The sequence below is a fragment of the Haliotis asinina genome, chromosome 3 (assembly GCF_037392515.1).
Source record: "Haliotis asinina isolate JCU_RB_2024 chromosome 3, JCU_Hal_asi_v2, whole genome shotgun sequence".
Taxonomy (NCBI): domain Eukaryota; kingdom Metazoa; phylum Mollusca; class Gastropoda; order Lepetellida; family Haliotidae; genus Haliotis; species Haliotis asinina.
In genome coordinates, this window is record NC_090282.1 from 81752575 (window position 1) to 81805041 (window position 52467).

The window sequence follows — 52467 nt, forward strand, 5'->3', positions numbered from 1 at the left end:
ACCCTAACACTTTTAAGTCATAAAACGGTCACTATTGCTTGCAAATACCTTTCAACTAAAGGTATGTTCTCCTTCTAAAAATTAACCGAATGTGTGAAAGAAGTTCTTATCGGCACAATTTAGTCTATCTTCGCGGTGAATCGAGAATAGAAGCCAGTGAACTATAACTTACCGACTTGAAACTTTACTACAAATCTACTGTCCTAATAGGGACACTAATGCCAATTATTTGACTTAAACTTAAGTGACAAAATAGTTAACCTATCTTCTACATGTTGGATTCCAGTTGTTACAACACTCAGCGAACTTAATCAGCTGTTGAAAATAAACCGGGCTCAATCTTAAAAACTGATCAAGATGCTTTGTTGATGATTCTTTATTCAAGGTTTACACTTCCAGAGTCACTGAAACGTAAAAATCATATCAGGTTATCCAGTGTTTGAACAAATTCCCTTTATTTCCAAACAGACAGTATATCACAATACATATCGTATCGTATTGTGTCACAACACAAGTATTGTGATATGTATGGTATCGCAACAAACCTGTACAGTCACAACTCTAGTCGTTGAGCTTCTATCTTTTCCTTCTCTTGTCTTTAAGCAATGCATATGGAGTACCACTTGTGTGGCATTTAAAAGCCTACAGTCATAGACTTCAGCTCAAGGTGATACACAAGTTCATGTTGCACATGCATTTCACGTAGGGTGCGTTTTAGCGATTCACAAAAGAGGGGAGTGTAACGTTACGTTTATGTTCAACATTTCTCTTTTCAAATGTTTCCACCATTCCCCCAACATGTTGGGATTCAACATGGGCTGGTTTGTGTCAAACATTTTCTAAAAAATTCAAATCTTTCCTATATCAAGATTCTTTTTTTTTTGAAGAGTATATTATTTACCTTTAATTCTGGTTTTGAGAGAAAACCAGTGGAACTTCAGAGCAGCCTGGTTTTGTATGGCCTGAAGACGGCATTGCTCAGTTGTGATGTTACTCATTAGGCTAGCTATTCTGGGAACGTTACGTTTCGTTGCCTTGAACTTCTTAAGCTTATTGTTAACACATTGCCTATGATCAAAGTTAAGAATTCTTGGTGCTACGAACGTTTCGAGAACCACCTAGTTATTATAACAACCAAGAACTAACTGGACAATAATCTGATCATAAGATGTGCAGCATCTAAATGGTACATGTGCTAAATGGTTCCTGTGATAGAGATGGAGCTTGCATAGTGTTCCATTGTAAGGCTGCAATTAAAACCCCAAGATTTTCACTGAATATGAGATGTCATTGGAAGGGGATCACTAAAGACAATGTGCTAAACTCACTTTTGTTTTAGCTTCAATCAGATTCCCCTTAGCAGTGTCTGCATCTTGTTCTCAAACAATGGAAGCTCTGGGTGTTCAACGTCTTTGAAGTAGTACATTTTTTTTCACTGTTCCCTGACACTTAATGATAACTTGATTAGGAGCACAACCATTGTAACTAATTGCTTCTAAATCTCATAGTTTATATATCATATATGCATATCATAGTGCATATTTTGCAAGAATGCCATGCCAGCAAACACAACTGAGAACATTCAGCAAATTCAGTCTTGATATCTTTGTTTTATTTTGCTAAAACAAAAAATAGAGTATCAGAATATTGACACATTGGGTATGCTAAACAAAATTTGAACGTCAACACAACCGCAATTTAAGACAATTTAGACAACATAAGTATACAATGAGCAAGTTACATAACGCAGTCAAGACATATGAATTGGCATATTAACTGAAATTCTCAAGTCTGGTCCACAAGCTACACATGAACCCTACAAACACATACTACACTTCTACAAAATTACTAAAATACAAATGAGACATAAAGGATATGTAACATACTTGCCATTTAAGTTTTGGGGTATTGAGTATGATCAACTTGATAATGGTAAAAGGATCTTTACCAAAATGTCACCTTGTATACGTAGATATAATGAAAATGCTGCTTTGTTTATGATCATCATATTATCAACAGCCCCTTGATTTCATGGTAATACCACAATGATTTTACAAGAAACTGATGGCTTGGGTGAAGAAAATGATGGCTGGAAATTAGGAATCAAGTTTCGTGACATTACACTGCTTTGACTGTATGCATCAGCAAAGCCAGATATATTCATATGCTTTTATCTGCTTTTGAACAGTCTGAAAAGTTTCTCATCAACCAACAATGGAAAATACTGACATTCATAAAAAATGACTTTTGTAATTTTGTTGTGAAAAAAACCCACGCCGGTTTAAGATTGGTCACTAACATATCTTGTAAAATAGCTCAAACAGGCCAAAATAGATACACACATATCAGGAGCTTTTTACACATACTGACATTAGTGAATAGGTTATTTTGAACATAAAATGGTGAAGTGAATGATTGAAATGTCTTTCTATAAAATGAAAATGACTGCTGTGGTTTATGAATTGTGGTGGACTCATCTCAATTATGCTAGGAACAGAAGAAATGCGGCCTTTCTGACAAGGATACATGACATTCTTACAAAGTATGGTCATCTCAAAGACTGTGGGATCATCATTTACTTGAAATAGACCATGCCACCCCAGAAAACATCATCACTACCATACAGACTATCATGGGTATGGTGATAAATATTTTTGAGAGTTCTCAGTGTTCGATTCTGAACTGAGGCAAGAAGGGGAGAAAACATTATAGACGCATACTGACATGTACCTGGTGAATTGCTGCCTAGGATAATGACATACACTGATAATCATGTTTTCCCCTTAGACAACCTGGAAAACCATATGTTCAAGAGATAGTTACAAATTTGCATGAACCACCGTACAGACCATCTAGTGAGACTGTAACCACTACACCATAGAGATGAACCCACCTCAAAGTGTCAAGTAAACAAAAACAGTTTTCAGATATTTATGGTTTCAACTTGACAAGAGGTATATTCTTTGTAGATAAACATTTGTCACAGACCCACTCTGCATACACTTCAGCCTTCAACATGGTGAAAGCTGGATCAGTGAGTCCAGTACAGATCCTGTGAAACCAAAAGTTACATCCACTCTCACAGAGTATAGCCTGGTCATTGTCATGAACCTCCTTGTGACATATACCACACGGGTAAATCGGTGGTGCGTTGGGGTTGGAGTGATTGAATACCATTGGCTGATTGGGTGGATACATCTTGCCAGAACCTGGCCCTTGTGGAGGCATTCCTGTTCCATGTCCTTGCTTGTTCATGTTGTTCATATTACCCATGTTGCCCTGCATGTTATTGGGCATGTTACCCTGCATGTTATTGGACATGTTATTGGGCATATTACCCTGCATATTATTGGGCATATTACCAGACATGTTATTAGGCATATTACCCTGCATGTTATTGGGCATATTTCCCTGCATGTTATTAGGCATATTTCCCTGCATGTTATTAGGCATATTTCCCTGCATGTTGTTGGGTATATTGCCTTGCATGTTATTAGGCATATTACCAGGCATGTTATTTGGCATACTGCCCTGCATGTTATTGGCCATGTTGTTGGTCATATTTGACATGCTGGGTGACTGTCTTGCTGAGACTGGAAGCTGGTCTTCAAACGGGTTTTGAGCAATAACATCTGCCTTACTAATGGTGGTGGTAGTGGGTGCAGATGTTTCAGGTGGGGGAAGAAGCTCAGCAAGAGTGTGTTTCTGAAATAAAGCCATGAACATATGAATTACTGCTGACATTATGGGCTGAATAGAGTAGTCGTACCAAGAATAGCAAGATTTATGGATTGCAACTGCGTCTGCTTCAATTACCAAGTTGTTTCAGTGTATCACTGGCCTCCTTGTGATTGTATTCTATTACCATGTCAGTTTAGTCTATCTCTGGCCCATAAAAGGTGACTATGCTTGTCGGAAGAGGCGACTAATGGGATCGGGTGCTCAGACTCGCCGACTTGGTTGACAATGTCATCGTTTCCCAATTACGTAGATCGATGCTTATGTTGTGAATCACTGGATTGTCTGGTCCAGACTCTATTATTTACAGACAATAATACACCTGAACAATTATAAAAATGCAACTGTTTTTATGTTTTATTTTTCTACATATTATCTGTCAAGCTCAAGCAAAATTGTTTGACCTTTTATCTTGGTTCCTAAAATACTTGCTAATTCAGCACTGAATGCATCACTAACTTCAGGAAACAAAATATGAAAGAAACATTTTCTGTGTTTGAGATAAGTAGAAGTCCTCGAGTGTGAACTGTAGATATTACAGTGCAAAAATGCAATTTGAAACTGCAATTGCTTGTCAAAGTGACTCCCCACCATGATGTTAACTGACAGAGCTTGTCTTGGAAACACTTCTTCAAGGGTTCAAACGAAATACTGAATGGACACACAAGTGTCAGCTCTATATATTTTAAACAGTGCCAACTTGAATGTCGGGACGAAATGTTTTTGAAAGATTAAAAAGGGGGTGTCCTTTAAAAACAGCCTTTTCTAAACGTAAATCAAGCAATCCAAATCTTTGAATGGTGATCGTGACGTAAAGTTATCCATACTATACTGAGCATATTTTATATCATATTATCTGAGCTCATGCCATCATCCAAGAGGTACCACATGACACATGTATTGTGATAGCAAATATCTCGTTAACCAGATTAACCACATTTGTGAACTTCTGGATGCTTTTGCTAATGATTCCTTCAAAATAAAATGAAAGCTTTTCTAAAATTGGACATTGAGAATATAGTGAGGTTGACCACATTATTAAATGTACATCAACATTATTAAACATGTTTTCTTGGAAGTACCTCAGTGTATATATATTACAAACAAAAAGTATGGAAACACTCGAAAATTTGATAGTCATATATAAACTTAAACATGGTGAGGTCAGTTATGTTTGAAGGTAAATACGTCTTTTTGTTTGTTTAATAGGAACTTTAAACATTTCAGAGCTTGCAGTAAGTAGCTGATTCAATATTTGGTGAGTTTGAGTGAAACAAAACATCATCAAAAACAACATAAAACAAAGGTGCTGAAACACACCAGCACCATGCTGATTCAAACACCCAAACAAAACAGCCTTGTGCATGTGGAGGACAGACAAACGGGCAAGGAATAGCAAAGAAACGTTGTGACATACAATAAAGAAGAGGTCATTCATAACATTTGCCTTTCACTTATTTGAAAGAAGTTGACATCCATGAATCTTGCTTTTCTTATGCATTCCAGTTCCTGTCAAAGATTTAGCAGTACCGACATTTGTCTTTTGGTGCAAATATATGATACACCAACAGTTTTGATGGGGTAAAAATAAAACATTTTTGCTGTTACATACAGAAGGGTGTTTAAAATACAGTTATGGGATACACAGTATGGAGACACCAGTTTGAGGTCATACTTTGGGAATGCCATGATAACAGAGCATTACATGAATTCACTATAGCCTTCTAAAAGAAACTCTTTCCCCTTCTGCATTAGTAGACCAATGCCAACACAAAGCAATATTTAACTTAGAAGACATTTGGAAAATGTAATAAAGATAAATGAGCACATGAAACTCAACAGCTACGGCAATTTACATAAGCAATGTATTCAAAAAACATAATTTTGTTGCAAATCTTGACATGTTGACATGCCACAACCATACTAACCTGACTATCTTTTTTCTCCTCCATTCTTGATTATAAGCTGTCCCAAGAATAAGCCACAGATATCTTTTTATGCTAAAGATGACATCAACAAATGCTTAAACCATGACTGATGCACCTGAAAGATGTAATACATATGCAGTTTTATTTATAATGTAACAGACAATATTTTGGGTGCTCAAAAATATTAACGGCCGAGGGTATTGTTGTAAAATGTAATCGTTATCTTTCCCCAAAAGTACTTTTTTTATATCTAAAACTACAAAGGGAATACTGGCGTTTCCTATTCTCATGTTACTTACGGATATCAGCTAAAAAAAATAATACAAACAGTTCTTATCATATTAATGCTTGTTGTTTCTAAATGAAGAGACTCCTCCTCTAACATCCTCATCTATCAACTGCTTGATCCATCAGGTGTATTGTCGCACTTGAGCTTGGGGAACAAAATGGTCGTCTGCCACTGATGTAATGAGGCATCTCCTACTCTCATGGAATAATGAGGAAGTAATGTTACGAGGAGGAATCATTATGTCAAGGGCAGGAAAAAGTCATGATTTGTCCAAGTTTGTAAAAACTCTCCAATATTCATTACATTGCAAAATTTGGATCATGCACAGACTTCCTAGATACCACTCAGTATCACGTGTCAGCGATCTTGGCAGAAATTGCGTTAACCGCGAGAATAAGAAACAGACATATAACACCACATATTCTGTCTAAACCATGGAATGTGTATAAATCTAAATGCACTTGAAGAGAAAGATTCTACTTTGCCTTCTGCACTATTCTAGCATTAGCAGGGTGGGCACCAGAAAATTACCTTTGCACATCATATGGTCTGTTGGGGGGATGTAACCCATGTTTTCACAGGCATGAGGGCCAGTAAAGCACTAACCTAACGCACTGGCAACTATATCTAGTTAGAGATATTTACATGATTTACTGCAAACATATAGATGCTAAAATGAAAACAACATGTTTCATATTACGCAGACCATCATTGTGAACATGGTAAATGTGACTTATTTGTGGTAGTTTTAAATATGATCGTGGTTCAATCTACACTGATCTAAACTGTTATGAACACTCAAAAGGTATCACAATGCATCAACGAATATATGGGCATTATCTTTGAAAATAAGAGCCATGTCGATTCTCATTCTCAAATCCATAAAATGCACTCTATGTGATGATATTAGAACCAGTCGCTAATGTAGAACTAGCTGTAATGTAGGGTGCTAGTGACATTTACAGTGAGAAGAATAACTTAACCTTTGGAACAATAAACGCAAAGACCGAACATTGCAAATTGCAAACACCATAGTAAGGACTGGTCTACAAAAGTGACATTACGTACTCCACAATGTCCGATGCTAACTGATCGGTGAATACTTGTACACAGAAAACTGCTGGAATCGAGCGGAGTTGCAAGCAGACCTCAAATCAACAGGACTGGTTACTGTCTTCCAATATATGTACTGAAAATCGTGAAAAAGCGCAGACGAAACTAAAGTCGAGTGCCAGTCACTTTGTTTAACATTTTGTATACAAGTGTAGTTTCGAATATCAATGGTTTGAAGATGTATTCTAAATATATTTCGTTGGACCATATGGATAATTATTGTCTATTAATAGCTTTGTTTTCTTGGAAATTTTGATGTTCCTTAGTATTTGATCGTTTGGTGATATTGAACATACAAAGCCACCATATCAAATAAAAATATGGCGGCACGAGACAGATCTGGCCGTCCCCAAAACGGAAATTCCAGACACTATCAAGAGGCACCTGGATCATACAATGCTGCATTTAACAGGTACGGTTTGAGTTTGGCTTTGTGACAAATTCTGTGAAACTGCCACGTGAATCCATGATATTGTGGTGGCCAAGCGGTCTATTCTGTTGAAGTTGCAGTTTGACAAGTCAAGACTCAAATGTCACTGTTGATTATATCTGACACTATAGTGATTTTGTCAAATAGTTACTGTTCCAGTCCCGTCGAATACATTATCGAACGATTAAGGACAAGGAATTATTTCTTGGAATGAGATATTGTGCAGTGAATCAGGATATGGATATGTTGTGACAGCTGTTTGCTGTCGAACTCTGCAAGTTGTGCAATGTCTTCATGTTCACAAAGAAAAGTCTGGTATCACTGGTGAAACATAATTCTATTGTTGCGAACCAAAAGTGGGACTGTTCCACAACCCAAACACAACACACTGACAGTAATCATCATCAGTTAGTTGATGTCATCACTTACATGTTGACTGCTATGTCCTTATTCGGTTGCCATCGTACCCACATTATGTTTACAGCACCATAACCTAAATTCGAGGATATTCATTATTTGTGGAATGCAGTAACTATCATGCTATATCGTGAATTAAGTTCCATATGATGTCACAAAGTGGTACACACAATGATACATCTTGCTGAAGATGGTACGAATGTCTGCATTATGAGTCAACATGAACAGATACGCCCCCACTGCGGGTAACAAAATCGATAAACTAAACTCCAGTTTAGTATCAAGCATCTCTAGTATATACCATAAAGATGCATCGCATAAATACGATGACGTGACTGAAAACTAGACAATTATACACTCATCTGTCACCAATTGATATATATCATATTCCAAAGCTCCCACAAGTATCAAAAGCTATTGTCCATATTTCTGATGTGTGTAGGAGGCATGTACTCATGCTTTCCATAAGGGTGCATTTGTTGGTTTTAATTAAATTGCCAGACAGAGTTCCTTTGCCGGAAGTGTACAAAATTAAGTCGTCATCACTGGCCTTTGCTAACCCCGGCAATCTGAATGGCTAACACATTAGACTGAATCAATGGATTTATGTATGTTGTTCGAAACAATATTTTCACTCTTCTTTAAAATTATTCTTACCAAGTTAAAACAACAGACCAAGATATCTTGGTTCAAAGAAGAATTTTCCTCTCATTTTTGCATGTGCTTTTGTTGTCATTTTATCAACCAATTTGTTTGTGCTAATGACCTAATTTTGTATGCTTCTGGCACAAACATCGAGAACAAACAACTAACAAGTGTTTACTTCAGATTTTTAGCTTTGCTAACAAATTTCAAGATAAACAAACTAAGAACCAGTGTAGATACAATCTATGAACTTTGTAATCATAACGGTAATGAAGATTAGAACTATGTATTTTTTGTTTGTGACACATACAATCTTGGCAAAACTCTGTCTACAGAAACAAAACAGTAGTGTACATATCCACCTTAATTCAAGAGACCTTTTTTTGAGGGTTTGCTCGGAGTCAGGGTTGTCCCTGAGGTGTGTTGTGATGTCAAATTTTAGATCATTTTTGCCATGATTTAAATTGAATTAAAGTGAAGTGCGACTGGTTTGTCACGCTTGTGTGTGACATCAGCATAGTATTCTGTTAATTGGATTCTAAAAACATTGTTTTGTCTCACCTGCATATTGTTTAAGAAGGTATACTACATTGTGAGATTGACAAGTGTAGCTTCGTTTACTGAAGGCCTGTTTAGTGATGGAGGTTGTGAAAGTGTCATTGTCACTTAATATTTTGCAGATTCGCATTGTCGCACATGTCGTTGACAAAACTGACAATCTGTCCGCTAATTTGTAGTAATTGTCTCAGATAGGTCCGGTTGGCTCTGAGCAGATGATCCTTTAGGGTTTTGTTTTTGTGATAAGTGGCAATATGTGGTGAGTGGAAAGTGTCCTGACAAATGTCTGAGCCACTTAGTAAATAGTAGGTGCCAGCATTTTTTGACAATGGCACTGAGTTGCACGTTCATGGGATTGTAGTCACTAACTAGAACCATTCTATCGTTTTTTCGTGATTCTTTGATAGGGGAGGATAGAAGAGACTTCCTATCCTTCTGATTTGATGTCCCCAATATGTCTAGTCCATTAGTAGGACTTGTGAACAAAACACATTACCTGTTCAAAACAATTAGCCATTTTTCATTTATTATGATTCACATCATTTGGCTGATCAACCTGATGTGTTGGTAGTGCACATCTGATCCAATGAATATTGGATCATTTATATCATTCTGATCATTTATATAATTTAGAGTGGGTTGATCTGTTGATATATCCACAGCGTCTCAAGGATTCATGAACTGAAACCTGTAGATATGCTAATGTTTGAAATTCTTTGCACAATCCAAGTTTCCAATTTATCTGGGTTGCAGATATCATTGGTTGTTCTTTTATTTATTTTCAGGGGGTCATTTCAGAGACTGGACACTTCCTCCCCCCGACCCAGCAGCGTTGGTAGTGTGCAGAGTGTTCAGGGCCTGTCAACACGAGGACCACGTCCAAACCAGCCCATATGTATTGGCGAGGAAGTCAGAATTGGCATACACTTGACAGTTGAACGATTTAAACTCAGTGAAAACCAAAAAGGTGAAAAAGACGTCAGTGTCATTCAGTCCTAAGGTGTAATAGTATTGCTGATGTCATCACTTGGTTAATCTTTCTTATTGACATTCAGAAATAATATAATATTGACATTCAGGTCTAGACATGAGTCCACAGGGATGCAGTCAGCTGTGAGCATAGTAACAGAGATGTTTCTAGGGATTTGGCAGTAAGTTTAGGAACTGGTTAAGTGCAGGACATTTTCAAGATGTTATTATTAAGTGGTGGTTTTATGCATTTATACATGTTTATAGCTGACAATGAATAGAATTATCATTAGAACGCCCACATGTTATCAGAAATAAGTGGGCCACTGTATCTTGATATTGCCTGCAAAATGCTTGACAACAGGCCATTATCAAGCCCATTGTTGGGTGACGTCATAAGTAGCTCAGCTGTTGAAGCTCAGTCACCTATGGCTTGTTTGAACTTGGGTTCATTATTGACGATATATCTGGTATTTGTCACATGTACCTGTGCCATTGTGCACTTTCTTCCCTGTGCCAACCATATTAATTGTACCATAGATTACAACATACAGCAATGAAAAAATCGACAGGAAGTATAATGTTGTTGAGCACTAAAAACAATGGCGACTGGTAGTATGGGCAAAGGCCGAGGTTGAATGTCGCCATTCTCAGTAGTGTAAAAAATGACGTGTAGAAAGTGTGTCGTTAGCAGTAAATTCTTCTAAACTGATGCTGTTGGTATTATTCTTACTTTATCAAAAATTCTATTCATTTTAGCTATAATACCGGTTACACTATTTTTTTTGGCATTAACATTTGCAGGAGCCCTCAATAATTAAAGATCTGGGGCTTCTCCAAATGATAATGCCTTGAAAAATAGCGTTACACTTATAATAATGTGAGAATGCAATTGACTCATGAATAAAGCCACAGCTTGTTAATATACAAGGTAACGAAAAGATAACATGTTTCTTGTTGGAAATTTAATAATAGTTACTTCCCTTTCACAAACCATGATATTTTCCCTTATGGTGACTCATGCTTATCATGCTTATCTCCTCCCTCTGTGTGAAGATAGTGGAACACTGGAAAACCCTTGAAGTTTCCTTTTATTTGAAACGGATGTACAATACACTCACCCACCAGAAGCCTCCCTTTCCCGCCAATACGGTCACATTACCAGCCATTCTTGTCACTCTCTCCTTCATTGCCTGACCAGGACAGTTGGAGGCAGTTTGATTCTGATATTTTTTCCTTTGTTTTGGGTCATTTAAACAAACTAGTGTCGTATTCAGTTTTTGGATTGTATTTGTCATTGTCATAATATGCAATTATTGTTGAAATATATATTTTTTTATGTGGTTTGACATGGGTTTAGTTGATGAAATCGTGCTTCCAATGTTAGTTACGGCTGTCGGCGGTTGATCCGCATATATTGTGTCCTTCATGCAGATCTATTTGTTACACTGTTCCATGTGAACTTTGCAAGAATGTATCTGATACTGATTTTGCTTTATATTTGTATTCTGTTTAGAGGCATGGTAATGACAAACAACGAAGGCTGTCCTAAGTCAGCCAAATAAATCGGTTGATTCTAGTAACCATTTGTTGACCACCGCTGACATTCATGTTTTTAGTGATCTGCCAGGCGTACCCTGGCTGCATGGTCGTGATACCAACAAGACTTCATCAGAGGAGGACATTGTCAGGATCACGATCATCTCAGCCAAAGAAGTTGAAGTCGTTGTCATCTAAGACTTAAGTCTTCAACTACTAGATCTTGTCTGAAACAACATCTAATACAAAGTCCTTCAGTAATGATATCGTCCCACCTGAAGAACGTCACATCTATGACGAACCTCTGCTACTACTCCCTGAGGTACAGATCGTCAGCACTCCTGATCAGCGTTAAGCATTTAGTATACCTACATAAACTGCATCTATGATAAAGCCGCAACCGTCAGAGAGTCAACCGTCACTACATGCAATGCAGTACTTTAAACACCAGCCTCTTCATGCCACAATTCACCACTCATGTGACGAATCTGATGGATCGCAGTTTTGAAGAGGAGCGGAATTTCAGTCTTCAGCTACAACTACAGTCGGCCGTCGGATGAAGCGGATGCATTGTTTGCATGCTCCCTTTCACGGAAGTCATCACCGACAGCTGTGTCATCTTGACGCTGTTTGGATGAAGCACCTTCCATCGACTTGCTGAGTGCCCAAACTCATGGATCCCACTACAGCCACAAGCATTTGTCATCTGCATCCACCGTTCCTCGGAGACACTGCCATTGTTCTTCCTCTTCATCTTATCTGGATACACGTTGGATACACCTTCTGCGAATCTACAATCGTCTACTACAGTTGTCCTGTGTTACAGTTCTGCTGCTACTATAGTTCCGTCAGATGAAGAGGATGCATTGTGTGAAGGCTCTCATTTACAAAGATCAGCTGTATCAGCTCGACGGTGTTTGGGCGACACACCTTGCATTGACTTGGCGAGTGCACGCACGCACATCTTCAGTTACCAGGTTACACTTGCAAGGATTCACCGACTGCATACCCTGGTCGTCACAGATGTTGTCATCGTTCGTCATCTTTGTTGGATGTCGACTTCACAGGCATGGCTGTGTGGAAGCATTCGTGGAATGCCAACCACTCCAAGATAATTAATAGATGACGATGTTGCAACTGACTTTCGTTAAGCCTACTGGCCAGGGAGAGAGTGGTTTCCAGTACTCATCAAAGAATTAGGACAACCATCACAGACTCCCAGAATGGAAGAACCTATTCTACATATATGGATCGTATCAAAGCCTGCTTGAAACATATTCTGCTAGAGCAGCATAGGCAGTCACCTTAGCTCTACGTAGATCTACTTGCTCCTCATACGACGATGATGCGATTTGAGACCTACACCAAGTCGTAAGGGATTCACTGCAAAGAAAGCCACACATCCTTAAGTAGAAACTACTTATGTTACCCACGGCATACTAGACTTAAAGGTTCTAAACTATTGACTTACTTAGCAGCACTCAGTGCTGTCATGACCAGGAGATCTTGGGTCAAGCTGACCCTACTATGCTCGTTCAAGCTAGAGGACCAACAACGCAGATTTAGGGCACTAGCATGGGACTTCTTGTACTTCAACATTTCACCAGTGACACTTACGAGCCTCTAGATCGGACATCCTTTGAACTGTGACACAAGCAACATTGTTTCTACTCGCCATAACTACGGCAGCACGGGTGTTAGAAATACATTTATTTGTACTTCAATCGTACATGATTCGACATTGATCATTGTGAGATTGCACACCAAGGACTGTGGTGGGATTTCATCCCCAAAAATCAACTGCCTTGACAACTGGTACAACAATGCTACATCCCAGCATTATTGACAGTTCTTGGGCCACATGATACACAGGATTTATCGTTCTGCCCAGTCAGAGCATTGAAAATACATCTACAGTGAACTAAGTCAAGGAGACAAAAGTTCAGGTGCCTATTCATCCCACTATCTACTGAGACACCTACGAAATTATCCTGCAACACTATCTCAGTGTGGTTTAGAGCCATTGTACTGAGGGCCTACAAAGCAGCAGGACTTGAACCTCTGCGAGCTTCCAATCCCCATGAAGTGAGAGCCTTGGTGTCACACATTCCAGTCAACGAATGCTTCATGAGAAGACTAGTTCGACTGGATGTGATCCTCCCGTCTCACAGATGACTCATGTCACTGTATTGGCGTGAAAGGGAGGCTTCTCATGGGCAAGTGTATTGTACATCCGCTTCAAGGATTTCAAGTGTTCCACAAGCACAATAAGCATGAGTCGGGATCAGTATAAAAGATAAATTTTATTCAGAAAATTACATTTTTTTCTCCTCTTATGATGATGGCCTGTCACTGTAATTGACACTAACAGTATATTACATGCATAAAAACTGTTTCTATGGGTCTGTAGATCAGAACATATCATGTAACTTTAGGTATATCAAACATAATCTCTGGAAATCCACGGATTCACATACAATGAATCAATCTTGACATATGTCTAAATCTGGGGAGAAAATATTGGGGGTGGGGGGATGAGATCCCGCTTATCATCATCAAGTACCCACATCTGTGTCTCTCGAGCTGTCAAATTTCAGAATTTCACAGAACCATATGTATTAACATGAATAAACCAACCCCATAGATAAGCCAGCCCCCTAACTTGACCCTTAAAAAATCAGTGTCAAAATGGTATAAATTTAGTAGTTTCGAATGTACATTTTATATTAGGAAAGATAATTTGAAACCAAATGAGATAGCTGAGTAATATGTTGCCGCTTTTGCTGCAAACAATATGTGAACTGCAACTCCTTATTTGACTGCATAAATGAGATAAGGTCACTATTTGAAAAGGACAAATATGCAGTCCAAATGTTTTTCAATAGATCATTTCTTTTGCACTTATGTGGTCATGGTCTGTCTTAGATTTGATACTCCCAGCAGACCAATCACAAACTGTCATTAAATATCATGTAGGTGTGTCTTTGTCCTATCAGAGCTGGAGTTCCCCTCCTCCTTGAGTGCAACTGAGAGGGCCTACATCCACAGACTGTGTGACGATCTTGGCATGAAGTCCAAGAGTCGTGGGTAAGCATGTGTTCACGGCATCCATCTTTGTTTGTATAATACATGAGTTTCTCTGGTTCATTCTGAAGGTTCTGTTTCAGTGAGCCACATGAATTCAGTGTAAAACTGATCTGGGCTGTGCATAACGCAGCCTTTGTGTATCATATATGGCTATATGATCTACTGAAATCAGTGGAAAACCTAACCTAATGTTGTATGTTGTCAAGTACATTCTGATAATACATTCTGCGAAAATGCTCAGATGGATTTACTTATACCGCTACCACTAAACATGTTTATTGTGCCTGATCGGAAGGAAGCTTAACTTTAGCAGGGTTAGTTTAAGGTTTAGGATTGGGTTTAGGGTTAGAGTTACAGTTAGGGTTAGGGTTAGGGTTAGGGTTAGGGTTAGACTCCTTTATACAACAACTGGAAGTAGCTAAAACAGATTTACTCTTTTAAGTGAAGTGCTCCAAAAGTATGAGTGATTAGTGAGTCGGAAGATTCAAATGTGTCTTTTGTGTCATCAGGAAAGGAGCCAATCGTTTCCTGACAATATACAAGAAGGATTCTAATCAAGCAGTGAGCTCTGCTTCTGGCTTCCAACTGTCCCGCAACTCCAGACAGCAGGCAGTCAGTCTGCTACAGAGGTTCCCCCTTTCCAACAAGGAGCGTCAGGATCTGCAACCAAAGACACAAAAGTCACCTATCGGTGAAGGTATACTAATTCTAACCCGAGTGTATCCGTTGTGTTGTTATGTTAATATGGCCATGAATGACATGATCATTGTTGTGATAATCCAGCTGGTATTGAGTCTCACATGGTTGTAGTCAACGGAAGAATGGGAGCTGCTACTATAGTCACCACAAAATGGGTTTGTGAATGTGCCTGTAACAACTCAGCTGGAACAGCCAGTCTCCATTGGTAGCCACAAACTGTTTTGGCACAGACTGTAATTAATTCAATTGTTTGACATGAACTAATGATCAAATGGTTACACATTTTACAAATAGTCCACACACACACACACACACAAAAAAAAAAAAAAACACTGACAGAATGCTGATATGTATGCAAGGTGAATACCTCTTTACATCTCCTGGGTTCTTTTCATGACTGGTGAAATTATCTTCCATGACAGTTACAAGGGAATTCAGTAAGATGACAACAGGTCGATTGAACAATGGTGTCCCCCAGGTACCACCCTCCCGAAATGAAACTGACCTTGATGCATTCCGGGAAGGCTTACCAATTCAGCAGCTGAAAGATGATATCATATATGCCACAAGTCACAACCAAGTCTTGCTGGTGGCCGGAGAAACAGGCTCGGGCAAAACAACTCAGGTTAGTCAGCAGTCGTCTGCAGTTTTCTTATGTTTTGCATTCTGTTCTATGTACTAGTGGAATGATATGGTTGCAAATGACTGGCTGACATAAACATGAATTGTCCTCACGAAAATATGGACATAATGGCCATAAATGGCATGATTACCACAACATCACTACTATATGATAAGGCTTCCCATATTTTGTTCGTTCGTTCGTTCGTTCGTTCGTTCGTTCGTTCGTTCGTTCGTTCGTTCGTTCGCTCATGTCCCTCCTGTTTTTTATCTTTATCTGTAGACATCTGTGTAGACTGTCCAGTTTCCCTTCATTATAAACAGTTCAACATCAACCTGTTTATACACTGCTTGAAACAATGTTATTTATTCTGAGGAATATGACTTTTGTTGCCAGGTACCTCAGATGATTTTAGACGATTGTAACAAGAACAACAAGCCTTGTAGAATTTTTTGCACCCAGCCACGCAGGATTGCAGCTCTCAGTATAGCTGAACGTGTTGCACAGGAGAGAGGAGAGAGGATTGGTCAAACAGTGGGCTACCAGATACGATTAGAGAGCAAGTCAGTGGAACACAGACCCTTGAGAATTTGTTAATTATTCAGATATAATTACAGTAAATATGTATACAGTGGCTTGAACAGTCACATGATAGATATGGGATATTTTCAACTGATACTGCAAAGCTATGAAACTAACTTTATTCTGTGTATCCACCATATGAGCTTATGTGTCATGACTCATGTTACAAATCTTACTGTTAGAGTGTCTCCAAAGACTTTGCTGACATTCTGCACAAATGGCGTGTTGCTGAGGACGCTGATGGGCGGGGATAGTGCCCTGGGCACACTGACCCACATCATTGTTGTAAGTCCACCTTCATCCCATCTCATTACATGAGAATTTTAACATAGGACAGATGTATAACCATCTCTACTATAGGGAGATATCATATGTTTATAATGTTGAACCTTTCAGTCCTTTCTTCATATATTTCCGAATGAGTGAATGCTGGATGGAATAAATAATGACTAAATGAATAAATGTCTTTACAATAATTATTTCATGTATGAAATACAAATGAGATATGAAAGTTTATCTCAATTTTGATTTTCTACATTAACCTTGTTATTATTATACTTTTATCATATTCATATAATGTCTCATCATTATTATTCACATACGGCTCTCTTTGACAGTACAATGTTGTTCCCTACTGATGAGTTGGACCGTACATTTCCTTTAGAATTAGTCATTCAAGCTGTGCTAATTCCATTATAGATACCAATTTTCAAGGCCTGATGATCTAGTTGATTATTCCTTCAGGATGAGGTTCATGAGCGGGATCGGATCAGTGACTTCCTGCTGGCAGTTGTGAAAGACCTGCTCCACAAGTACAAGAACCTGCGCCTCATTCTTATGAGTGCTGCCCTCAACACTGAGATGTTCATCAAGTACTTCAGTGGCTGCCCTGTTGCTTATGGTCAGTGGAAGCACCTGAACCAACAACTCAGATTTGCCCCACTCCGTCGCTTCTTTCTTCCAGATCTATGACCCGGTGTAAAATAGGTCTTCAGCAACCTTGCCACAAAATGAGACTATGTTTGTCGTCGAGGCAACTAATGGGATTGGGTGGTCAGGCTCGCTGCCTTGGTTGACACAGGTCATTGGTTCCCAGTTGCACAGATCAATGCTCATGCTGTTGATCTCTGGATATTGTATTGTCCAGACTCGATTATATACAGACTGCCACCATATAGCTGGAATATTGCTGAGTGCGATGTAAAACTGAAGCAACTCAATCGCTCCAGATCAGCTTTTTGAGTTAGAGAGAGTAGATAGTCATATAGGACTAAGTCGTAATGTTGGCTAATGCATTCATGATAGATATCGGGAGCTGAAAGGAAACTTTTATTTCTCCATATCCTGACACATGCTTATTATGCTTGTCTCCTTCTATCCGAACATAGTGAAACACTTGAAACCCTTGGAGTTGCCTTCACTGAAGAGGATGTAAGATGAACACTCACCCACGAGTAACCTCCCTTCCGCCCTTGCTTTGGCTTACAAATCAGTCACATGACCAGTCATGCTTGCACTTGTGTCCCAATACGGCACCATATTCTTTCAAATTTTTGACCTTATGCTATCTAAATTTCAACAGTATCCTGTTTTTGGTCTGAATATTTTACATTTTGTAGTAGGATTATTACCAAATGCTGTGCATTTTATGCGTAGTTTGTCTTGTATTTCATAATTTTATGTTTTCTGACATTTGATGAAAAGTTGCTTGAGTTGTAAATACTGGTTGTCTGCAGTTGATCCACATGTATATTGTCCATCTTACACTGCAGTTTGCTCTTTCAGCTCCCATTGTATCCTTTGAAGAAGAAAAAAAAAACTTACCTTTTACAGACTTCAATAGATGTGTTTTTGTTGTCCTAAGGCATGCAAGGGATTATATTAGAAGTTATTTTGGATAAAACCACTGCTAAAAACACTAGTAATCGTGTGTTAACTGCTGCTGACATTGATCACTTTAGTGAGTCGCCTAGCAGCTCCCAGGGGCATTCCTCTGCTATGGTGGTGGGCAGCATGTCCACCTAGAAGAGATTGTCACCTACTGAGATGTTGTCAGCCCCAGCCCACCGTTTATGGGGAAGAAGGAATGTGACCGCCCAAAAGTCTTCGTCAAGCTCCCATTGTGGTTCATTACAGAAGTCAAAGTTGGAGATCATCCCTCCAGATGAAGCAGATGTTTTTGATGACCCACTGATGCTCCTGACGGAGGTTACAGTTTTCAGTCATACATCTCAGCCTGCTACAACTACCAGTGCGACAGCTACAGTTTCTACACCTGCGACAGAACATGGCTGAAGACTTACAGCCATTGCAGACACAATGTACAAGAACCTATAGGAGTGTCAACTCCCCTTTGTTGCAGTCACAAGTGCAGGATTCATCGCAGAACTTTGACACAGGCCTGTTCATCTAACAGCCCTCAGTGAAGATGATGGAGCAATGCTTCACCAAAGAGAAGGCTTCCAGACTCTTCAATTCTTCAACTCTGATGTAAGCTACTTCAGTGCACTCGGGCCAAGTTTACAGTCTTCGAGAAGGTGTTCATGATGAATCTCAATGATTAAACTAGTTGAAGATGAACACCTGCACGAAGACCCATGCAGAGATCTATGCACAAGTGCACAGTCCAGGGCTTCACTGCATGCCAGCAGAAGTTTACAGTCTGCCACAAACGCTTGCTCGGCCTTGGCTACCATCCAGGAAGACTTGACTTTCACCAGATGACAATGCCACAGGGTTTTTCCGTACAGACATGGAACAGGTTGCTCCCCAGTCAAACACTGCACACATGATTAGTCATCACCGTTGGACCTGGAGGATCGTCATCACCATGCACACAGTGACTTGTCATCATGAGACCAACCTGCACGAAGGCATTCAAACTCTTTGATGGAAATTTATGAAGATCAGTCACCTGCAGCAGTCACCCATGAGTGCACACATGATATCTCGGAGAGGAGGACGTGCATGAACGTTCACATCCATTAGTTGTCTCAACTGTTAGACGTCTGGAGGACGCCAGGAACGCAGGTTCCATGAGTGCAGTAAGTTTTCACAAACGCACATCCGACAAAAGCAACTACAGTCATCGAGGGAGGTTCCACGAAATTATAGCTTCAGGAAGGTGTAGACAGCACCTTAGCATTCTTGAAATGTTTCTGCTATGTCATATCAAGTTGCAGCCCACATCATAGAACTTCGTCCCAGACGTGTTCATGAAGATGTTGCCTATGTTGAGATCAGTGTGTGGCTGACAGAAGAGGCTCACATCTGAAACTGATGATGTCAGATAATGTCACATGGGCTGTTGCAAATGCAGCATTCGTATATGGCAGACAGATTACATGAAGTTATCCTGCATAAAGAAGATGGTGTCAACTTCACAAGATTGGAGCTGCATACAGAGCCTTTTCATTTACATTGTTCCTGTACATTGTACAGATAACAAGATAACAGTTTGGCAGTAGTCACCAGCCTAAGATCGGACTAACAGTCTTTGATGTATAATCGCTGTGGTGAAGATTTCAGCGCTACAATAACCTTTTTGTGCATTACAACACAAATTGTTTCTTCAAGAGGATTTTATGGCGCGTCAATGAGATTGGTTTCTACAGTCACCCAGTAACTATGTTAGGGAAGCGCGGGAACATCATCATATCATCTGTATATGATGACAACCGCATTATTTTCAATAAAGAATAAAAAGTGGAAGAACATACAAAACTGCCAGGCAGTCTTATTACATCAATAATATGCAGTGAATTTTTTTCGTGCGCTTCCATTCAACTACCTATACATGTTATTTGCTCGTGTATCTCCGGGACGGGCCATACAGTGAAATTACAGGCAACGGCGAGTGTTCGTAAAAAAAATCAGTGACTGCACAAGATTCCATGATTCATTTGACTCAAACACTGGTGATGTCGGGCTAAAGGGAGGCTACTGGGTGAATAATGATTTTAGGTCCTCTTCAATGAAGGCAACTTCAAGGGATTCAAGTGTTCCACTATGTTCAGATAGAAGAAGGAGACAAGCATAATAAGCGTGAGTCAGGATAAGGAAAAATATCAATTTTAATCAGAAAACTGCAACTTCTTTCCTCTCGCAGGTTATACTGAACAGGACATGTCTTATTGTATCTTGTTTTACAACAGAGAATGTGTGAACATTCCTGTTTGGTCTCTTTCAGTCCCGGGCACTCTGTTTCCTGTAGAGGAACACTTTCTGGAGGATGTTCTCAAATGGTAAGGCCTTTATAAATATGGTGCAATGTTGACATGTGTTGTTGTATAACAAACAAACGTTGTATTGTCAACGTTTTCTGAGAATTGTTAAATGAATTGGAGGTGTGTGCTTAGTCGGAATTGTTGAAATATGTGATTTAACAAATTCAGATCCCCAAAGTCTCCTGTACTCTTCAATGTGCATCGTTACTTTTTTGATGTTTATGACTATGTTCCTTCATTCATAAAGCTGAAGGACATGCCACTCTGCTTGATTAATGGATTCCAGGTTAATTTGACCAATACAGTAGAAGCTGTAAAAACCAGGCAAGATGTCAACACCAGCATGAAATCTCAATCCAGTCCATGGCCAGTACATTTATCATTATATAGCTCTGTAATTTGGCACCTGTCAATTCCAAATCGCGGCAAGAAATGAGCTGGCTGAATATGTGTTCATACAGTAATCAGTGCTGTCCAGTTCTGTGCGTGGCGACTAGATGGACAGATGTGCCTAGTCACCAGTATGAACCATCTCACATTAAGTAACCAAATCGTTGCCAACAAACATCATTTAATCTTAGGTCTGTAATTAATGAATTGACATGTGTCACTCATGCAGGATGTTCAAACACCTACAGTCACTCATTGTGTCTACTTAGCATATCCAGCCAAATGGGCTCGTTTAGAACTTACTTTAGGTCAGTAAGTGAAATTGATAAAAAACTTTCAAGAGGTGTGGATGACCAGTTATCTGTATAGCAATTGGTTGGAGCAGGTTAACAGACAGATGAGGCAACCAATGACGGCCTTCCTGTGTAAGGGATGGCAATTTTCCACGAATCTGCTGAAATGAACAGATTTAAATGGAAATCCTACCCAGCGCACGAAGTGGACGCCGCTCGCCCGCCCAACCAGAAGAAGACTTCTTCCTGGTGGCTGACAACCTCATCGACTTAGCTACTACTTGGGTAATCCCCCTTAGAGAAAGACCCCAGAGATAGTCTAATGGACCCACGTCTCTATAGCAATAACATGGAGAATATCTCGCCGATGTCGCGCTGGTCCCAACCACAACACAACCTGCTCTCCCAGAGCCCTGGGAAGTCCGCCCATCTGTCTCTCGCCACTAATCCGGCCACCCACGAGATTCTTGACAACATTTTACAAGAATACAGATCGGAGGTTAATTCATACGCCAACCATGGAGACATCCTCTCCATGGCACTATTTATTAGTCTCACCACCCAGGGAGATGGACTGCTTCGAGTGGGTGTAAACTAACACCATACACATGACTGGGGGACATGTCCTCATGCCGCTCTTGCATTACGCATTCCTGTATAACCTCATCGGAATATGTCCCATATTCAATTGGAATACAAATTCTCATATACTCCCAAATCTGTGTATGTGTTTCATTAGCCCAGCCCCACATTCAAAATATGAATGATGGGGCACCAGGTCACTCACTAGTTAGTGAGTGGCACTACTCAGCTCACCCACTCTGCATCTGTTTAGCTATCTGGTCTTCCGACATAATTTATAAAGTTAAACACTTTATTCTAGTCTGCGGGATACTTCCCCGCCTCTATGGGGAAGCACCACTTACTGCTCCACTCCAGCCATATCACCAATACTAACACTTAAATGTTACTCTTAACATTTGTTCTAATTTTCACATACACCTTCGCCGTCTCACCCAGTGGGGTGAGGGCTGTTTTACTACCACACGTAAAAACGGTACTGACGTCTAACCCTCCTCCACCGGAATTCCCCCGGCGAATTGCCGGCCACCGGCAATTCCCCTGGCAATTCCCCTGGCCAATCATTCGGCCCCCACCGGCAGCCACCGCCATACACTTAGCTCTCACGGCAACACCAGCTATCTACGGGCATCACTGTCGCAACACCTGCTGCCACCAGCAATTTGCCTTGACGCCCCCATTGTCCACCGGCCCCACCACCTCACCCAACCGGTACCGGCGGCCTATACACCGGCCTTCAGGCAGTATATGTCCAATATACTGGACTTTTGTCTGATGAGTCCAATCCTAGACGAAAGTAGTAACCTCTGCTGCTAGCAATCAGCCCTACCTCGCCCACACTGGCCTCTACTGTTTTCCTTAAATGGAAATCAGTCGATCTTGACCCACCCTGGCCCCAGACCCCCATCTGATTTGCATTTGAAATCACTTTCAACTGTTGCTGTTCCTGCCATATCTATGCTCATCTCCAGTTTCTCCACTCACATGATGACAGCAGATTTCGTCACCAGTCACTGCTGTCCCATCATGAGAACTTACAAAGTGTCTTAAATGCATCGCTTTCAAAGTAGGAAGAAACACACCAAACTGTCTTATGTTTTTCAAATGTGTTAATTTGTCATCCCTATGTTATTAAGTGAATAAAAGTGAATTTGAGCTCTATAATTTGGCATGCTGTCTGAATCAGATTATTTTTTCAGTCCTGACATGTACCGGTTTAGAAAGCTTCCATTCCGTGGTGTATTCTTTTCCGATGTAAGGAGTTAGTGCTTCAGAATACTATAATTTCCATGTTGACATTGCCGCTTTCAGGACTGGCTACACTAACAAGAAGATGGAGAAATACAGAATAGAGTTGAGTAAAGGTGTGTTCAGACTCCTTCACTGATGTTCTCCATGAAATAAAACAAAGGACCACATCCAGATTAAAATGTGACTCTGAAGAGAGTTTGTTACTTTAGCATGAATGACCTCTCATGTTTGTCTAATGTGTAGCATATGGCCTTGATAAATACGCAACAGTCACAGGAAATACCTGGATGTCGCTTAACTCTTTTTGAGTGGTATACATGGATAAAAGGGTTCTGATAACATAGTATACATTATAAGTACTATCATTTGGTTTGTGAATTTTACGAATGTAAAATGCCAACATCACAGGAACTTACCATTATGGGAAGAATTGTTGTGCCGTCACCACAAAGTGATGATGTGAAATGGGTTTGAATGTGCCATGTAGATAGATATATGATGGTCCACTATGTGCACACAGTGAAGAGCCAGCAGGAGCACCTTGATGAGTGGTGTACCCAGGGTGTCTCTCTCGAGGGACACCGTGCAAGCATGGACGAAGACTTCACCGTTGATAGGATCATTGACAATAGGCAGGCTGAGGGCAAAGAGGTAAGTAGACAGTGTCACAGTAAGTGATCCAATCAGTGTATATTTGTTGTGGTCAAGACCAAAGTGTTGTTATAACATGAGTAGATGTGAAGGTCATTTGTTTTGCAATATCACCGTATTATTGATCAATGAACATTGATCCAGTCTCACTCAAAACTCTTCTTACAGTTCAACCATGGAGGTACAGGTGATTACATAAGTTTGAGAAAGTATATCCTACTGTTAACAGCTTGAGAAAGAGATGGCTGCGTATATAGATCGTATCCTACTGTTGACCGCTGGGGGAGGAGAGGGTTGTTGCTGTAGACTGTATCCTACTGTTGACAGCTGGGGTAGGAGAGGGTTTTTACTATTGAGTATATCCGACTGTTGACAGCTGGGAAAGGAGAGAGCTGTGTATATAGACTGTATCCTACTGTTGACAGCTGGGGGGATGGAGAGGGCTGTGTATATATACCGCATCCTACTGTTGACAGCTGGGTGAGGAGAGGGTTGTTGCTATAGACTGTATCCTACTGTTGACAGCTGGATGAGGAGAGGGTTGTTGCTGTAGACCGTATCCTACTGTTGACCACTGGGTGAGGAGAGGGTTGTTGCTATAGACTGTATCCTACTGTTGACCGTTGGGTGAGGAGAGGGTTGTTGCTATAGACTGTATCCTACTGTTGACAGCTGGGGGAGGAGCGGGTTGTTGATATAGACTGTATCCTACTGTTGACCGCTGGGGGAGGAGAGGGTTGTTGATATAGACTGTATCCTACTGTTGACCGCTGGGTGAGAAGAGGGTTGTTGATATAGACTGTATCCTACTGTTGACAGCTGGGGGAGGAGCGGGAGGACCTTGAGCCGTGGATTGTGAAGGAAATGGACAAACTGCTGAGTGAGGTGTGGCTGTCGGGGGAGGAAGAGGTCTTTTCACAAATCTTCCATCTCATCATGGCAGAGAATGTCAGTGGTGAGTTAGTAGGCCTTCACCTATATAAACTATTTCACCTGTTCCCTGGGAAGAAACATGTTGATGATAACATGAGATAAAAATATATGAAATTACAGATGACATTTTCCATCATCCATACATTTTTTGTTGTAGTATTTTGACAGGATTGTTTCTGACTATGGATGATACGTTGATATAGCTACATGATTGTTCCTCTCTTGTAGTGGACTACAAGCACAGTGAGACAAGTGCAACTCCTCTGATGATAGCAGCAGGGCGGGGCTTATCTGTGACTGTGGAGCAACTCCTTAACCTTGGTGCCAACATCAATGTCAGAGCATCGAATGAATGGACAGCTCTTGACTGGGCCAAAAAATTTAATAGAAATGACATTGTTGAAATGCTTGAGGCATATGTGTAAGTTACAGTGAAAAAGTAAAAAAAAAACATCATTCTGTGCAAAATAACTTGGTTGAGGAGGTCTTTGGTAAGGCTACTCTTGCAGCAAAGGGCAGTAGATGTATATGTGAACTATTTATATGAATGACAATCATAAGATTGTTGATGAAAAAATAATCACAATCAAAGAATAATTGATATGAAAACTGAACTGTGTGTCCCTTCCACCACATTTGCTACAAATTGGTGTGTGAGTTACCATCCTGGTCTGCTTGAAGGCAGAGAGAGAGACACACACAGACACAGACACACACACACTTCACACCCCTCTACCATGTTTGATGCCAATTGGTGTGTGAGTTGCCATCTTGGTCTGTTTGAAGGCAGACGCACACACGCACGCACACACACACACACCTCTACCTTCCTCTGCCATGTTTGTGTGTGAGTTGCCTTCTTGGTCTATTTGAAGGCAGAGACACACGCATGCACTTGCGCACGCACACAGGCATGCACACACTCAACTCTGCCATGTTTGATGTCAATTGATGTGTGAATTTCCCTTTTGCCATATTTTATGCCATTTGCTATGTCAGTTGCCTCATACCATGTTTAATACTAGTCTGTGTGTGACTACCCTTCTGCCATGTTTAATACTTGTCTGTGTTTGACTACCCTTCTGCCATGTTTGATTCAAGTGTGTGTGACCTTTCCACCTGTTATTTTAAGTGCTTCCATTGAGTGTGGGAGTGCCAGTGAGGATGGGAAGGAAGAGGTGGTTGTCTCAGCTGAAGACCGTGAACTCCTCAACGTCTACCACCACAGCTTTGATGATGAGAAGGTGGACACAGACCTCATCTCTGCACTTATATATGCTATAATGTCATCCAAGAAGGAAGGCAAGTATATCAGTAGTGGTGTTGACCCTTTTGCACCTGATTGATTAACCTGTCAGAAACAGGGGAAGACCTACAGTCCTCAGTGTTTTTCCCATAATGTTGGCCTAAAGAAACACATGATGTTGTGGTTGGTCTGTTTTTAAAATAAACCATTGGTCATAAAGCTTTTAAGGTCAATAATAGCTATGAGTTAGCTTTTTCTACCCTCCATTACTAGAAATACACAGGAGTGCAATTAGAATCAATATCTAATTGCAGTTTCAATAAAACAAGTAAATTATTTGATCTTAAATACATTGAAAGTATTTGTCAAGGATCAGCAATTTGAGTGTCAGGCTATAGCTCCACCAGCGGATGTTCAAAGAAGATTATGCTCTGCTAATGAGATAACAAGTTTTCTGTTGCCTTTAGTTTGTCACAGGTGTAGGTTTAGCTCTTCGTCCCTCAAAACAAGAAATGCATTCAGCTAAACCCTTTCTAGGTTTTCCAGACCACATTGAAATAAAAGGGAGTATCTTAGCTTTTTAATTAATATTTGAAAGATCAAAGTCAATGAATTGTGGAAGCTTTTCTTAGGAACTAGACATGTGTCAGTGTCTTGGGGTCTGTTTTTGTATGTATTGTGTGTATAGCTGAGTTCAGTCTTAGTTTATTTCCATGCCGATTGCTTATAACTTCCAGGTGCTATACTAGTCTTCCTACCTGGATATGACGATATTGTCACTCTCAGGGATAACATTGCTGAAGACAAGAAATTTGAAAGTTTCAGGTAATATACAACTTCAGATTAATCATATCTATTTAAGTAATGTGTATTAACTGTCATGATGTAATATAATATATTGTTATTTTACTTTAGGGATGGTGGGGTAGCCTAGTGGTTAAAGCGTTGTGGTTGCACTAAGGAAACAGGTTCGATTCCCCACATGGGTACAATGCATGAAGCCCGTTTTCTGGTGTGCCCCACCATGGTATTGCTGGAGTGTTGCTAAAAGCGGCATAGACCTACACTCACCCATTCATGCTCTAATTTTACTGTATGGAATGTAATGTTGATATGGTTTATGTAATAGATGATGTAGTTCGAAAACAAAACTGTTTTTAAGTGTCACAAAGTTTGTGTTAGAGATTGTTCTTGTACAGACGAACTCCCAGCGACTGTTGCATGTTTATCCAGAAATCGCATGCTGCCTGATGTATGTCGTTTTCTTCAACCACAGGTATGTGCTGTATACACTCCACTCATCCATACAGTCCAACGATCAGAGGAAGGTCTTTAAGATGGCTCCGCAGGGTGTACGCAAAATTGTGAGTGTTGCTTGAATCTGTGTTTAGCTTCAACTCTTACCCAGTTATTTTACTGTTATATCTGATCCTGCTGCTATCAGATCAAAGGTCCTAACTGTAGGACACCTAGGGATAAACATACTCCTAGGTTACATAATTACAGCATCTTTATTGAGAGCCAGTGGGGCAGCTGAGAGGTTATTGTGTTGATTTGTTATATCAAAGACCCAGGTTCAATTCCCCACATGAATACAATGTGTGAAGTCCATTTCTGGTGTCCGCTGCCATGATATTGCTGGAGTATTGCTGAAAGATTTGCAAAACCATTCACCCTAGTAGTCTTAAAATGTCTGAACTTAATGTGCTTCACTAATTACTTTTGTTTGCATTATTTCATATAAAGTTTGCAATGCTGAACCTATTCTCTCTGGTTTTATATGAAAATATCTGTCTTCAGATACTGTCCACCAACATTGCTGAGACAAGTGTCACAGTTAATGACGTAGTCTTTGTCATCGATTCAGGAAAGGTGAAAGAGGTAAAGTATTTTGTCATTCAATGCATGTGTTTGTAATCCTAGAGCTGCAGGACTGGACTTCAAAAGGTGAAGGACAGGAGTAGAGCAAGTGTTTCAGATGAAGGAGTAAGTGACTACTTCAGATTACATACTTATATGCTTTGAGCATGATGAGCATATATTAATGGTACTTTATTTGTCTTCAGAAATCATTTGATGCTCTCTCTTCATGTTCTATGCTGAAGAGCAACTGGATTTCTAAGGCGAGTTGTTTGCAGAGGAAAGGGAGGTAAGCTATGCTCACCTGTTAATATTGATATGCATGTGTGAGTGAATATTACCTTTGCCTCTGTCAATGATGTTACAGAAATAGGCCAATAATTGATGTATAAAATTCTGGACTTCATAAACCAGGGGTGGTAAGCTTGAGCAGGTATCATGACATGAAAGTCCTGAAGACTGATCTGCCTGTGCTCGCTACGCTTTAGTTAGCTTGGGGAACTAAAGACCCTTTCTGCCCAGTGTTCCCCAAATGGGTTCTTATGACCATCTGTTGCCTTGTAAGAGATAATAATTCTGTCATTTGTGGAAACATTCTTTCAGACTCTTTGACGGTTTGATTTGAAAAGTGCATAATCTTTTTGTATTGTTACAGAGCTGGTCGATGTCGGCCAGGGTTCTGCTATCACATGTTCAGCCGTATTCGCTACAGCAGTATGCAAGAGTACCAGCAACCAGAAATCCTCAGATATCCTCTTCAGGTAGTCTTTGTTATGGCAGTTAAACTGAAACTAATTTGAAACCTGACACTATAGTATGATCAGAAATTACTGAGAATTTTAAGATTGTATCTGTTTTTATCTTTTCACTCATTACTTACATATTACATGTGAATGTTAGCAGAACATAACTGCAGATTCAAAGACCGGTTAACAGTTAGTATTTCATCAAGTTACCATGGGCAGCAATGCAGGCTTCAAAGTGGCAGGGCATACTACTAAACAAACAACAGCAATATTTGTCAGAATTTTCTTATTGACATTTTACATTGTAAATCCCCAAACATTTGCTATTGGATTTTGGTCAGGGCTATAGCTTGGCCAAACTAATAATGTCATATTTTGAGTCCGAAACCAGGCCTGTGAATGCTTTGAATAATGTTTTGGTTGTCCTATTGGAAAATTAAAACATTTCCATAAAACAAGTTAGCAGACAGAAGTAAATGTCCCTTGAGAATTTCAGTGTATTAGGAAACAGCCTTACAGGACTTTCATCTGAGAAAATCACATTGTCCCAGTTAAAATTTCTATGCTGTAAGCACCAGTTCAACCTTTGCTTCTTTTGTTCAGGTTTCATGATTGGTGATAGAATTCCTCGACTTTTCTGCCAACCCACTGCATGCCGCTCAGTTCTAATTGTCTCCTTACAGACAGTTCCTCTATCAGTCATATCCAGCCTTAAGTTTTCTAAACGCTTTCGTTTTAGAAACAAGAATACCAAGCTGCCATATCCATTTGCAATATTTTTCAAAACATGATAAACAGTGGACAAAGGGTTGCCTGTTCTACTTGAAATCACTTTAGCTGATATAATGTCTTTGTTATAATACACTAAAATCAGCTTCCACTTCTCTGAATGATCCATACTGAGGATCACTGAAAATGTCACCAGTTAGCATGAAAAAAAGGGGGATAACTCTTTACAAAATAATGAAACATTAAAAGAGTTTTCTCTTGAATGAAACCTAGCACTTGATAGTTGTTCAAGGTTGTTAATATAAGAAATCCAATAAATAGTATTCCTAAAATTATAAAATTAATTTCTGGTCAAACTATAACATAATAAATTTTTCCTTATCCTGACTCATGCTATTATGCTTATCCACAGATAGTGGAACACGTAAAATCTCTTGAAGTTCCCTTCTAATTGAAGCAGACGTACAATACTCTCACCCACCAGAAAAATCCCTTTCCCGCAAATACGGTCACATGACCAGCCATGCTTTTCACTCTGTCCTTCATTGCCTGACGAGGATGGTTGGGGGGCACTTTGGGTCCCGATATGGCGATACGTTTTGCTAATATTTTGGTCCTGTACCTAAATTTTATCGTATTCGGTTTTTGGATTGCAGTTATTATCGTCATGATGTAAAATTATTGTTGAAATGCATAAATTTTCATGTGTATTGGACACCTTTTCTCAACATGGACTTCGTCTTCGTTGATGAAATCTTGCTCCCAGTGGAAGTTACGGCTGTTGGCGGTTGATCTGCATCAACATTATGTCCTTTTGTTTGTTCTTCCTACGTTGCTGTGAACTTTGTAAGAATTTGTCTGATTCAGAATTAGCATTATATTCATATAGTGTTCAAAGGTGTGCCAAGGACAAACAACATAGGCTAAACAACTAAAGTGGTTGATTCTGCATCTAGTAAAAATATGCCATTACAGCAGACATTCATGATTTGAGTAATCAGAAAGATGTATACTGGCATTCTTTTCGTATGTGTGCTTGTTGTTTTTGAATGAAGAGATTCCCCCTCTAACATCAGCATCTATCAACTGCTTGATCCATCATGTGTATTATCGCTCTTGAGCTAGATGAAAAACATGGTCGTACACCACTGACTTTTCAAGACGTCTCCCATTCTTGTGGCATAGTGAGGAAGTGTATGGAAGAGGAATCCTGTTGGAAAGGGCAGGGAAAAGTTACGATTTTTCCAAGTTGGTTAAAACTCACGAATATTCATTACATTGCAAAATTTTGATAATTCACAGAGTTGGGCCTCTTCCTAGTTACCGGTCAGTGATCACCCATCGGTGATCTTGGCAGAAAATGTGTTTACCATGAGCGGTTCATCAGCTGCATTTGATCCATCACATAAAGAGGTGGCATTGTATGCATGCTCCCATTCATGGAAATCGTCGCCATCAGCTGTATCATCGCTTCACAGTATGGATATAGTTCCTTTCATCGACTTGCTGAGTGCTTGCACTCATGGATCCCATTACAGCTGCAAGTGCTCTCTGCCCCCGTTTCTCAGAGATGTTGTCATTGCTCGTCGTTTTCATTGGATGCGGATTCATGCATGCATGCCCGAAGGCATTCACAGAATAGCAGTCATTCGAAGGATACACATGGTCAGGAGGATCACGATGATGTTTGATGCATGGACATTGTTCCCCACTCGTGAATGCACTTTCAGAAGGACAGAGATGTTTCGATGGACAGAGTTAGTGATCATCGATCTCCATAACCAGAGGAAGCCCTCTTCTCCAATTCAGAGATCACGTCGTGATTGTGATCGGACTGGACCCTGTCTCTCCGTCGAAGTTCATACCCATAAGATGAGTAATGAGGACACTGACACATCAACATTACCTCTGATTGCGCTGATATCTATGATTTCTGAAACTTTGTCAATGGCCTTTCAGACAGTAACTAATGACCAGCAAGGGTTCCTGATTCAGCATCTCAATACCTTGGATTGGATAGCTCTGCCGGACAACTTGAGACCATATCTACTATGGTGGACTCACTGATCAAATGTCTGCTCAGGGACTTATTTGCCTGAGCCCTTCTACAACAACAATCTCTAACTTAAGTCGAAGAGTCACTAAAAGGTTAGGGTGCTCACCTAAACGATGAGGTGGTAGCAGGAATCTGGACGAGCAGTGAATGCATTCAGCATATGAACCACCTGGAAATGAAAGCTGTAATCAATGGAGTACATCATTGGTCGACACCACTGAGGAACAAGCTTCTGATGGTTCATACCGACAAGTCCACAGTAGCGTTCTACATGAACAAGCAAGGATCAGCACAATCTCACACTCTGCTACAGCTGATCTTTCAACTGTGTGACATCATCGATGACTTGAACCTCCACATATCCCAGGTGCATGCAACATCATGGCCGACACGCTGTCACGCCCTCTACAACCATCCCAACAGAATGGATGCTACATCGAGCGGTATTTCGACTCATCAGTCAGACATTCGGATCCCTGCAAATAGACCTATTTGCCACATGATTCAACAGGCACGTACCAACATTCACATCACCAGTGCCGGGATCCATTGGCGCAGGCAATAGATGCTCTCCGCATCTTGTGGGAAGGGCTGAAGGCTTTTGTGTTCCCCCTCCAGTACTACTACCAAACATAAAAGGCGTTTGTGCTTGTCGTAAGAGATGACTAATGGGATCGGGTGGTCAGACTCGCTGACTTGGTTGACGCATGTCATCGATTCCCAACTGCGCAGATGGATGCTCATGTTGTTGATCACTGGATTGTCTGGATTGTCAGACTCGATTATTTGCAGACTGCCATCATATAGCTGTAATATTGCTGAGAGTGGCATGAAACTGAACTCACTCACTCGCTCACTACTACCAAAAGTCATTGGAAAGACAAAACAGACGACGCTGATACAACTGATTTGGCCAGCAAGAGATTGGTTCCCAGTATCAAGGAACTAGGACAACCAACACTACAACTGCCAGGGTGGAAGAACTTACATGTCCATCCACACACAGCAGTCCGACATTGTTCCAGCTACACGTCTGGATTGTATCAAGGCCTGCTTAAAACATTGAGGACAGGACATTGCTTGAATTATTGACACAGGAAACGCTGTTTCTACTCGCCCTAGCTAAAGCAGCACAGATATCAGAAATACATGCTCTGGACCTCAATCGCACACGATTTGACTCCAGTCATCGTGTACATTTAGGCCTGAGGTGGGATTTCATCACCAAAAGTCAACTTTTGGACAACTGGACAGACAAATCTACTGAGACACCTACGGAAATATCCTGCAACTCTATGTCAGTATGGAAGAGAGCCATTACACTGAGGACCCACCAAGCAGTAGGACTTGAACCTCTGCTAGCTTCCAGTCCACAAGAAGTGAGAGCCTTGGTGTGGACAAACGCTGTACATGGAAAATGCTCGCTAATAGCGATAATGGACTGGTGCTTTTGGAAATCAAATACGGCCAACCACTACCCCTGGGACATTGTCACAGAGGATGTCACTGGCATTCACCAATTTGGGCCACTTGTACATGAAGAAGGTTACTGACTGGTCTTGATGGAAAGCGTGACATACAGTTGCATTAGACAGTAGCAGAATGCTAGCTGATCTATATATCATCACGCTCCAGTCAATGAAAGCTTGAAGAGAAGACAAGTTCGACTGGATGTGATCTCTCCACCACCCCCCATTTCACAGATGAATATTGGAAGAACAGGACCAAACTACCGCCGTTACAGTTCCCGAAAAGAAGGAAAGTACTGGAAGTAATTATATGGCAGTCAACAGAATCCAGCATGGTCTGACCCACCGCTGTTTCCTTCGGGTTCTGTTGGCATAAAAGGTTTGAGTCAGGATAAGGAAAAATATGTAATTTTCTGAATAAAACTGATATTTTATCATCATCCTGACTTATGGCATCAAGCCCTCCCAGCTGCCCCTCTCAGGCACACTGAATTCACAGTAATTCTCGTGTTGGGCTTATTAGATTTCATGTGACTGTATTGCAGGGAAGGGAGGTTTCGGATGGGGAACTTCAAGGGTTTTCCAGTGTTCCACTATCTTCACATAGAGGGAGGAGATAACCATGATAAGCATGAGTCAGGATAAGTGTAAAATAAATACATTGAAATTAAATTGTGAATGTGTCCTTTACATTCTGTTTGAAACTGCTGGATATACATATACAAGAGTCTTCCAAGTCAAGTTTAACCGCTTTCAGACTCTTTATGTAAACATATTAAATTTGCACATAAAATATGAACTGTGTATGTACAGAGGTGAATGCTTGTTTAAGTTTTTATAGCTGTATTATGCTATCACCATCATTCCTTTTGAAATCAAAGTGATTTTTGTCAAGTTTGATTACTCTCTATTGTGCTTGTCACGAGTTTCCCCTGCTAGCTGTATGTCTTCAGTGTACATCTTATGATTCACCTCCAGGAGCTGTGCCTCAACACCAAGCTGTTGGCCCCTGTCAACATGAGCATCGCTGACTTCCTTGCCAAGTGTCCCGAACCGCCATCTTTCCTGGTCACCAGGAATGCAGTCCAACTCCTGAAGGTGGGTGTACTTCTAACGGTCAAGGATTGTATGTGCATGAATTTTCAGGCCCACTCCAAGATATGATACTGTAAACGTACTTATATTCGCTTGGTGCAAATTTCGCGGAGTTGACAGTTTAGAAAACATCGCGCGGTTAATTATTCGCGGAATCATTAATTGCCGGAACTGCCAGCTGTCTGTTTTTGCTGTCACTAACAGCAAGAAAAACAATCAGAGTGGCTTAACCTGACATGCAGCATGGATTGCTAAGTCGCAGGAAGTCCTTGCCTGCCCGATATATACAGCAGTACGGTTACTCACGGAAGTATTAAGAACTTAGGAAGTGACACATTGTGATGGTATACTATATAAAGCACTGAAAAACACATCAGTGTTATGTTAAGAATTATGATGATTTGATGATGGCATTGCAAATTTGTGAATTCAAACATCCGGGTTGTTGAGAATGTGCTGATGTGTTAATTGACTATCAATTACGAGTACTAATAAACTTCTATAAAATTTTAGTGAATAAATAAAATGCTGCTGTATTGTTTCTTTCTGAGTTGTTTCATGGTAATCCGTTTTGTATCAAACCATCTCTCTCCATGATTGGTGGAATAGAACACGGGACCGATTTCAATGGCGGTCTCAACACACATCACTGGTTTCACTATAATTCGTAATTCTGCTATAGGAATGAGAATTAATTATTTTCGGTGCACGATATGGGAAATCCATTACAGCGACAGTTACTAGTAAATTTGATTCTTTTTTATTCTATCAGTCGCCATTTTAACATTCCCATAGATTCCAGTCCTCAAACTTGATTTGTTATGGCAACAACTCAGAGGCAAGCATGTGTATTGTTAATGAACGAAAGGTTTATTCGTGGTGTACAATTGTTTGCAACAAAATATTTTCCGCGAAAAGCATGGAAGTAAAACCTGCGTGATATATAATATGTTTACAGTATGTAATCATTTTAACTTGAATAATAAGAAATTATGTACATATTTTGCATCTAGGTTTTGACACAACAGTACTTTTCCATGGAATTGCTGGACTTGTGATTGCTTTAGTGTTGTTGAATTATTGTATGGTTAATGTGATATGTATCAAAAGGGAATTTTTATGCTGTTATACTCTCAATACTTCAGTATATATCCCATGCAGAATGTTGGTGCTTGGTTAGCCAGGTCCCCGTGAAATACTCTCATTACTTTACCTGTGGTTTCAGCAAATGGATGCTTTGGACACTTGGGAGGATCTGACGGAGCTGGGCCACCATCTGACTGACCTCCCTGTGGAGCCACGGCTGGGCAAGATGGTTCTGTACTCAGTGGTCCTCAAATGTCTAGATCCCATCCTCACCATTGTCTGTGCTCTTGCTTACAAGGATCCATGTAAGTTCTGAATACTTTACAGGGGTATCAGGCTCGCAGTTGTCCAGCACAACACAGATTCCAGCTGCTATAATTCATTTTGGATTTTGCAACCTAGATTCGCTTCTGTTCTGATCAGTGATTTGTCAGTACCATCATTTGAGCCTTTCACCTTCATTAATGAAGTAGCCTTTGGACAACTTGCAATGAGATACCCAAACAACGGGTGTTCTGCCTGATCAAGTTTCATTACACCGATACATGGTTTCCCAAACTGTGCCAACAACATCTCGACCACGCTTGGGAGGATAGTTCATCATATAAGTTTGCATAATGCAGTTTGCATTAAATACTCTTGAAAGTGATCACTGATAACAGGTACATAGCAAACTGACCTGTTGTGTTAATTAGAGTGATAAACCAAGTCTATTGTTAATGATACACTTGGTTACCTGTAGACAAAATTGGAACTCATCGTCCAGTGGGTTGATTATGGAATCAGTCATAACTGGTTTTAAACAAAATATGGCGTTGTATATGCTGAAGATCTTCCTTCCATTTCATGCTGTACGTCTTTGTTGCAGTCACTCTCCCTTCGCAGCCTTACCAGAAGAGATCTGCAGCTATGGCACGAAGAAAGTTTGCTTCAGGAACATTTAGTGACCACATGGCCCTTCTACGAGCTTTCCAGGTATTGTGTCAAACTACTAGTCAGGAACTATGTTTAGTCACATACAGCCTGCTTTCTTGCCAGTTTTATACGTCAGATACATGTTGTAGACTCTGTGTTAATGCCTTTTTAGAGATTGCCTGTTGGAGATAGACAGCTCTTGACATAGTGACATAAAAGTGTGTGTGTTGTCTGAAACAGCTGCTGTGTATGCAAGTGTCACACTTGAGTAGTGTACATCTAGCTAATGTCAGATACTGTCTGTTTACAGGCATGGCAGAAGGCCCGGACAGAGGGCTGGGAGAAATCCTTCTGTGAGAGGAACTTCCTCTCTTCGGCCTGTATGGAGATGATAGTTGGAATGAGGTAAATTGTTGTGACTCTAAGGATAACAACAATACTGGGGCTACAACATCTCCTTTATTATCCTGCTTATTGTCAGTGATATTTTACATAATGAGTTGTCAGTTATGCAACATCTGTATTTATTCACATAAGAAAGTTCACTCTCATGTGTTGATGTTTCTAACTGGCTTTTCACCTAGCTTAAATGTTTCATAAACATAGAGGATATCATGCTTGACGAATGGTGATAAGCAAGTATAGAAACCAGGGCAACAAATGTTATCACTATTAATACTTAGAGCTGTATATATGAGCACCTATTTTACAGAACTCAGTTATTGGGTCAGCTGAGAGCATCTGGGTTTGTACGCGCCCGTGGTGGCGGTGACATCCGAGACCTGAACACTAACTCGGAGAACTGGGCTGTGGTAAAGGCAGCACTGTGTGCAGGGATGTACCCAAACATTGCCTGTGTGGACCGGAACAGGAATGTCGTGGTCACGCAGTAAGCAAATTCTTAGCATTATGTGGAAAGAAGAATGTGCCCTTTTTTCACAGATCTTGAATGCGGTTATATTGGGTGGTCATACACTTTACATTTTCACATGATTGACTGTGGAATGCTGTTATTTTTTAATAGTTTAAAGCTTAAGGCTTCATTGTGGAACTGCTTTAAGGTCCATATGTCTCAAGTACCAGTGGTTGTTAAGGTATTGGAATGCAACATTAAGTCTTATTTTACTTCATCGGACTTGTATCAAGCAAGTCTGGCTTCTGTACAATTTTACCAAGATGTGTGAGGGACTATTTTGATTTACATCTGTTCAATTACTACTGTATTCGTGGTTTGAACTTCCTTGTCATGTACTCTGTCTCACACTGTATGTTTTGCTGGTTTTGAACTTTTGTGTCACTTGTTCTAGTTGTGTAATAATTTTGTTGGTATTTTCAATCAAATGTTTCTACCATTTTAGGAAAGAGTCCAAGGTGCGTTTCCACAGCCAGTCGGTACTGAGCCCAGCCCCCACGACTGAGTGGGTAAATGGGGCCTCCACTCATGCCAAATCTGTCCGTATGCTCCCAGGAGATTGGTTGATCTACGAGGAAATGACACGCTTCAGCAAAATGGCCAGTGCCAAGTGCTGCACAGTCCTGTCAGCTGTTGCTGTGGCCATCTTTGCTGGGCCATCCAAACTGCCACCCGAAGCCATTAGGGAGGCAGAGGGCATCCATGAACGTACGTGGAAATTGTCCTTTTTACTGCTCCTTGTCAAAGTATATATTATATTCTGCCTAATTGTGTGTAGATTTATGACTCAGGTGGCTGAGTGAGCATAGGCACAACAATTTCCGTGTAAAGTTGTATTCCTGATTATGTACCAAGGCTTGTGAGCACCATGCTCTTCCGTACACTGTGCTTCTGGATTTCATGGAAGTAGTACATGCCCAACAGCTGCATCACTTCATCACAGCTGCATCACTTCATCACAGCTGCATCACTGTCCTTGCATCTCAAGCTGACATGCCATGTTGTAACTGGAAAACTGTTCAATCACGGGTTATACCCAACTAACTCTCTGGCAGATGTTCTTATCAGAATCATATAAGTACATAATTACAGTGAACTCCCGCCAAGGGCTAAAATATGTCTTATATGCCACCTTGGCATCCCCATTGCTACATCAAGGGGTGGTGGGGTAGTCTAGAGATTAAAGCATTCTCTCATCACTCAGAAGACCAGGGTTCGAATATTGTTAAAAGGTTTGTGAAACATTAATATAGCTATTTCCTGTTTATTCCTGTTAACAATAACATTATATAGTATGACCTGGAGAATTCACTGTGTGTAGTCTCTACAAGTTCTGCTTACATGATTTGAATACTTAAACAATAATGTCCATGTCATGTCCATTCTATGCTATCTGGTCTTAAGTCATCATGAGGAAGGAAAACAAGATAATATCACTGAAAAGATGCTGTAACCCCATGTTATTTCCAGATGAGGCTGGTGATGGGATGTACGCTGACCACAGTAGTGACAGTGAGGGTGAAGACAAGGAGGACCTGAAGAAATCAACGCTGCAACTGGATGATTGGCTGTGTTTCCGGCTGGACAAGGAGGTGAGCACACCTGGCTAGGACAGCCGCCCTTTCATCTGCTGGGCCAGGACACCCTTTCATGACCATCTGGTGCCAGCACTATGTGGTACTGATTCATTGACATTTTCGGATACTGTTGAATCCTGCAGTTGACTTGCCCAGTTGACTTGCCTCTCTGAGATTTTCATGAATATGGAACAAGTTTTCACATGTGTACAGTGTTTGAATGTTTGTTGGGGATGCCATATACAGTCATCTGAGAAAAAAGCAATTCTGCCATATAGGTATCCATATTAATATGTATGATAATGCACTCTGAGGAATAAGACATCATGAATCAGAATATATTTAACAGCATTTAGTTACTATTCATTATTATTTCTATTGTGTCATGAGGCAATGTCTGCTTGTGTGATGTTGTGTAGTTGCAGTTGCAGGTTACCTCAAAATTTATCATGCAAGACATTGACTGCCCAGATCCGTTACTAATGGTTTCTGACAACATTGACTGATAAGATCAGCTAGTAATGCTTACTGACACAATTGTTCCGCAGTCGGCCAACTTGGTGCTGCAACTCAGACAGAAGTGGCACAGTCTGTTCCAGCGGAGAATGAAAGCTCCGTCCAAACCATGGTCACAAATGGATGAGGTAAATATTGGAAAATGCATATTTTCAACCCTTCTGTCCACTTCTCACCAGGAACATATTTTCGTTAGTCAGTGAAATGAAATTTATCTACTGATGTTACGAATCAACCTCGTATGAGTTTGATTATTTCTTTGTGCAGAGTTATGTCCCTTGTTACATGTGGAGGAAATTGGGATAAGTTACCACAAACTGCTGAAGTTACATGATGGAAACTTTATACAGTTATCTTAAACAACATAAGCAAGTTAAAACCTGTGGTCAAAATATTTTCTTTCTGGAGCTGTCCTACTTTTCTCCAAGCTACATTGCATTATCTTTGTTGTACCTGCTACAGAAAATCAGCATTGAAGGAAAAGCCAGAAATGGTAAGGTGATGGGATAGTGAGCGTACTGTAATAATTTCATGTTGACAAAATACAGAATATTTTGGTAACTGCAGATGACACAGGTAGTGAACCATGTTAGAGCTCTTTGATACGAGGTCCACTTGAGTAGCACCCGGCTACTGTTGCAGGCTGTTGTACGAGCTGTGATAAATGTCCTGACCAATGAGGAGCAGTCTCAGGGTCTGCAGCAGCCAGCTGGTATTGGACAAAGACCCAGACCTATGTGTAAGTCTTACAAAACTAAATAGGTTAAACTTGTGATAACTGTGTTTCCATATCGCTCAAAATGAATGATTCTTGCTTTACGTGCCTGTACATACAGCTATTGTGTTTATCAATGTATTCTGATTTGAAACACAACACAAACAGGCATGCCATGATGTACATGAATTGTGGTCCTCCACAAAACAGCCACAGAGAACTAAATTCTAAGCACTTGTGACACCTGTGGAATGAGAAGATAACCATTACTACACATTAGCTGAAAACTCAGTGTATAGAAGTTATCACATGATGTCAAGGGTAGTACAGGGTTTTGTCAGTCCCTTGTAAAGTTGTATATACTTTACAACCATACAATATAAAACCCTATATTTCTTGAGACTCCATGTAATAGCACATTTATCGAGCTTAATGTTTTTACTAAATCAAAAGAAAACAGTGCTGACAACAGCTGATCCATTGACCTCAGTGCAATGTTACCAAAGGCTGGGTGATGCATGATTTTCTCACTTTGTGTTGTCACTGAGGCATGGCGGGATAATACGACTTTTGTACTCCCTGCTTGCAGATCGTGATATGGTTCGTTTTTTATCACAGTCACATGAACCAGTCAAAACTCAACATTATTGCATGAGGCTGGATAATGTACATTATCGTAGTGTCTTTCAGAAGTATTTAAATTTCTGGGAAGACATAATGTCTTCTTAAATATTTGGATATCTAGGTTTAGTTGATGAGAAAGACCTGCATCAACAAAAGTGGAGAAACAATGTGCTCTTGTAAATAATCAAACTCATAAAGGATTACACTAATTATGTCACCATGATTGTGGTCACATTGACTCATGGAAAGAAAACCTCCAGATGACATTCTGCAACATTCTCCAGGCTGGAAATCAGAACATTTACTTTGACTGTATGCCAAACACTGATCTGTGTTGTTGTGTTGTTTTCACAGCCGCTGAGTCAATGATGATGTCAGGCAGCAGTCGAGGCTACATAGAAGTCGATGACCATCAGGGCAAGTACAACAACCGCAGATACCCAGGAACTCCACCCAAGAGGAAGGACATCAACCTTAGTAAGATGTGCTCTGTTTTCCTGTTAATACAATTCAGTAATGGAATTTAATTGTCTGTCAGTAAAATGTTTCTTACTTGGGTGTATATTCTAGATTTTTTTTTCATCTTATTGATAACTAACTCACAGGGAATAATGATTGAGTGAAAACTGTTTATGCTGCAGATGTAGTTATTTTCAGTATTTAATTACTGATTCATGTATGGGTCTTTAGCTGAAAGACAGTTGATTATTTGTTCTGTTCATACAGCCAATTATTAGACAATGCTTTGTGTTCGATACAGAGCAGATTAACTATAGACTAGATTGAATTTGCAGCTGAAGAAATATGGTGTTGTATTTGCACATTTTTTACATTGCAGAATGTCATGTGTCTAGATTGCCCACCCTGAAAGTGTTTTGTAAACTAAGCTATGAATGCCATGTAGTATGGTACTCTTCTATTAATGTTAGTGGTGGTCCGATTAATTGAAATAATCAAAGATTGGTCATAGTGAAACCAGTTATTTACTGATTGATCAGTTGTAATGAACCAGTCATCAATTATGAGATTGTAACTAATTCCCAACACTAATTAATGTTAGCATCTGCTGTGATGCACATCTCCAATTTACTGTTTAAATCAGCAGTGATGTTTTTGCTGTTGATACCTTTGATTGACCAGTCAGAATCAGTAGTTTCCAAGTTCATGGTAGAATAAGTATTATTGCTTGGAACACTGAAAGAGCTGTCCATGCCTGTGTGTTCCAGAAGGCAGCAAGACCAGTGAAGACAGACTGGAGACCTCTTCCGTCCACAGCAACTCAGCAAGCAACAGCAGTGCCAACAGCCTAAAGGGCAGTGCTGGCAGCACCCCATGCCCCTCCCCCCAGCCCTCCTCCCCCTCTAAGTGGGCAGAGAGGGACCCGGGGGGAAGCAGCTCCCACCCTTGCAGGCTGTTTGTGATGAAATGTAACAATCAGAAGAACCTTGACATCTCTCTGCAGAAGGGGTTGTGGGCCACATCTGTCAGCAATGAGAAGAAACTCAACAAGGCTTTCCAGGTCAGTGTGGGCTTTTCCTCTTCTTCCGACAGCTAGCATCTCAGTTACTCCCATGAAACCCGTGTATGTACTGCAACAGCCCTGCCTGTGGGGATTTTCTGTTTGCCACTGATGTAATATCATGTGTCAAATTCATCGTACACTGGTGATGATTGTTCTGTATGAAGTCTGCTGTGTTGTAGGATGGCAAGACGGTGTACCTAATTTTCTCCATACAAGGCAGTGGTCACTTCCAGGGTTATGCCAAGATGCTGTCCGAAATCCGGAAAGACAAATCACAAGATTTTATTTCACCCGGCTTGAGTGGTAGCTTTGCCATTGAGTGGGTCAAGAGGTTGGCATTTTACTATCCTTTGTCCATTTAGCGTGAAATGTGTGTAACAATATGACTTACTCTCCTCATATTTAGCCTTTTCCATGGTATATATTAGAAAGCCTGTGATTTTACTGGATTTCTTTTATAAATCTAGTTGTTTGTCACTTGTGAAGTGTTCGCCTCTTGTGTGCAAGATCCATGTCACATTATTCAGTATGTGTTGCTGCTGTTTTTGGTTGCTTGCTGTATGTTCTGTGGTATGCCAGTGGGAGCTTCCTCCTAGCTGTTGGAGACTGTTCCTCCTAAGCAGTAGCTATGTGTATGTTGCAGGGCAATGATTCCCTTCCAGAGCACACACCACCTGACCAATCCCTGGAACGAGAACAAGAAGGTCCAGGTCAGCAGAGATGGCCAGGTACAAATTACATTACTCACATCTTGTTTTATTTTGTTGAGCAATTTCCAGTACTTCTTATACCATAGTAAGTTGTCGATTGAAGTCATTTGAAGTCATAATATGTCTATATCACTATGACACAAAATAAGTTCTGACTATAGTAGTGACATTCCTCCTTTATACATTAACTTTTAACTCACTCACTCTTCTTTTTGGACAAATACACCTGATTATGAATAGCTGTCACAGACACTAAGCACCTCACTTGTACGCATCACCCCTACCAGTCTGTGGGAATTTTTATGCTATATCAAGTGAATGTTATCTGAATATGAATGTGACCTTGCAACTGCTACTTTTGAGACACTTCACACCTACGTTATGCCTGCATACTATGCTGACATATGATGAAAACTTAGTGTGGAACTGGGGAAATAATCTGAGCAGACTGTCAGATAAGAAAGAGAGAGATGTAGTAGTGAAGGCAATCAACAGCACTAATGCTCTCCGAGTTTGAATCCTCATTTACATTGAGATAACAGAATATAACCTGAAAAATACTTGTAACTTATCAAAAGACAAAATTCCAATATTTGTTTTCAAAGGAATCTGATTCTCATATTTCCCCATCCTTGGATAACAATGTTCTGGTGCTCGGTGGGTGTATTGGTGTTGTAGGGATAGTCAGCATTGTCCCCAACATGTCTTGTGAGATGACTGAAATACGAGAGTTAAACTAAACTCTTAAATTTTCTCTGTTCTCCCTCCTTCTGGATTTAAAATGCAAACAATGAGTATGACGTTATGTTTTACCAGGAAATTGAGCCCAGTGTTGGAGAAGCCCTTTTGAAACTCTGGGATAAGTATCCAAACTACCAGAAGCGTTCGTCCCCATCTTCTGGAACCAAGGTCATCCTGAAGCACAACAACTCAGCTCCACCAAAGCTGCTGAGCAAAGACTGTGATATGCCTGAGCAGAAAGACAATGGTGACAGTGATAGCCAGGCTGAATCCGGTCCAGCTGGCACTGCCACAAAGTCCTCCAGTTCTGCATCTCTCACTCGATCCAACTCATCCACCAGCAGCCAGGGATCAGGACACAGCTCAAACACTCCCACTAGTCAGCAAGGCCACTACCAAGGTTCTCATGGTGGTCAAGGACATTACCAAGGTCATGGCCACAACCACCACCACCAGCAGCAACAGAACCGCCGTGGCGGTGGTGGGGGTCATTATGTTCCGCATGGCAACATGGGACCTGTGGGCGGACATCATGGTGGCATGGGAATGTTCAATCAAAACCACTTCCAGCATGGGTACAACCATCAAATGGGCTACATGGGTCCCATGATGCATCATCATCTGCCTTCTTCACAAAGAGGAGGGATTTCACCTGTCATGATTCTACAGAGAGGCAGTCATTCATCTGGGCATGGGCGTGGCAACTTTCAAGGTCACCAGGGTTACAACTCGGGCCCCGGCTCATATCACCACTGATACAGCAACTCAAATCCATTCATGAAGAACTGAGGTTGAAATTATGTCCAAACGTTTGTCATTTGAGAGGAGTGGGGCTTGACTGCAATGTTATTCTGGTGGCAGGCAATGTCACTAGAGACCTGCAAGAAACACTGACATTGTTCTCAGAGACCAAGATAATCATTAATTTGCTACTGATAGAAGTCATAAGAAGCAGTTGACCAAAGACTGCCAACAGGATCTCCCCAATAGAGAAGCAGTCACAAGGAAAGCACAACCTCTTCCTTGTCAATACCAGTTGACTGTCACCAAACCTGGCTGCTTTATGCATGCACATGTTGTTCAACAGTGTTATCTATCCACATGATTGCAATAAACTTAGCTTCCATGGTAAGATAGTGGTAAATGTGATTATGTTTGATGAAATAATGATGAAATAATTGTGTGATGAAATAATGACTGGTTCAATACTCAGTTCTGTCTGAGTAGAGTACATTTGTGCATGAAAGAGACAGTCTGGAACAGGAAGACAGTTGACATTATAACAAACATTGGCAATAGAAACAATATAACAATAGAAAAAAAACCAATGAATGAAGACAGTGTGTGGAGTTGGCACCACTGCCGATATCAAACCATGGAGACAGTGTGTGCAGTTGGCACCTCTGCAGATGTCAAAACATGGAGACAGTGTGTGCAGTTGGCACCTCTGCAGATGTCAAAACATGGGGACAGCGTGTGCAGTTGGCACCTCTGCAGATGTCAAAACATGGAGAGAATACTTGACTCCCTCGAGTTTGAAAATACTTGCAATAAGCTTCCTATTTCCATGAAATGTGTAGCATGTCATGAAACCAGTTGGATATACAGAGCTATATCTTAGATAATAAATAATAGGAAATCACATGAGAAAGTTCAAATATTGATGGCAAGTTAAATTTGCTGTCTGCATATGCTTGCTTGTGCCAAGATCTGGTAATTGTAACATTCACTGTAAGTCAGGGATGCCATGATGCATCAGGGCTTTATCTAAAATGGTACAATTATTAATACATTCAAAACTGTATCGATATTTAGTTTTGAAAGTATTGGTTTAAATATGTTTATGTATCATTTACATTTTGCAGTTGCATTTTTTTGATGTTATTAGAGTTAAAAATACCCAAAGATGGGAAATACATTAGAACATTTTAATTTTTGAGAATACAAGAATCTTGATCTTATAAAATGTGAAAATTGATGTTGAAAATGTCTTTAGATTTGAGCAAAAATGTTGCAAAACTAGGTATTGTGATACATATTGAATAATGAAACTTATGTATCATGAGATCTCTACTGTAAGTTGATCAGTTGGGCCAATCTTGACCATCCTCTGCTATACAGGGTGCATGGAGAATGTTGTGTACTAATGACCTTGAACCTTTATCCACATTGTCTGTTATGTGACACACTTGTATATATTGGTTGTTGTTGTTGTTGTTGACTCATTGTCATCATGTTAACAGTAGCACATGAAGGTTGCCTCCATATGCATGAAATCACTTATCTTTCTATGTGTTATCAGTGCACCATGAATAAATAAATCATGCAGTCATGTGACGCCAACTGAAAATATGACAACAGCATTATGCATTTTCTCCTTTGAACTATTGGTTTACCACACACTTTTGAACTATTGGTTTACCACACACTTTTGTTAAATTTCAAAGCAATTGTCTGGGAGAAAAAAGAATGAGAACAGTTTATTTTCAACTTTCCAATTAGTAACTTTGGATATTTAGTCACACTGTCCATGATGTACGGCTGCATACCTTTATGAAAAGTCATTATATTTAGCTTCTATTTTCACCATTCTTTTGTTAGCCTGATAAAAACAAGTTGGAAAGATTTAAAAGATTTCTTACACAGAACATATTTTACTGTTAGATGTATTCAATAGTGTAGGTAGGTTTCTGGCTGCACAATTAGGTAAAAGAGTTTTTGACTGCAGTTCCAACACATAAGTCAACAGTCAGTACCAAAGTAACACCTACATGAGAGAGTGTCACCACTCAATCACCATACATGTTTCACAACAGCTGAGTCCAGAAGTTTTTACATTACTCACACCATATTCATCATGAGATTTTTCAAGCAAGTTTCATTATCTGTGATACTGCAATGTGTTTGGGTCACTTTCAAGTCAGCATGTGTCAGTTGCTGGCGTTGTGTTGTTGTTAATATTTACATGTTGCTGTGATGATAAGTTATTTTATTATTATAAACTTCTAATGTTTTGAAGAATAAATATTTCGGGAGTAATCGGTGTTGAATACATATGGTTTGCATCAATGGCTACATAAAGGGTATGGCTCATTGTCTTGGAAATCTTGGAAAGACTGTCAGGAGCTTCAACTACCTTCCCATTGAGTAAGAAATTTGTCACACCACAACAGTCTTTTAAGATACATGTTTTTCAAAGTAAAGGAATGTATCAGAGTGGAAATACTTCAGTGCCTTAACGTAACCGAACTCAAGGCTGATGTCTGGAGTATATAAAGCATAGACCTTTCCTCTGTGAGCTTTGGATGTGGTTTCCCCACTAGTAATTGTAGGGCTCAGCATTCATCTGCAAGGATGGGATTTCAGTACTATTATGTGCTGAGCATTTTAGGGCTGAGCATTCATGTTGATGGATGGGGTTTCAGTATGATATAAGACTTAAATTAATGCCAAATACTGAAGAAGTATATTGTGCTGAAAGGTCAAAGGTGCCCACAGGGGTTTATCCAGTGATTAAAAAAATCTGTCCATCATGGAGTTGTCCATGGTGGTTATTGAAAGCACTTGCAGAGAGCTTTGAGACTTTTTCTTCAAACGCTTCTGTTAAGCGTCACAAAAGTAATAAAGTTTGTTCTTCCCTTTAGTATAGTTGCTCAGAAGTATTAAATGATCAGAGTAAGCAAGCATCCTCATGCCTTTACTATAACAGTTGGGGGCCAAACTGTACTTTGTTACTCTACAGTCCACTAAGAACTTTTGCTCACAATGCTGAAGATCCATGTTCAGTTGCATACAGTGTGTGAAGCCCATTGCTGGTGTTCCTCCTGCTGTGATGTTGCTGGAATATTGTCATAATCCATTTGGCTAAGAGCGGACCGATGAACTGCAAGCTGACGTGAAAACTATTAAAACATAAAACACTCAAGGAAATGCTGATCATAATCAAAACATCATACCAAATCTGTATTTTCGAGATTTTTGCTCTAAAAATAAAAAGGTTATTTAACAAAATGTCATCAACATACTGACACAGTTCAGTGTTACATGGGAGGAGTGCAGAGAAAGGAGCAGCCAGATGTTCGAGAAGCATGTGCAGAAAGTATGCACGTAGTTATTTACTTATTAACTTGTGCTTATTAATGTGCTTTGCCATTTCCATCCTTTCTCTGCACTCCCCCCCTCGTAACAAATGGTGAACTGTGTCAATATCATAGTGATAGATTGTTGAACAGTTTCTAATTTTTAGGACAAAGATTCTGCAAAAACTTCACAGAGTTGGTTTGAAGTTTTGATAGTGATCAGCATTTGATTGAGTATTGTATGTTTATTAGTTTTCAGTTAGATTGCAATACATGTGGTCGCTTATGAACCAGACTGTATAAAAGCAGCATAAAACCATACTCACTCGTGTACTTGTTAGAATTCGGAATTTGCATACAGCTATACATACAATGCCCAAAGATTATTATTTACTATTAGTAGTTTTGAATTGGACATACCTTGTTGTTAAACAAAGAAATGTGGAATTCAAGATATTTTTCAGTTGTCAAATGGCTGATTCTCTAGACCAAGCCATGTGCTTCCATGTTTGTGAGCTTTTGATGCGAGAAGACCAATCAATACATCCTGGCGTGATGATAATTTGTCCAGTTGTAATTACCGATGTCACGTGTTGAGTCATGTCAGTCCTAGCTCTTTCACCATCTCTTGTCAGTGAGACATCAAAGCTCTAATCAGCTCATCAGATTTATCTCAAGGATATCAACTTGTCGCACAGATGATAATGGACTCAACACGTGCCTCTCAGCAGGCCCATGTAAACCTTCAACATGACGGTGACACTGGCAGTTTTAGAAACCGATGTCAGTAGGGGAAGAATGAGTAACACTGATGTCGCAGCACTGTAAGATGTCTGCATTGTATATACCAGAGACTGAGAATATGATCAACATTACTGGAGGACAATAACACCCTTCTGTCAAGTATTGTTGGGAATTGGTTAAAACCTCACAAGTGGTGATCAAGAATCAAAAACAAGCAGACACAGTCATCAAAATCCCCCACATTACCTCCAATTTCAGTCTAAGTCACACTTGTTGCCATGGAAATGCCATAACTATTTTATATTCAGAATTCCAAAACTTCCAAAAGGTGCCAGTGCACCACTAGACCAATCTATGTGTCAAGTTTGGTGAAGAAATATTGAACAGTTTTAGAGTGCTTTGGAAAAGATAAATGTTCACGGATGGCCGCACAGACGGATGGGGTGCATTTTAATACCCCCAGCAAAACGCGTTGCAGGGGATAATGATTGGTTAGGGTCAAATCTTCCTGGTTATGTTTGCTAGTACCAAAAAATACAGAAAACAACAAGCAATTCTTTCTGTTTCTTTACAAACTGCATTTACAAATTTGACATCTTAAAGGATCACTAGTATGTTAGGAACATATATTATCCTGTAAGATAAGTTTAATCATGACAAGGAATGAGCTTGTGCTTATGAAATGTAACCCACAAAACCTGCCTTATGAAAAATGTAACTGCAATCAAATGTTCCAAAGTGTTTGTGTTCAATTATGAAACAAAAGTAATCAAAAGATATCCCCCCAGTCCCCACATATTTGTAAGGACAAATCATCTGATGTTTTTTTAGATTAAGTTTGAATTGTTTCTGTGGAAATCATGAAATATATAAATGCCATATATCTGTAAAAAGCAAAAGGCACCACTTCAAGATCTGTCTCATATATCTGCCAAGATGTGTTGAAAGATATCAAATGGTTTTGAAGTTGTGCTCTGGAAATTAAGCCCATCCCCTTCCCCACTTTTGAGACTAATTCTGAATCATTTCCATGGAAACCCAGAAAATGATAAATCAACAAAATATGTAAATAGCAAAAGGCACCACTTTCAGGTCAGCTCTGTATGTCTGACAAGTTTTGATGAAAGTTTTCGAGTTGTGCTAAGTCTGAAACATTTCCATGGAATTTGAGAAAATAATGAATTATAAAAACGTGTTTATAGCAAAAGGCACCACTTTAGGTTCTGACTAATATATCTACCAAGTTTAGCAGGAATATTTAATGGTTTTTGAGGTATGCTCCGGAAGCCCACTCCACCGCGAGACCAAGACCAAAACATTCCATGGCACAACCATATGTTCAGATTATAATATCCATCAATTTGGGTCTAAAACTATTTAACAGATTTTGAGCTATGCTCTGGAAACAAAATGATTACGGACTTACAAGGCGTTGACTACTGGTATATCCCCCCGCATTACATTCCAGGGGGATAAAAAGGTGATTGACTGCTTGGTCATTAAGTCACCGTGACCAGACCACTGCTACAGCCAAGTCAGTAGTGTATCTGATCTCACAGGGTTAGTGAAGGAAGGTGATAACTGAAAAAATTGTGAATACAGAGTTAGAAATGTAAGAAATACTCAAAATAATGACATATCTTGAATTTCCCTCCTACATATTTTAGTTCTAGGTTCTGGGAGAAATATTGTGAAGCTTGTTTAAGGAGATGTCAGTGAGAGAGTGAGTTTAATTTTTACGCCGCACTCTGCAATGTTCCAGCTATATGGCGGTGGTCTGTAAATAATCAAGTCTGGACCAGACAATCCAGTGATCAACAACATGAGCATCTGCGCAATTGGGAACCGATGACATGTGTCAACCAAGTCAGCCTGACCACCTGATCCCGTTAGTCGCCTCTTACGACAAGCATAGTCACCTTTTATGGCAAGCATGGGTTGCTGAAGGGCTATTCTACCCCGGGACCTTCTCGGGTTCGGAGATGTCAGAATCTACACAGACACTGAAGCAACATTGCCATGACCTCACAGTTGCAACCAGAATCTCGTGGAATGTTAAGGAATACACAGACAAGTTGCTTTAACAGTTGAAACATAACCTTTATATATTAACACATTCCAGAGGATGTACACACTGTTAAACCATCATATATTGGATTGTAGTTTAATGTCAAAATAAAGCCTGGTTAGTGCAGTATTAAGTCGAACAGAACAAACAGGAAATTACCAGCCACATTAAATGTGGGAAACTTAAGTCCTTAATACAGAAGAAAATTCAAGACCACATGGAGCCATAACAGAAAATATTAACAGAACAAAAGCATAACAGACCAAATGGTTTTAAACTGTTTTAAATAACAAAAATGTAAATAAAGTCATCCATACCACCAGAGAAGTATTTGAAAACCTTTTCTTGGAATAAGTTGAAACTGATCAAGCAGAATGTAAATGCCTGCTTTAACATGAGTGAGTGAGTAGGTATTGTTTCATGCTGCTTGTCTCATTATTCCAGCAATAACAAATGTTTAAACCACAAGTCTTCCCCACTGACCTGCTTTAACAAGATAGTGCAGAATGACCAACACTTCATTAATAGTATATCACTGTGGGTTGCGTTATCATCTGCTCCAGATAAACAGAGCTTCAGATAAGTGTGTGAGTACTACTTCCTGACATAAGTAAACCTTATATTGTCATGAGAAAAACAGCCTCTTCTGATGCATGACAAAACATCAGTATGTATGGAAACTGGAAGCAAAGTCATAGATTGATGGTAAATATAGGATATGGGAAATTTCGAAATTAAAGATCTGAATCTGAAATTCATGTATTTATCCTTACCTGATAAGGATGGAAAAGACACATTAATTTGGTGTGAATTGTGACTGCAATGGTTGTATGACCCAGGAGTTGAGTTTGATAACACATTGAGCCACGGAGATTGTCATCCAGTGATTGAGGGAAAAACAAAGTCCCTGAGCAGCAGCCAAGCTGGAACTCAGTGCTTTATGAATTGATTATAATGAAAATATTTCCGAAAACAGGTTCACTTCTCCTATGCACATTAAAGAGAAAACTAGAGCAATGAAATACAATGAACTCCTGATGTGATTAAACCAGACTGCTGCAAATGTCAAGTGCTCCACCTGATTGCCTAATGCTTCTCCCGAAGAGTGTTGCACGGGAAGTAGGTACTTGGCTGCTCAGTTGGTGCTGCAGTTACTGTTCTTGCTCCAAAACCATTGCCACCGACAACTTGACTCTCACACCTCCCCACTTCATAATCAGTCAAGTCCTACCACCCCAAACTTGACTTCATGTCTTCAACATTTATTAACCTTTCCCCTTATCTTAAGCCCATACTAATGGATAATTGTTAACAAGTCCTCTCACCTACATTTTTGTTGTGCCGGTCTCCAACTGAACTAAATAACTTGCAGTCATAAGCATCATCTCACATTACACAATTTCACTTTTCACAGATATGTCTCCTTTGGTGAAAAAATGTCGTATAGCCATTGAAGTTGACATTTCTCACAAGAGAAACAGCAACTGTCAGTACAAATGTTTCAGCAAGCTGTGTTCCAAGACTTCTCACCTCTCATAAGAAATGCTCCTTTTCATCTATCCTTGTGAGAAGTACAAATAAAAAAAAAAAGTGGCAAAGTCTGTTCCATCAGTTGGCAAGGTGATGGCTTCAGTGTACAGGGATTCCAAGGAGCTTCCCCTAGTGGACCACCTCCTGAAACATCAAGGCTAGTCTGAGAAAGATAATTATGAAGGCACCTTGTAAGTCCTGAGAACTGGACCCAATTCCATCACAGCTATATAAAGAGTGTCTGGGTCAAATTCTCCCATTGATAACAGCCTCAGTTAATAGGTCCATAGGGGAATCTCTAGTCCCAGTATGTCTGAAGAGTGCAATCATCAGATCTGGATAAGGAGGAGATGGAGAACTACCAACCAGTCTTCAATCTATCATTCTTGTCAAAAGTACTGGAAAAAGCGGTCTCAACTCGTCTTCAATTTCACTTAGGGAAGCATCAACTACATGATGTTTTTCAGTCTGCTTACTGTGTTGGTCATTCAGCTGAGACAGCACTCCTCAGAGTACACCACAACATCTCCAAGGCTCTGGACAACAAGTGCACTTGTTCTTCTTGATCAGTCAGCAGCCTTTGA

General features: G+C 40.1%; 2 protein-coding genes across 3 annotated transcripts; one reads left to right on the forward strand and one right to left on the reverse strand.

Moving 5' to 3' along the window:
* Positions 1 to 364: 364 nt before the first annotated feature.
* Positions 365 to 7192, reverse strand: LOC137278578 (protein pygopus-like). The gene is made up of 3 exons (XM_067811035.1): positions 7024 to 7192; positions 5667 to 5781; positions 365 to 3705 (listed from the first exon to the last, which is right to left on the reverse strand). The coding sequence occupies exons 2-3, from the start codon at positions 5688 to 5690 to the stop codon at positions 2932 to 2934; spliced, it is 798 nt and encodes a 265-aa protein (XP_067667136.1). The 5' UTR covers positions 5691 to 5781; positions 7024 to 7192; the 3' UTR covers positions 365 to 2931.
* A 178-nt stretch (positions 7193 to 7370) lies between these two features.
* LOC137278579 (3'-5' RNA helicase YTHDC2-like) lies at positions 7371 to 46501 on the forward strand. Of its 2 annotated transcripts, none has more exons than XM_067811037.1 (33): positions 7371 to 7480; positions 9904 to 10085; positions 14623 to 14713; positions 15223 to 15410; positions 15835 to 16037; positions 16431 to 16597; positions 16799 to 16901; positions 17361 to 17517; positions 20806 to 20860; positions 23419 to 23471; positions 23879 to 24009; positions 24829 to 24964; positions 25171 to 25363; positions 26075 to 26244; positions 26926 to 27013; positions 27465 to 27552; positions 27989 to 28069; positions 28255 to 28337; positions 28704 to 28809; positions 34027 to 34146; positions 35369 to 35534; positions 36098 to 36204; positions 36455 to 36549; positions 36857 to 37033; positions 37503 to 37765; positions 38528 to 38649; positions 39183 to 39278; positions 39793 to 39889; positions 40844 to 40966; positions 41716 to 42008; positions 42191 to 42342; positions 42655 to 42739; positions 43538 to 46501. In XM_067811037.1, exons 1-33 carry the CDS (start codon positions 7389 to 7391, stop codon positions 44216 to 44218), a joined length of 4944 nt encoding a protein of 1647 aa, XP_067667138.1. In that variant the 5' UTR covers positions 7371 to 7388; the 3' UTR covers positions 44219 to 46501. The 2 variants fall into 2 exon arrangements, with proteins under 2 accessions (XP_067667138.1, XP_067667139.1); XM_067811038.1 differs by having other exon boundaries at positions 23419 to 23473; positions 23884 to 24009; positions 43538 to 44786.
* The last annotated feature ends 5966 nt before the right edge of the window (positions 46502 to 52467 follow it).

Excerpts from the sequence above, each read along its gene's own strand:
- LOC137278579 (XM_067811037.1), top strand. The coding sequence starts at position 7,389 with ATGGCGGCACGAGACAGATCTGGCCGTCCCCAAAACGGAAATTCCAGA. Across the intron at positions 25,364-26,074 it reads GAAATGCTTGAGGCATATGT|TGCTTCCATTGAGTGTGGGA; the intron begins GTAAGTTACAGT and ends TGTTATTTTAAG. Across the intron at positions 35,535-36,097 it reads TCTTGCTTACAAGGATCCAT|TCACTCTCCCTTCGCAGCCT; the intron begins GTAAGTTCTGAA and ends TCTTTGTTGCAG.
- LOC137278578 (XM_067811035.1), bottom strand. The coding sequence starts at position 5,690 with ATGGAGGAGAAAAAAGATAGTCAG. Across the intron at positions 3,706-5,666 it reads AGGAGAAAAAAGATAGTCAG|AAACACACTCTTGCTGAGCT; the intron begins GTTAGTATGGTT and ends GCTTTATTTCAG.